Raw genomic sequence first — 61776 nt, forward strand, 5'->3', positions numbered from 1 at the left:
CTCTGCTATGGATTTGTGTCCTGTGATTGCCGGTCAGATGCCAGTGTCACCCTCGTGGGTGTGTAGCCATTACGCGGCTCTTCCACACTAGTCCAATTTTTCCTTCCCTGGTTAGGAATCGTCCCCTCTTTTTATTTTCACTAAACCTACATAATTTAGGGAACCCTATGTGGCACAAACTTGCAGCGAGGCTGAGAACGGCCAGAGGACATTGACGGGATGTGCCATTCCTGGGCAGAGCAGGCGGGTGCTGGCCGGGTGCGGCCCCTGGTCTCAGGGCCAGCGGCCGAACGGGGCTGGCACGGCCCCGCGGCTCGCAGGCTCCGCACTCACGGCCCGCGGGAACGCGGATTCGGAGCGGGAAAAACGCGGGGAGGGCGTAACAGCGTTTCACCGGGCAGCCCTCGGCGTGCCATCGCTGCCAGTCGGAAGCGCGTCCCCGGGATCCGCGCTCGGAGCCGGGGCTGCCCGCGGGGCGCTCCCGGTGCGGGACAGCCGCTCCCGGACAGCCGCTCCCCGGGGCGGGCTCACCCCTCTCGCAGTTGAGGCTCCCCGGCCGCGGGCGGGGCCGCCTGGGGACACCCCACAACTTCACCCGAAGTTTTCTCGCCGCCTCGTCCCCGTTCGGCGGGTCGCCGCCGCCCCCGGCGAGGGCACCGCGAGGGCGACACCCCGCAGGCTCCCGGCGGGGGCACAGCCCGCCCACCGGCGGCGGCCCGGGCCCGGGGCGGGGAGCGGAGGAGCCCCGGGGCGCGCCCACCGCCCCGCCCCGCTCGCCGCCCCCGCTGCCGCCTGGCGGGCCGGCGGGTGCCGCGGGAGCTGCTCGGTGCCGCCGCCGCCCGGGAGGGAGGTTATGTAAGGGGGGAGGGAGGCGGCGGGAGGAGGAGCAGGACGGCTCTCGCCGCCGTGCAGCCGCCGTGCAGCCGCAGCCAGCCGGGGCCGGGGCGGCCGCATGTGCGAAGTGGGGACGCGGCCGCCGCTGGCCGCCGAGCGCGGGGAGCCGCCCGGGGGTGCCGCCGCCGCCGCCGAAAGGTGCCGAGACATGGGGTGAGTCCGCCGGGCCCCGGCCCCGCGTGGGCGCCGCCTCCCGCCCCGGCCCCGCCGCAGGTGCGGAGCGGGGAGAGCGCGGCGAGCGCTCCCCAGAAGCGGCGTTTTATCACGTTATTAATCACGGACGCCCGCTCGGGAGCCGGCTCCCGCCCGAGCCGCCGGCGGAGCGGGCACGCCGCGGAGGAAGAGCCCCGGCGGCGAAATCCCCGCTGGAATGAGCGGGGAGGAGCTCGGGATGTCGCGGAGCGGGGGCTGGTGCGGGCCCGGGGTCCGCTCCCCGGCCGGTCAGCTGCGGGATGTGCAGCGAGTTCATTGTCAGATGTTTCACGCGCTGGTTCAGCGAGAGCTCTGGCTGCTGGAGGCACACGGTAAACTTGCCGGAATTGTGCCAGCTGGTCCCTAATTTGTGGGAATGTTTTTCTTTTTTAAAATTTTTTTAACGTGCCAGAAGTCTGTGACCTCATGTAATGACCTCTTGGCGAATTCAGCTTGGTTTTTCCAAAAATTAGTCCTGCATTTTTGCTATCCTCTAACTTAGGTGAGGGACAAAAGCCAAACGCTGGCATTAGGGCAATCTGTGAACTAAATATCAGGGAAACTGAGGTTAAGGTTGTGCCTTTGGCTTGAACTATATATAGGTTTGAGATCCTCTCGACCAGAATGTCTTGGGGGATTCCAAACCCACACGTTTAATTTACTTTATTTTTATCCTATTATGTTCTCTTGCACCTTTTCCCTGCCTCTCCTCACCCCCCTGTGGCAAGGAATCCTTCTCCAGTTTCTGAGCTTCTTCTGCTGCTTTCAAATGTCCAAATTCCCACTATAGATTTGTTGATTGTTGTCAGAGTGATATCATTTGAGAGTATATGGACAAATAATGAATTAAAATCACATGCACGTGTCTGAATTTGATACCCAGGAGTACTGAACAGAAGTGCAGGGGCAGAGGGAGAAATAGGATCTGAGTATCTCCCCATGTTTCTCCTCAGGAATACAGGAGCTCACCTGCTTCTTAATTATGCAAAGTTTCACTGGAAAATAAGAGAGAAACTGTCCTTGGGGTTGGAGAAAGAAGTATCAAAACCTGTCTGGAGCAGCACTGCCCCGCAGAGTCCAGGATGATCAGAAACATCCAATCCACGGGAAACTTGCCTCTGTCACTCTACCTGGGCGTCTCTAAAGGCAAATGTTTTAGTCGCTGTCATTTGTAACCGTTTCCATATTGGCAGATCAGTTTAGCTGCGGCTTGGAGAGAATCGAGTGGGGTCACTGTGGTCCCCCACCCTCCTGTCAGTCAGTCGTAGTTCTGGGCTCGGCGTGGTCTGGCTCTGCCTCCGGAGCTGTTCAAGCTGCGAAGGCTTTTCAGAGCTCTGCTTGTGCTCCTGTCTGTGCTGCTACATACAGTGTCAGGTCGTGCAGGCTCGTACAGGGAGCAGGCACGTTCACTAGTCTAGTTCAATACCCTGATTTAATGTTTCTCAGTCATTTCAGTCTTACATTGGTGCACGTGAGATCAAGCTCCCAGTGTCATTCATTCCCAGGGTTTCAGCGTGGGTTGTACCTTCTCTTGCACTCTGTACAGAGTTCAGACGAGGTGTTTGGTGAATATGCATTTTTCCAGCGTCTCACATCATTATCTTGCCATTCACCTTTTTGATCCAGAGAACCTGGAAGTACGTTTGTGATAGCATTACTGCAGTTTGCACACATGACACAGGAGCAACCTCCCAGTTTTCTTCCGGTTCCATCTGTGCTGCAAATCCTTCACCTCTGCATGCTCGAGCTTTTCCTTTTACGAAATGGGCACCTCTATACTCAGGTGTCTTTGTGAAGGAGGTTGTGGTCAGAACCCAGAGCTCAGTCATTCTTACTGGGATGAATGTATTTTGGCCCAGGCATTTGACTGGGATTTGCTTCCTGAGCACATTTTGATGTCACATATGGGGCATGTGCTCATAGAAATTGTGACAGTGACTTGATTCTTAGTTCTTAATATATTTCTTCTTTTACTTTCCTTTTTTTCTTTTTCCTGGGGGTGACCATTGCTAATGATTCATTTAAATGCTGCCTATGGATTTGGCAGTGACTGATGGTGCTATGAAACCTGATACAGCTACTTGAGCTTAGCAAAGCAAAGCTATTTAAATTGCTTATTAGCTGTGAGCTGAGCTATTTAGACTGTTGGTTTAGTTCAACTTGCTAGGCAGCAAGGTAGTTTTACAAAAGCATTTTACATGTTTTTAATAAAACCTAATGCCTGTAATACAGGGGATATGAAAACAACATATAAAAAAAGAAAAAGTGATGGGAAAAAATATTTGCTCCAGTGTCCATAAAAGTCAATGTGAAAATTGCTACTGACTGAAAACCACTGTATTATGATCAAGCCACTGTTAAGAATTTCACTGGACAAATGTCTACTCTAAAGAGGGGGTAAATATTTTCTCAAATCACTTCTTTCTTCTACTCAGCATATCTGATAGCTGCTGTTACCTCAATCCTCTCAGAGCTTTAACTTCAGCTGTTTGAAAAACACAATGTAACATATTTCCAGCTGTAGAAATCTGTGTCTGAAAATACCTCCTGCTTTGACTCTTGCTGTTGCAAGCCAAGGACTGACACCATCAAGGAAGTGTCTCTGATGTTAGTGGGCTGTACCTACTCATCTAATAGCTGTGGTCTGACTCAGTGTGACCTCAGTTTAAGTAGTCCAAGTTAAATTTACAGTTATAAGGATGCTTGAGGTTTTGGTATTAGCTGATTTAAGAAGGTGTTGGATAGCTGTGTCATCTGTGCCTAAATTCTTTTATTATTTTAATTTCTTTAGTATCTTTGTGTTTCCTTATCTATCCATTACAAATAATTTCTGTTTTGAGGTGTGTGACAAGTTTCCAGTTTGGATTAGACCTGTAAATCTCTTCACTGCTGAAGCTGTTATTTATATTATCTGTTGGATTAAAATTCAACTGATTTAAATAACCTCTGGAATTAAATTTGTATTTTAATTCTGTTTTATAAATCATATCAAAATGACAATTAAAGTCTCTGAGTGTTAGAAATTATTGCAGAAAATTGTGCAACCGTGTAGTAGTGTGTGCTATACAGGTTAATGGTGAACTAGCTCCCAGCACACCTTTCTTTTGGCTGACATGAGATGTCTTTTTGCTGCTTCCTCAGGGGCTAGTGGGGTAATTTAGTCCCCTCCAGCTGTGATCTGTCCATACCTTTCCAGGTGAGCTTTGAGCCAAGCACCAGGAAGTTTGGAAAAGGCGAGTTTCCAAGCCTGGATCAGGCAATGAAGTAACCTCACCTTAAGGAGATTGATCTCTTGAGCAAAACTCTGTTCCTCTGTGATATATTCATGGAAAGGTGTGTGGGGTCATATTACTGAGGGCAGCCATATGGGATGTTTTTATTATGCACTGACATTTAAGGGATCAAGAAAGTCTGCCTTGCTCTCCTCCCTTCTGCTGTCAGCAGTTCTAATGTCCATCGGCCAGCACATGGCAAAGACTAAGGTGAGGGTGAGGAATGAAGGAGATAAATGAAGCAGGAGATGTGGTGAAGCTCATGTTATCGGAAGGCAGTAATTTTGGAGGGTGTTCACTTTCTGGTACCAGCAGTTCTTTAGAAACCATGGTGATAAGCTTTGCCTGAGAAGCTCCATGGCAGGGAATAGTGTTTTTGCAGAGGAAATTCACCTTGGCTCTCATCCAGCTCTCGCTGAAATCCATGGGAGTCTCTTGCTGGATCCCTCCAAAGTTTGGCCAGGCCATCTGTCTACCAGAGAAGGGGGGACTCTGGGACCCTGGGAGTGGCAGAGAATGGCAGCTGGCTGTCACTGCAGCCTGGGGTCCCTGAAAGCAGGGCTGGGACAACAGTGTGCCTGAACACAGTTGAGTTGGTCCTGTGAGCTCAGGGAGTCTTTCTCTGAGATTTTAAGGTCGGCAGCTTCAGTTTGGTCCCCAGGATTGCTCAGGAGGGCAGATTATATCCAGCTGGTGGTGGTTTTGGTATTCAAGGGACTAAGATCTGATAGGTGCTGAGGCTGTTCATCTCATGGTTTTTGAAACAAGTGGCTGGAGGTGCTTGATTCTTCACAGCCTTGTTTCCTGACATAGCTGTTTCCATTTTGCAGGGTAGATATAAATGGATGGTATCCTGACTTGGAGAATTCTGTGTCTGTGTACAAACACAGGCGTCTGGACAAAACTCAGTGGAAAAGTGAGGTCCAGAGAACTTCCTGTTCTGGAGCAGTATTTGGGTTCACTGAACTGATGGGGAAACTCCACCTTAATAGCGTGTAGTCCCTTGCTTATGTTGAACTCATTTATGTAAGGTTAGAGAGGCAAGGAGCTTGGTGGGGTGGGTGGAAGAGAAAAAAAGACCAAAGACGTAGGGCCTCGTAATGATTTGTGAGTGCTTAGAGTTCTGGTGTGGTTGTATTGAGGTGAGTGAACAAACCTGTAACAGTGTTTTTTGTCGAAGTGACTTCACCTCTCACAAATATGTGGGGAGTTCCTGGTAATGCAGACAGAGGTATGTAACTGAATTTATAAGGTCTGCTACAGATAAGTTCACCAGATTACAAGGGAAGAAATCTTCCAGTACCACAACTAACTTCAGTGTTCTGCTGCAAATTTCTCAGCCGTTTGCTCTTGTAGACTATGCTGTAGAAAGAGTGGACAGAAAGAAAGCTTGATGCCAAGAGTCATCATAGTTAAGTTGCTTTCAGCTGCTAACCTAATTAATTACCACTATTAATTTAATTATCACTTGAGAAAAATCTTATAAATAAAATATTCTCCACAAAGCTGGGATGTCCCTCAAGCCCTTCTTTCTATTTAAAAAGAGAATGGTGAGTAGGTCTCCTGATAACAAAGGCATAATTTGAAATGTTAAAAAGAATTATTTGATGTTCAGTTCCTTTAAACTGAATCTTTTTTAACTGATCCAGGATATGATCAAGTGTCTCAGACTGTTCAAACATATTGCCAGCATGACTGAACCAGGCAGAGGATAGTGAGTTTGCTGAGAACCCAAGAGCAAGGGCATCACCCTGGTTTTGTGTCTAGATTTTCTGCAGTGCTGTGTATTCATTTTATTCATTCATTTGGCTCTGTTATTGCAGTGCCTAAGATAAATAGCCTCACCCGTGAACATACACTTGGGGACGCGTAAGCATTTTGAATCAGCTGTTGGTTTTCCTGTTGACTTTGTGATAGGGTGTGTGCAGAGTGGGAAAGTCCTCATTCCTCAAGGTTGCTACATGGTCAGATCTCTGTCTGCTTTCACCTTGAATGCTCTCCATCTCCTTTTGCACTCTGTGCACTGCGAATACACCGTGTGACTTGTTTATCCTGTGATTTGGTCATGGCCCTTTAGGATGTAAATGTGCTCAGAGGAACGTATTTCAACTATGTTTCTCTGATAATTCAGCTGTACACTGTAAATAGCTGATGATCCTGTTCTTAAACCTCAGAATGTGACAAGGGCGCTGCCTACAAAAGAAGACAGGAAGTGTTTAAGCTTGAGCATTAAAGAAGCCCTTTTAATGGCAAGAGCAATTAGGCAGGAATAGACAATTAGTATCTGGGAAGGTTGCTGCTGCGCCAGAGCCACGCACCACCCAGCGCAGGTTAGGCATGGTGTGAGTAGGGCCTGTGTAATAACACACTCATGCAAAATGTACGGGAGACGAGATTGGATGATGCGGTTGATCTTTGATTGTATTTTTGGTGACACATCCTAGCTGCTCTCTGCCTGTTTGTAAGAGGAATCTGCCCGCTGCTGCCGGCTCGGGTGCTCTGTGCTGAGCTCATGTGTGACACGAGGAGCTGGCTGCTTACTCCTCATTGACGTAGCAACTATTAGAGGCTGTTGGACCCTCTGCATCACTTGGAATTGCTTCGTAATGGTAATTTTGCCACTGGGGTCAGGATTAAAATGAAGATAATATTTTAAATAATTGATGCTCGAGGCGCTTTTGGATTTGTTTAAAAAAAAAATGGATGTTGCTGGCTGACATCAGCAAGCGGGACAGCCTGCTTAATGACTCATAGGGGAGCAGGAGGCTCTGCTGTGTAGGTGTTCTAGGATTTGTGGGCTTCATGTATGGAGGCTAGCAAGAGCTTTAGCTGCAAAACAACAGTGGCTTTATCATGGAGCAAGGGCGTGCAGATTTGAGACAGGGGAATGAGAGAAAAGAGGGCGATGGAGGTGTGAGCAGCAGTGAGTGCTGCTTACTGTGCAAACCTGTTCCCTTCAGTGGCACTGCATCCTCCTTTCCTGCCTCCTCCGTGCACCGATCTGATTTTATTTATTTGGCGTGGTTTATCAAAATGCAAGATTGTAAGAATTCCTGAAGGGACAAACCGTTTCCTTTCCATCTGGAAGTTTCACTTCTTCCTACAGGATTTAGAGACTCGAACCTTTCTGCAATTCAGAAAGAAAATTCCTGTAGAAGTTGCACTTTTCTGCCTATGCATCAAGAGGCCTGGGAGAGCCCTCCAGAGCTGCCAGTGTTGTTCCCCATTAGCATTTTCATTATTATAATAATAATAATCCTGCAACTGCATTCTTATCAGGCAACGTTTAGTACCTCAGTGCAGCAAGACAGCAAAGGCCTCTGTGGAATACATTTAAAAATATGTAGCCAGCTTGCAAAATATTTTTTTCTAAAGCTGCTTCTGCTTGTACTGAGCATCTTTCCTTGTGGAACTGTGAAATGGTGCTGTATGAGTGCTTACTGAATAAATACTTGTTGTTTGCTTAACACTGTGCGGTAGATTCTCCTCAGATATGGCACCACTGTATTTCTTGTGGGGAAAAAAAGTACAAAATTTTCATCTTGCTTGGCTCTGAAGGAAAATCTTAATTTTATATGTGGAAGTATGAGAATTTTATTATTTTTAATTACTTATTGTTTCATCCCTGGAAGGATGGTGTAGCCAGAGCTGGGGAGTACTCAAAGCTTGTCCTTTTGAAAGGTAATATACTTCAAGGTGCACAGTTTCCCCTCGTATTAATTATGTTGCAATGACTGACTCAAGTTCTCTGCTGTTGGTGAGTCGCTCTGTAACAGCAGCACTTTGTTGTTGCCTTTGTTTCATTCCCTGGGTTTATTAGGCTTTTGTATTGCAGCTTCCCACTATGAGTCTGTGGCACACATCTAAAACGTGTCTCTGCAGTTGTTTGCAGGAACATACAATGCTTTGTGATATTGAAAATGCTCAACGAGAGCATTTGAAAATACGTAGAGAAGCTCTCTGAGATGAGAAGTGCAGAATGTCCCCAGCCAGCACTCAGGGCTGTGCTGGGGCACCGAGCTGCTTGGAGGATGCGTGGGAAATGTGGGGAGAGTCTGACACCTTTTTATCGGTTATTTCACAGATGGTGGTGTCTAAAGATGAGGCAGGAGCTCCGTTCTGGTGGGTAGTTCAGACACTGGTGCAAAGATGGCAACAGCAGAGTTGTCCTTGTGTCCCCCAACCACCTCAAGTCCTATGCGTCACATAGATGAGTTTGTACGAATTACAGATTTAAAACTTGTTCCAGCCTCCAAGTGGCAGATTTGGCTTGCAGAGAGTTGATCACAATTGCCCTTGGAGGATCCTACCTTTTGGGATGGAGCAGTTTCTGGCATGAAGGGTGATGTGATGCCAATCCTGAAGGTGATGTTGTCAGTCCCTATTGGTTTAACTTTTTCCCAGAGCTGTCAGTTCAGATTATCCTTCCACTCACTATGTAGCATGTCCTGACTTGGAAGTGGGATTTCACAACTGGAGAGGCACAGGGTGGTCAGTTTACCCTCCTTCCACCTTTATACAAAAGAGCAGGTCTAGCCACTTTACCCACTCCCTTAAACACTAACACAGTATATATGCATTTCCCTTTTTTCATTTCCCCCCCCTTTCTTAGGGGTGAAAATTGTGCTGGGTCTGTATCTTGTGTAGTCTGTCCATAGAATGTACCTAAGCACTGCCCTTCCAGGTTAAGTCCCTACTTCTTACACCCACATGTGGTCCAAACCCCTGATAAAGAAACTCCAAAAGCTGAAATACTCCTCCCTAACTTTCCAGCAGGTTTCTGCCAGGCAGGACAGAAGTGCTCACGGGCACTGTGTACAGCAGGGGCACAACTGTTGCCCTTGGGTGTACAAGGAGGAGATACTTTTATCTTTGCACTCAGGTCGTGTTAAATGCAGCAGTTGTCATAATAATCCCCTCTCCCCCAGCTGCGATAGGAACAAATTTATTCTTTTAGCAAACGATAAAGGAGATTTAGTTGCCTGAAACTTTACAGCACACAGGTGAATGAGAAGTCTCTTTTCATGATTATTTTTTGTTTGACAGCTGTTTGTCACTTGCGTGGTCCATTACAGGAGACAGATAATTTTCTGGTGCCTGTTGTTTATAAAGGTGTTCCTCATAAACTTGTATTTAAAGTGTCTTCTAAAAATGCTCATTCATAAAAAAACCCTGTCTAATTTGGTTTATGGTCCTTTTCAAGAAGAACAGAAACCGGCTTTACTGAGAACAGGGATCTGTCACTTCACTACACCCACCCGAATTCAAGGGAATGGAGTTGAAAGCTTGAGTCTGTAATCTCAGTTACAATGAAACACAATAGCTGTGAAGCAAGGACCGGATCCCACGCTCCAGTGAGGGAATTGTTGGTTTAGGAGTTATTTGGGGTAGGTGCAGAGGCTGCTCGTCTCCCAGGCAGATCCAGAAGTGTGTCTGTGTCCATGTTTCCCTGGGGAACTTTTCTTTCCCCTCTGTGCTTCTTTCACCTTCCTGTGTGCTTTGGAGCAGGGGAATGAGTATTTATTTGGGCACAGTGTGGAAATTCTGCTTTGTCTTTTGAGAGCTCCGAAGGACAAATAATGTCTTTAAAGTTTCCATGTGATCCTCCAAAGACTCTCCCCAGACAGAAGGTTCTGAGCATGTGTTTTCTGAGACCTTCAAAATTGCATATTATGGGAGATGCATCAGCTTTCAAGGACGTGGTAGTGTGCAGCCTGGTGCTCCTAGCAATCTCTCTTGCCCTGCTTTTCCTCCCCAGACTTTTCTGCAAAGCCTGTGGTCTTGCAGAGGGCTGTAGGGACAACTTCCTTCATCAGCTGGACCTAAGGCTGGGGTAAACACCTCTCCTGTGGTTGTGGTTACTTGCTTTTCCCTCTACAGGGAAGGTCTGTTCTGAATTTTTCAGCCACAGAGTAATAAGCCTGCACACGTATTGTTCAGATCTTTGCAAGAACTTTTCTCCATTGAGTTAGAAATTAGCATTTCAAATTCTATGGGGGAGAAGTTGCCAAAGTTTTTTATATTTTAAGCTTAGAGTTTGGAAAGGAATCAAAATATCTAATCCACTTTGCATTCCCTGCTTGGTCTTTCCTCCCCGCCTTATGAATTGGCATCCTTGTCCTTTGGAGGGAGAGCAATATTGTGCAACTCTAGATGGCTTCTCTTGTGAAATACCAAGGTAATATTGCAGTGATCTCCAACACCCTTCCCAATAACTGTTGAATTAGCACAAGTGACAATGAGGTTGTGCTGGAAAGGGTTTATTCTCATCAGCTGCTTTGAAGGATGACCTCTGAATTGTTGGCCAGAAGGTGACATAGACATGCAGCTGCTGGGAACGATTTGGGATAGTCCAGTGCTGTCTGCTATTCCATGAAAGAATAGCCCATTTCTGATAGTCAGACAGGTGGTCCAGACTTTGCACCTTGCAGTTAGGGTACTTTCCCCGTCTTTCTTTTCTTTTTCCATCTTCTTTTTGGCACTTCCCCTTTCCCTGTGGTGACGTTGGAGCTGCTGCTGCTGCCTGGGGGCACAGCCTGGCCGGAGCCCAGGGTGGCAGCAGCTCCAGACCCGGGCCAGTGTTGGCTGAGAGGCACATGGAAAAACACAGGGCTAGTCTGCGTTGTCTAGGGAGAAATGGGCAGCTTGTATGTTCTTTTGCTGCCTTTCAGGGGTAGTAAAGCCTCCTAAAACCTCCTGTATTTAGGGAGACCTGCAAAAGAGGCCTTTAAAATTAAGTCGGTTTAATACTTTAGGTGCTAAAGTGTGAATGTGTGAAAAGCATAGTAAGAATTTCTCACCAGTTGGCACCTTGTCCTCAGTGGCTGAGCAAGTACTTGATCCATTCTGCATACCAACAACCAGGCATTAATTTTAGATCACAGGGACTGTGAAGAGTGCAGTTTCCAGCTCTTGACTTGCTGTGTTTTACTTATGGTAAATAAGGAAAACTGATACGTGAACTTTTTTCACCCCTAGCAGTGGAGGTGGCTGTTTCCACTAGCAAGGACTTTCCTATCATGAAAGTGCATGCAAAACAAATTACTGCAGAACACAAAACATTATTTTCAATCCTATTTTAAAGCAAACAAATATTCAGAATTTTGTTGCTGAAAGCAAAGCGAAAAGTCATTTCACTTGTGTGGTATGGGTTTATTATTCTAACATAAACATCTGTGGAGAATTTGAGCTGATTTTGCTTGCATTTGTTTGCTATAAATAAGCAGTAACTTAGAGCAGAAGAGGATCAGGTCTCCTGTGTGTATTCTCCCATTGTTCTGAAGTGAATTCACTGCTGCATAAATCTCATAAAAGGGATGTGTGTCAGCCTGGTGTGTTCCACGTGCAGTTGGTGAACACCCTGAGCCTCCCACTCCGTGCTGAAGCAGTGCTGCAGAACTTCACAGTGGTTACGGGGTTGGCAGTGAGCAGAGTGAGCCTATGGTCACTGTTGAGCTGGTTTGATTTGTTTCACAGGATTGCTGGGGTGTAGTTCTGTCCCCTCCCACTTGATTTCTCTTTTGGGAGCAGGCATGGGGATTGCAAAATGCATTTAGTGCATGTACAGTCATAGAATGGTTTGGGTTGGAAGGAACTTTAAACATCACTTAGTTCTAACCTCTGTCATGGGTAGGGACACCTTCCACTAACCCAGGTTGCTCAGAGCCTCATCCAGCCTGGCCTTGAGCACTTTCAGTCATGGGGGATCCACAACTTCTCTGGCAACCTGTGTTGGTGCCTCACCAGCCTCACAGGGAAGAATTTCTTCCTATCTAATCTAAACCTGCCCTCTTTCAGTTTAAAGCCTTTCCCCCTTGTTCTTTCACTACATGTCCTTGTAAAAAAATCCTTCTCCAGCTCTCCTGTAGCCCCTTTAGGTACTGGAAGGCTGAAAACCCAACTCTCCCAGCCTGTCTCCAGATGAGAGGTGCTCTATCCCTGTAATCATCTGTGTGTCCTCCTCTGGACTCACCCCAACAGCTTTATGTCCTCCTTACATTGGGGGACCCAGACCTGTGTGCAGTAGTCCAGGTGGGTCTCACGAGAGCAGGTCAGAGGGGGACAATCACCTCCCTTGACCTGTTCTTGGGATGCAGCCCCGATTATGGTTGGATTTTGGGCTGCAGGTGCACATTGCCAAGTCAGTCCTCCTGCAGAGATCCTGTGTTTGGGTCTGGGCAGCCCTCCACTGGATTTTCAGGGCGCAGGGCTGGGTATATGGCTACCTTTAAAAGGAGGACAATCGCTTCAGTATCTTTTCAGCCAGAAAGAAGAAGAAGAGAAGGAATGAGCAATGCCAGGAAAAGGAAGTGCAGGTCTCCGTGCTGCCAGCTCCTAGGGCAGCCAGCAGAGAGTGGCACTAAGCAGGGGCCGTGCAGAAAGCTGAAATGAGCACAGGGTTATGCTCAGCAAGCCCTGAGCTCCAGCTGAGGGCCCAGCACACAGGCGGCTCTGTCGATAACCGCGATACCCGCGGGCTCTGCAGCCAGCCAGGGAATCCTGGGACAGAGCCCAGCCCATTGTTTTCATCTCCCTTCACGGAAAAATTATTTTAGATCATCTCATCATTTTAAACATTTGGTAAGTGTTAATATACTCTCAGCTCAGTGGAAATAATCACCATATGGCTGTAAGATTTGCCATCTGTCCAGAGACGCTGGAATACAATTAGTCCATGTAGTCCATTTATCAATCTATAAGTGACAATATTCACAGTCCTGGCAACTTGGGCTGCTGACAGAATCAGCACTTGCATAGGCCTACCTGTCTGCCCTTATTACATCAATATATAAATGAGATGGAAAAACTCCCATCATTCAGCTGTGTCCTTCACCCTTGACAGAAAGGAAAAAAAGTCTGTATTAGTGTTTATGAGACCGAGGAAATGGTATGCCTTAATTTTTGTAGCACTAATTGGATTTTTTTTAGTGTCTAGTAGACCTTAATTTCATAAGGCAAAGCCAGATTTATGTGCAGTCTTTCAATCAAGAAATACCAGTAGGATGGAGTATATCACAGGCAAAGAAAATATTATGTCTTCTCCTATTTTTTTAATTTCCAAAGGACAGAAAGTTAAATACTACAAACATGAGAGAAGTCATTGTTAGCATCATACAGGTAAGAATGTATTTCCAAGGTTTTTTGCTTGACTTAAGAAAAGGAAGAAGAGAGTTCTTCAGCAGAGTGAATATATTTTTTTAAAAGGTCAAAGCCTTTCGGTTTTAAAGCTGTTAATGATCTGACATTATAAGGGTTCTGACGTTTGACTGCTCCTGCCAATCTTTCCCCTGGCCTGTGTCCTAGCCTGGCCCCTCAGGACTGTCACCTCTTTAAAACTGGGGTTAGATTTGGAATAGCTAATGCATATCCAGAAAATAATTTGAATGTTTTATTTGGTTTTGCATATTACCCAAACTCATCTTGCATAATAAGTTTATAAAAAGGCATGTGTGCTGTGTTTTGTTTATTCTACAAATTTTCAGCCAGCCCACACTAATTTCTGAGGCTCTGCTGACAGGAAAATGTAATTTTTTGGGCATATTTGCTTTTTAGCTGTAGTTATGGAACTTGCATAGTTTGAAAAATGCTGATACTTGAAATTAAATCCTTCCATGCCTCACACTTTGTATAACCTGTATGTAACTTACAATGTTGGAACCATTGATATGCAGAAATCAGAAGTGCCCCGGGAACAGGTCTGTGGGAATCACAAATAGGTGGCTATTAAGGATCAGGAAGTTCTCAGATAAGCTTCCCCCAGTATTACCTGCAAATGTGTATGTTTTGCAGTGTTAGCAGGTTGCAGGGATTTAGTTTTGTGGGGTTTGTGGCAAGGGAAGTGGTGTTGTTTTTTTTGTTTTGTGGATACTGTGTTGCTCATGAATAACCTGTTGGTGAAGTTTTTCAGGTTAGTAGTTCCCTGAAACTCAGGAGATTGCCAGAGAATCCTCACTTTTTCACCAAGGCTGCTGACAGCTTTTTATACCAACAAATAATGTACATATCAGAGATCTGTACTGTAAATCTGACAGCTACAGATGGTGTTATATTTTTAAAGATCAAAGTGAATAATGTTAGCTTCTAAATGTTTGAAATTTCCTTTGTATTTTTAACTTGAAGCAGAAGAAATGTGTCATTCTGTTCTCTCATTGGCTACTAAGAAATACATGGGTGCCAGGATCCGTGTCCTCCCATTCCTGAGAGAGCTGCTGCCTGCCTGCAGCACCCAAGGCACTCTGCCTGGGGATTCTATTAGTCTGTTAAAATCACCAGAAAATCGGAATCTGCCTCTTTGCAGATTGTCTGATATAAACTCCATTGGGTGAGGACTGAGGCTGGCATCAGCCATGTCTCTCTGTGCCCAGCACCTTGCCCTTGCCCAGCTGCAGCTCTGGGGTCCCTTGGCTGTGAGCACAGGGGCTGTGCTTGCACTGGAACCTCTCTTTGCTGTTTTTAATACTCTCTTGGGTGCTCTTGACCACATTTGGTGATTTTTGTCTGCTGGGTGATTTGCTCTTGAGGGAAGCTGGTAGGATCAAATCCATTTGAATATGACAGTGCTGTTGCCAGCCTGGTGTTCTCAGCACAGGCAAGTCAATGCACGCACTGAAAACCCAGTGTGGGCATTGCTTTGCATCTTTCTGATCTCTTACACAGCAAATCGCTTATCCTTTAATTGCTTTTCATTTTTACATCCTGAAGTCTCATTGGAGTCGTGCAGCCTTGTATTAAAGCATCTGCTGGTACCCTTTTCCTTGCAGTCTCATGGAGTGCTCAGACCTGAGGGTGTTGTCACTCCAGGTGCTCTGGCAGCAGCCCAGGTGGCAGCGTGGCCCAGCACAGGGCACAGCTGTGTCCTGCCCATGCTGCTGGCACGTGGTGGTGGCCACCAGGACAAGCACAGCCCTATCATTTGCCTCTGACGTTCCAGCTGGTAGAATTCCTTATTTGATCCTTCAGGCAGTAGATCAAAAAGAGTTATACAACTTGTTCTTTAAACTGAACTGATTGGCTTTTTTTTTTTTTCCTCCCCTAGTGTAAGTGGAAGAAAAGCCTCAGGGGAGAGCATTTGAATAGGGCATGGGAAAGCATATCGATAATTACATGCATGGATTAGTGCACAAAAGCACTCCCCTCCAAGGATCTGCTTAGTGCTGTGGCGTTTGAAATAATGGAGTGTTTAATCATATTATTTTGCAATACTGAGGCTTTGATTACGCCACTGATTGAAATCAGCTTTACAGATTGCTTTGTGTGAAGATATCCTCATCAGCCGTGCAAATTCCTATAGCATGGGAGGAGAAAAAGTCATAAAGGTGCTGCCCTGGTGGTGTCAGTGGGTTTTACATGCACACACCTGGTCTTTCACTCCAGTCTTATGTTTGTAGGTACTGTGTGTTTTGATCATATATCCTCTGACATTTAGTCTCTTCATTTTGTAGATAGATGTGAAATAGCCCATACGACCCAAAGTACCCTGAGCCTTCTGCCATGCAGAAGTACAGAGGATTAAAAGCAGTAGTAAAGATTCCACTATTGCATTGAAGGAATTTTCTGCTTGTTCGTAAATACAAAATAAATTCCTTCCCAAGGCCAGCAGCATGGGGTAGACTTTGATCCATGCAGGCATGTCCATGATCCAGGGCTGGACATCTGGGATGTCCCCTTGTGCCCTTGGTCTGTGCCAGGATGGAGGCTGCAGGGAAGGCACCGGGAGGGAATATGCTCCTGCTCCTGCAGACCTGCTCTCTCCACTCCAGGGTTTACACTTTCAATTCACAATGGCATTTCTCCCTGAAATATTACAATGCAAACATTGTGCCAGGGAGGAGGTTGTGCTGAAAGCATTAACTCCACTGGAGCTGGGATAAATACGGAGGGTGTAATTTTTAACCAATCCAGAGCAATAGGATGACTTTGGGGGGCTGTTCACGTGCTGATCCAGCTTCATTTGTCACGAGGGTGGGAGAGATGCTGGGTGCACACAGAGTACAAGTATTTTTTTTTTCCAATTTGCAGTTTGAATTCACACTTTTGCAAATGGGAGGCCGTGGTAGCATTACTGAGGTGCAGATTTATGGATCCCTTTTAAATGTCTTCTCAGAAAAAAAACCTCTGAAATGATCAGCTACACAACCAGTTTCATACACATGTACCTCAACTTGTGCTTTTCCAATAAGTAACCTTACCTATGGAGGATTAGTTCAGGGTCCCCTCAGTTCCTGTCACTTCTGTATGAGTGTTTATTCACAGCATCTTGAAAGGTTAATTGACCTCTGGAGATGGCCCCAAAATAAAGTGCAAGCTTCCTTAGTGCCCAAGTTAAGCCTTTTAATTTGGATATTGGCTTCATAAAGCCACAGTGGTGTTGTGAGACTTCACAGATGTTACAGTGATTTTCATACTGAGAGCTTTTGTCCTGAAGATTTATTCTTTTGGATTTACTGAGCCTCAAATCAAAATGAGTTTAATTGATGTCTGTGCTTTTAACAGACAATTCTTTAGCTAGCTAGTTTTATTCAAATTTTTTTTCTCTCTAAGTAACTGGAACTATTATGTTCCCTAAAAATTCAGGAAGCACTTTTGCTAATTATATTCTGTTCAAATAATAATGCCTGTAAATGAAGGGAGCTAAAAAGATGGATTTTTTTGCACAAATTTCATATATTTCTGCAGGTGAGTTAATATCAAATCTAATATCAAGTGGGCACCAGAGAATCATGACTGGGTATTCGAATGAGTTGCATGACCTTGCTCTTGATTAACAGTGCTGCCAGATTCAGCACTTCAAACACATCATGAGGAGCTTGGTCTGCCTGTAAAACAGGAATTTCAAGACTGAAAAGAAGGACTTTGGGTCAATTTTGTTTTTAAAATAGCTGTTTGTTTCTTGTTCTCTCTCTTTTAGGGGCAGTGTAATTTTTGTCCCAATTGGCTGGGTTTTCCAGAAGTCATTCCCTGTACGTTTCCCCCTTTTGGAAGGGAATGCCACCTGGGCAGACAGGCCTTGATGGGCGAGTACTGACAGTGGACTTTCAGAGGTGCCTGCTGTTTGGGGGTTTTTTAACAGAGAATAAAGAGCAGCAAAACTGGGTGCGGTTGCCCCCTGCTAGCCCAGCCCATCACTCTAAGCCAATTCTCCAATCCCCATTTACAACTGGTAGTAAATCCTCCCTCCCTCTCAGCCCTGTGTTGCTTGGGGTTATGTCTCCATCCTTACAAGTAATTTTTGCTGTGGAAATAAGTGTGAGGAGGAAGGATTGTTTGCACTGCAGGACCAATAGGAGCTGCAGGCACCCCATCCCACCTTCCTCCACAGTGTGGAGGAGCAGCTGTCAAATGCACTGAGAGCTTCTCTCTGCTCTGTACAGACTATTAATTCTTTTTTGTCAAGCGGTGAATATTCAGCTGTTGATTTAGCCTTTTGAATTCACTTAGTCAAAAACTTCCCTGGGTAGATGCAGTATAGAACTGTCCTGCAATGATCATGATAGCAGAGCTGCAGAGAGGAAATGAGGTGATGAATTTTATTTCCAGGCTTGCTAGTGGCTCTGTTATCCTGGGATGCCATCTCACTCTCCATGGCTGTTTCCTCAGGTGTAAAATGGAGCCATTACCCACCTGCTCTCCTCATGCTGGGTTTTGCACCCTTGCAAGTTAAAACAGGCTCTCATTTGCTCTGCTGGTTGTGTGCACTGGCAGCAGGCACCAGAACCTGCCTGTGGCAGCTGATGAGATCTGAGTGACCTGGATTAATTAGCATATGGCAGTTTGGGAAGGGAGTAAACTGCCTGCTCTAGTAATGCCAGTTTGCTGCTACCACGTCCAAAAAATGCACAAATTTAGTGTCTGCCTCTCCCCAGCTCTGTGTATTGCCTGTGCTGAGTGTGCCCAGGCCACTGTCCTGGTCCCTGACCCCAGCCATGAGCTGGCAGTGGTGGGTGTTGAGGTGACAGTATCTCAGGCTGAGACAGCTGAATTTGCTGTTTCTATAGCAGAGGGGGATGCACTTGTCTTGGCTGGAGTGTGTGCAGTGAGGTCAGAAGGGGTCCTTTAAGTTCATCCTTGGTCATCATTAAGAAACTAATTCATGTAGTTCTCTTTTTTAATGAAAAGATTTGATCCAAGATGGCACAAATGTTGAATGCATAGAGGTAACAGGTTAGAGAATAATGAATATTTTGCTTGGAGCAAGGATTAATATTGTGTTTAAACTGCAACCACTGTCCTAATTGCTGTGTGTGACACCATGAAGTGCAACTTCTCCCCACAGCAGTAATGTCTTCATCACAGGCCTGCCTTTACTTCAATTTAGATGTTTCAGGGAGAGGCATTGGTTGTTTTTCAAAGTTTGAGATGTGCGTGTATACACAAGTGAGTAGAGTTACAAGTAGATAAAGTATTTTCACGGGTAATTTTTAGGCATCATAACTTGCCTGTACAAGATGAGTATTTCAAATAGGAGAAAAATCTCCATCCATGATCAAAATAAATACAAATGGCACTCCAAACTACAATATATGTACATAGAGGATTAATTCTTTTCATTGCACCATCAGACAGTAGTAGCAATGTTCAATCCAAACTATTGGCACCAATTTTATCATGTCGTGTTTAGCAAACACAGCTTTTTGTATCGTGACCAGTGATTGGGGATATTGCACAAAGTAGGATTTTACATTTGCATCTACTCTTCTTTCTTGAGAGATACTCATTATCTAATACTTGTTACAGCAGATCACTGCAGATCTGCTGGCACTGTCAGGTATTATAAACTCAATGTGTGCATGATGCTGGGCTGTAGTAGGAAGCACCACGTTCCAAAATCTCTGTGCTGATGTCTCCAGGCATGTGCATCCTCCACCAAATGGCAGATAGATGAAGACATGTGCTTTTAAATAATATTTTTATTTCAATTGATAAATTAGACAGTTAGTGCAAAGTTGTCTACAGTTAGTGTAGGTAGAGCACAAATAATCCTGTGCTGTAAACTAGGAATCCTTACCCCAGAAATTTTAAGTGATCTGCTAGTGGAAGTTTTAAAAAATGTGTAATTTAGTAGTTTTGCCTCCAGTCAAGTGCCAGAGCTCCTGTCACAAATATACTTGATGTTCCAGATCCTACAAAAATTACTTTGTCCCATGGTCTCATGGTCACTGTGTCCACCTGATGTGCACTGGGCACTTCGTGCATTTAAACATGTTTGGGTGCTGATCCATGTTTTATTTACTGGCAAAAAGGGTTGCTGCAGTGCAGGAATGTTCACTCATCAGTGACCCAGCTGGAGCTGGAGCTGTCTCCACATGGCCCCAGACGTGGATCCAGGATTTGTGGCTCTCCCAGGTGCTGCCCAGCCGGAGCTCACTGTGTCACAGCTCCCTTGGCCAGCAGCATCCCACGGCCTGGAGGATGCTGGCTGCCAGTCAGCAAGGACTCTTTACAGCTGAAGTGATTTAAATCACTGGTTGTGCTCATGATTCAAGTGATAAACAAGGAAATTTGAATTAAATAATTTGAACTTTCCCTAAGTGAGAGCTCATTCCCGTTGATTAGGAAGAGCAATACAAAACACATGGCTTGTAGCTAGTGACACACTTGTAAAAATTTGGCATGGTTGTATATTAACCAGAAAGTGATGCTGTATCTCACACAGCTGTGGAGCACTTAGTTAGCTTGAGAATCTTGTGGTTTGCTTTTTAAATTTTTCAGCAAAGGTTAATGACATTAAAGGAGAGTGGTTGTTTTTTACTTGAGATTTTGCTCATACGAAGCAAGGACAGAAATTAAAGGTCAACTAAAATGTGTAAAACCATGACTTGAAAATTGCAATTATATTTATAAAACATGCTTGCCATATTTAATAAAAAAAAAGCACTTTCAGTCTTAAAATATATTACCAAATACAGAATTATTAGATGTGATTTTCTACTTTTCATGTTCGACTTTTCAAGCAGCTTTACTCCGAGCAGTGGATGTTACTGTCAAATTGATTTTTAAACAGTTGGGGTTTTTTAAAGAGTATTTAATCAATCATTAATGACTTCGGTTAAAATTCATGAGCTTTTAAATATTCATAAATTCTCTTTGCCTTCATGTGTGGGTCCAAGCCTGGCTGGCAGGGCTCTGCTCCTGCCTCCTCGGGCACGCTGGCACCTCATGGAACCACCAGCTCACAGGGCTCAGACCATGCAGAATGTGCTCATTGGGTTTCAAGTTAGCATTGCTGTTGTTTCATCATAAAAGCTGATAAACCTCTGATAAAATGAAAAAGGGAAGGAACTCTGGGAAATGAAGGCATTCCTCTAGCAGTAATGTGCTTTCTGGAACATAGAAATGTTACAAGTGAGTAAAGAAAAATAATTATTCTCAATTAGGTGCTCTGTGGGGCTGTGGTGAAGGGTTTTAGAAGTAGCTAATTTAGCATTTCACTAGAAAATTGAGTGCCACAGTTTGATAGTTGCCTGTGTGGGCCTCAGTGGTCGGAGGAGTTTGGGATGCAGTGCCCCTTTGCCCTGTGCTGAGGCTGTGCCTCTGCAGTGTGTCAGACACATTCCAGGGCAGGTATGTGGGGATGGTGCCACCAGCTCCCACTGCTGAATCTGGGGCTCTTTGGGGCAAGAGCTGCAGCAGGGCACACACAGCCACAGAAATGAACCTTCTTTTCTTAATTACTATAAGGCAGCTCCAGGAAATCCAGGAGGTTGTGTTCTGGGGGTGCTTCCTCTTCTTCAGGAGTCAGAAATCGGTCTGGGGGCTTTGCTGACCTGTAGGGCCACCTGTGGCAGGGAGGCCAGAGGCACATGGAGCATCCAACTGGCCCTTCCAAATCTGAGTCCCAGCTACAGGTCAACAGATCAGCTACCTCTAATGATTTAAAATGTTTAGGTTTACACATTGCATTTTCTTATTTTTAATACTTTTTCAATGAACATGCTATCATTGTGACACAGAAAGACAAAATGCAGGTGGCCTCTTTTGTTGTTGGCAATCATAGGATTAGAAACAGAGGTTTTGCTTTTACTTCTTAATAAAAGAATGAATGGATAGACGGATATTTGCAGCCCTGAGCTTCACTATCCACTGTTTTATTTGCTTGGATGTATGTATCCAGCTCTTGTTGCAACAATAGCAGCTTCAAGACTCCTGAACAAATGGAGATAGATAGTTGTGGGGCCTTTGCCTTCATTCTACTTTTATTATCTCCAGATTTACTTTATATGCTTCCTGCCCCTGCTGCAGAGCAGCCAGGCATGATTTTAACAGTGCTTTCTGGTGTAGTTAAGATAATGTAACAGAATTAAAGTTGGTTGTGGAATAGGTTTGCATGGAGGAAAATTCCTAACATTTAGACTACAATATTTAGGTCATACTACCCTGTTTTTAGTGGAGTCAACTGAAAATATAGAACTATGTAAAAATTTCAAAAATATTTTTCACTCAGGGAATGTACATTACAAAAGAATAAACAGCTTGGGGAAAACTTCTCCTCCCTGAATTTGTTATTGCAGACAAACTCCATGGCCTCTGTAGGTGCTGCAGTGCTAATCCTGTGTAATGGATAATGAAAGTATTTAAAATGTTAAGAAAACCTGCCCTTTCTTTCCACCCAGCTGAAGATGGCATCGATATTGACCTGTGAAATGAGAGCTGGGTTCAGCAAGTTACTGATAAGGGGGAAGTGAAGCAAATGCTACTCTTTGACAGCTGTAATATGACAGTCCCATTGTAATTTCAATTTATTTCGAATAAGTATTTTACATGGTTCAGCACAGCTGTCTGTCCAGAAACCTGCAAGCCCCTGGAAAAATGTAGAAGTGTAAGTTTTGCCAGGAGAAAACCACTCTTTCATTTTCTCCCCCCTGAGGCCTTTCTGGGCTTTGCAAGTTCACTCCATCTTTCCTGAGCTAATTGTGCTCTTAAATCACTTCATCTGTTTGATATTTGCAAAATTACCCCTTTGATTTTAATTTAAATTTCTAGGGTGGTAACTCTATTGTAGTACCATTGCTTTTGGATCCTGTCAATTCCCTATTCAAGATGTAATATTTTGTATGGGACAAGAATATATTGAGTGGTACACTTAATGTTAAACATTAAAGTAGTGTAGCTTTTAAAAACCATTAAATAGCGTAGCTTTTTAAAGCATGAAAATGCATAGAACAACTCAATAGAGCTTGCTTTGCAGTTCACTTCTATGCTAAACTTGGATTAAAGGTATAGTTGGTGGTGAATTTAGTTTATGGCATTTAAGAAAGGCTTGATCTTTAACCTAGATGACTTTGTATCACATTTTGTTCTTTTGGTCCTGCATCTTCTCTGCTTTTTTTGTGTGATTTGCTTGGTCACACATTGAAGATAAAACAAAACCCCTCCATTGTGTGCACAGTCTTCTTGAGGAGAAAAAGCATTGGAGGAAGGCTGGTGTTAAGGAATGGAATGTCAGGGGTGCTGTGTCACCCACTGAGAGCTGAAAAGGCAGTATCTGTATCAGCACTGGAGTTTGGATCTGTGTCTTTTCCCCCCTCTCTTCCCAGAGTGATTGACTGGTTTGCATCTAATGAAATTTTTATGCACATCCACAGAACAGTGGGATTCTGAGGAGAGAGATTCATATTTCAGTAATTATACCACGCCTGTGTGTCACTGGAGTCCTTGGTGCACCCACAGAGGAGCCCTGGCTGTGGGTTGCAGTTCACAGGAATGTCAGCAGAAGGAAATCCACATGTGGGGCTTTGTTGCTTTTGGCAAAATATGTGGATGGGGAAAGAAAGAAAGAAAGCACGTGAATGTCCTTTCCTGGAAACAAATATTTTGAGGAGTAGATGGGTACTGAGGTAGTTTAACATGGGGAGAAAAAACCCAGTTGTTCCTTGCGCTGTGGCAGTAACTTTAGGGTGCTGAATGCCACATGGTGATGCCAAGGAAAGGTACTCAGGGCTGGAGTGTGGCTCTGCAGTGTCACTGCTCTGTCTTTTCGTTTGGGGGGTTGCCAGGTGCTCTCTGCCTTGTGCTTTCAATGTGCCTGGTCAAGGCTGGGCTGCTGGGATGTTTCACCTTCCGCAGACTCATGCATCCATTTCTCCTGTCCCTCCCTATTCCAGAGAACAGCCCATCTTCACCACCAGAGCCCATGTCTTCCAAATTGACCCCAGCACGAAGAAGAACTGGGTTCCTGCCAGCAAGCAGGCTGTCACTGTTTCCTACTTCTATGACAGCACGAGAAACAGCTATCGGATTATCAGTGTGGATGGAGCCAAGGTAGGAGCCTGCAGTGGTTCTGTGTGGAGAGGTGTGGGGCTGCCAGCCCTGCCTGAACACACAGGGGCTGCAGTAGATGTGTTTTAAATACTCCATTTTTTATATAATCCGTTATGGGGGCTTGTAGTGAGAATTGGAAAAACACAGGGCACCCTGAAAGTGATTTTGCCCAGCTTAGTTGATTTTATCTCTGATGAATTTGACTTCGTGATAAGTGAGCCAAGAACTTTAGGTGCCCGAATTGAGTCAGTAGCACAGTATCTAAAACAGCCACCCATATTAGGGAAGATAAGGCCTTTTTGGTGATAAAAATGTTCTTTCTAAAAGGAACAAGGAGACAGATACAAGCAGACTATAGCTTTTAATGTAAATGTCAGCTGCATTTTCACTTTTGCCTGGCTCAACTATTTACAGTTTACTACTTAATTTTCTTCAGCTTTCCCACTGGGGTTCATCAGCCTTAGGTGATAAGTTAGGCATGAAGGCTCTTCTTCCAACCTTTTTTGTTAATTTGTTTTGCATTACCAGATAGTGTGCTCAAGTATTTGCTGTAAGAATCCAAATCAGTCAGTCTGAATAGGTTGCTCAGACAACTGTTTTTATTACGAACTGCATTTATCCCTCTGATTAGTCCCTCCAAAATCATTTGATGGGTGACCACTTTCCTCTTGCAGACCCCAGTCAGAGGTATAAATGAAAATATTTTGCCCATGTGCAAAACCCATTGGTCATTTCTGTCAGAGCACAAACCACAGGGTAACAAGATGAGTTTACAGCCTGTTTATTGGTGTTCCTGTTTGGATAAGGATGTTAAAATATCACTGTTCTGGGAGATAGAGATCACAGAAATCATCCCTTAATAAAGCTTTTCTATTTGTCATGCCTATTTCACATACTTGTTTTTCCAAACATCTCCTGTGCTATATTTGGTTATATATTGGCTTATAAATCAGCCATACTCCCTGCTTTAATTGATGGTAATGTTTCATTGACACCAGCACAGCATTAATATCTCCCCATCACGATGCTGTTTGTGCTGGTGTGCTCATTCCCAGGAATGCTGCAGTTTGCACACACAGCCCCTGTGAGCCCCTGGGTTTGCTTACACCCCATGGGTACTTGTGCTGAGGCTGCTGCTGGTGGCCTTACAAACCCAGGCAAGTGCAGCTTCCAAAAACTGCTGCACTCACAGCAGTGGCTCGCTTGATTTGTGGGTGTGCATGCATGCATTAAGACCAATTAATGAAAACAAAGTAATTACTGTATGTGGTGGGGGAAGCTGCAGGGGCAGCGTATGGCCACAGCCAGAGGTCCTGCCCAGAACTGCAAACTGTGTGCAGGGAACAAGCTGGGCACCGAAGCTTTGCTTTGTCACCTGCTCAAAAGACATTCAGCAGGAGCGTTCCCCCCGCCCCCTGTTTTAACATGTTCCAGAAGAAGGTGAGCTTGCCATGATTAGAATTCTCCCCTGGGGCTTCCCAAGCAAGAATCAATTGCTGGCCACATAAATTATTCCTCTTGTATTGAATCTTTGCTGATTAAGGAACAGGTCAAGAATAGATGCTACCTTTGTGCTCACCTCTGGAGAGTCCCATGACCCTGCCTGTCCATTTTAAGAGTGCTAATTGGGAAAAAATCCCCGGTGTTTATGCCTAAAGAAGTTAAAAGTTGCATTTTCCCCTTCAAACAACTACTGTTTAGAGTTTTGACCTACTTTTCCAGGCAAAAATGAAACTGGGTAGAACTGTAAGGAAGAATATAGACAGCTTCAGATGATGGTGTCCTGCTTTCTGTACATCTCATTAGAATAAAGTCTTCTCTGTGTTGGCAAATACCAGATGGATTAATGTGACAGCATCACTTTGGGCATAAATTATGTCTGCTTTAAGGACAAAAAAGCTGAAGCTCAAGTAAATGAAGGTACTTGGCTCTAGAGGGAAGGCAGGGATGAAGGATGTGTATCTCTTACAGCTCTCCATCCTTGTCTGCTCAGCAAAGGGGCTGTTCTAACAGTTTATTTTAGACAAACGTATATGATTCACACTGGCTTGCAGAGAAATTTCAGTTAAAGATGCTGGATTAATTTGGGGTTCTTTTTTTTACCTTATGTTGACATTACATAGTAATGATAAAAATATTTTGAAGTGATCAAGAATACAGGGTACTTCACTTATATATTGGTCATCACCTGGTTGCATAAGCTTGATTTTACTTGCAGCATTCAAGTCACCCCGGGCAGTGTTGAATTGCCAGTGTGTGTGGAGGAGCTTGGGGCTGCTGGACCCTGTGAGTGCTGCTGTGGCAGAGCACAGGGCAGGCTGTGCAGTGTCACCCTGGGGAGTCCTTTCCTCCTGATGCAGCACTGACCTGATGGGCTCTGATCCTCACAGGAGAGGCTTCCTCAGGCAGCTGCTGCTGTCCTCAGAGGTCCAGACCCTCTGCAGTGCCCTGCCCTTCAGTCCTATCCTCTCTTCTCCCAGCAGGCACGGCCTGTCATCTCCTCCTTGTCCCTTGTCCCCACACACCCAGGGAGCAGGGCAGAGGGGAGCAGAAGGACTTAGCAATGGGCTTAAGGTGGGGATTAACTGCTGAGCCCGTGTGTTTAAAGGTGTAAATACTGGTAACTCAGTTGGTGAGCCTGGCTGGCAGAGGAGCTGCCTGGCTCTGCCCCGTTCAGTGCAACACTGCCTTTGCCTCAGCCCTTGGGGAAGACTGGGACAGTCTGGATGCTGCACACAGAGGTGGTGAGAAAAATGGAATAGAAAGAGAGTAAGGCAAAGATAGGAAGCAGAGTGAAGTCTGGGGAGCTTAGCTCTTCCCTTGCAGAGGAGTATTCAGGAGTCCAACATGCAGGCCAGCCAGGAGAGAGCATGCACCTGTAGGTGCCAGGCTTCTTTCAAATTCTCCCATCCCAATAACAAAACCATTAAAATACCTGGAGAGTGAAGCACTGCAGAGAGGAGACCCTAGATTCAAAACAGCTCGTACCACTTTAATTCCTCGTGTTTGCAAAACTAAAAACAACAGCTCTTCTAATTCCTGTGTCTTTCACAGAAAAACAGGTGCTGTGGACAGGAGCTTACAATTTATAGCAGAAGATTTCACAGGCATCATATGAGAATGTGCTGGATGATCTTAACCAAGATAACATGACCAAACAAGGGAATAGATTAGTATGTCCTTTAATTACATTACAATTGACTTGTATGTTGTTGAGCAAGTAATTTCATCATGTTTTAAGAAGTTTCTAGCCAGAGGCTAGCTGCAGCATAATGAATGCTGGAGGAAATGATACAGTAAAATGCAAGTGCACGCACTGGTCCCGAGTTAAGGAGGCAGCTGAGAGACTTCACCATGTAAAAGTTGAAAAAAGACAAAATATGGTGATGATGCAGGGAGAATGTGAACTTGTAAGTGTCCAATTGCTGTGCAGTGTGTGGGGAAAGCCACACACAGGGCTCCTCATTAAAAGTGACCTACATTGGCCTGCCTTTTGGAGGCCAAAAGGAAGTTTGACAGTATGAAAACAATGCAGACCAATAGCTTCTGTCAACCTCAGAGAAAATGCGTGGTAGTGCCCTGGTTGGTGGGTTTATTTATGTTTTATAAACTGAAATTACATGTTATCCAAACAGTATAGAGAAGAGGGAAAGGAATTTGAGATGGAAATATAATCCCTTAGAAACAAGCTTCTGCCCTCTTTTCAGATGTTCACGTTGTATTTCTGTAAAACTTGTGATTACAACAACATCGTTGTTCTCTTTTGAGAAATGAGCTGTTAATAAGGAACATAAAGCCAGCTTAAAAATTAATAGCCAGCAATAAAGCGCATAGTGAGACATACTGAGTTGGCAGCAGCAAAGAAAAGTGACGCAGCAAGAGTCATCACAGATGCCAGTCCCCAGTTGTCTCTGAGAGATGCTTAAACAGATGACTAGGAAAAAATTAAAACCAGGCTTTAAAAGACGACTACATTGCAAAAGTAATTGTGGGAAATACATGGTACAGAAATAAAGACTGTGTTTCAGAGGAAAAAACAGTCATCTGACGCTCATTCCCAGTTACTAGATCATTTAAGAGTTTATTACCTGATCATTACCTCGAATATTGGAGATCAGCAGCTAAGTTGGGCATAAGTGTGTGAAAGTATTGAAAAGAGAACCAGAAAAATTGCTGTGCTGGGAAAGCAAAATCAGCGGGTCTGTTTCTGAAGTAAATTGCAATTAGTAAGAATAAGAATATGGGCCAAATTTTGCCAATCAGTATTCACACAGTGTTCACCAAAGTGAATACAGTACATTATATGGTGTGATGAAACTGTTTGATCAAGTGGCATCTATGCAGGGGACAGTGTGATTTACAGAGGACAATGAAGCTGGCAGGGACACAGCCCCAGCAGCCTGTGGCAGCAGATATTTAGGGAGGTAAGAAGGGCTGACATGTAAATCTGCTAATAGTTGATATATTCCTGGCTTTCTTGGTTCCTGTACCAGGGAACTAATTGCTACCTAATTTAATAGCTGCCCACCTCTTTATGACCACGCTTTTGTTGTTGTCAAGTTTGGAGGCAGGTGTCCTCAGCACACAAAGAGGAAATTGAGTTCTTCCAGCGATGTGTTCAGAGGCTCAAAACAGATCTTTTTCTTTGCCCATGGAAAAGGAATTATTTTAAGACATAGTTGTTAAAAATATCCTGGAGTATTTTGCCAAAAGGTGGCTCGTAGATTTCAGAATCTTTTCTTTCAAAGGAAAACAATTACAGGGTATGGTAGCACAGATGAAATTCCTTCATCTGGATAGATATTTTCATTCTTCTTTTTTTCTTCCATTGACGTAAATTCAGCCATTAAACCAGTAGCAACTCTTTCACAGGAAAAACTTACTGAGTAATTTATATATTACAAAATTTTTGGCACTGAGTTATAAAAGGCTTCTGGCAGTGTGTACCTCACCAGGGGTCTGCGTTGGTGTGGCAGCATTTAACTGTGCCTCTGGGACCTTATGAGTATGATTTGTGATAATGTGTGGCAGCAACAATCAAAATATTGGCTTCTCACTTGGCATTCAGAGTGTCAGTGTGTGTTTGCCCGATGAATTAGGTGCAGTGATGTAGGGTGTTTTGTTTTTTCAATGCCTACCTTTTCTTAAATACCTAAGTTTTTTAACTACCTCATTTTTCAGGTTTAATAGTTTTGTAGTGGAACTGCAGAGGGTGTTTTACAGCCTTGGGTAGCCAAAGATAAAAAGACGTAAAAAGTAAATGAAAAGTGACCTTACAAAGTGGTGTGTTGGCTTTTCTTTTAATGTCTGTAGATAAATCCTGAAATGCTATGATTTTGAAAGGTGTGGGTGAGGCTATTTGTGTGCTTTGTCAAAGGGAGGGAGATTCTTTGATTTCTAGTTTTGCCTGCCCTAGTTTTATTTATGGCCCTCGCTTGTCAGGAGTGCTGTGTGCTGTACCCCGGAGGAGCAGGGTGCTGCTGGGGTCCCAGCCAGCTGCCCTTTGCCTGCTCAAATGCCAAGAGGTCCCACTCCTCACCCTGAAAATTATTTTGCTGACTGCAGCACTGGGGGACTATGATTTACAGAGAGTCCCTGCTAGTAAAATCTGATTAAAATAGAAGAAAATATTTTTTATTCCATCTTCTCAAAGCTTTTATTTCACCAATGGTTTACTGAGACAGAGATTTTTTTTTTTCCTAAAACTTCTTCTGCAATGCATTTTTGTCCTCCAGTTTCTTTCAGGCTGGGTGGGAATTTTCTCTGGTGGTCCCAGGAAGTGTACCAGCCATAAAACAGGGGTGGGCAGGGGGGGAAGTATGAGCTCAGTATTACTTAAATGTCTGACACTGAGAATCCACATGGAAAGGACCTTTCATCTGAAGGCAGCATGTGACACTCTGATGACCTTTCCTCAAAAGGCAGCATGTGACACTGTGCCCAGAAGACACATCCAGCTTAAGGGTGACACTGCATTAGGGCAAACCAGTGGAAAGGAGTTCAGGGTTTGACCTCTGAAGGTCTGATTTCACTGATCCAGTATTTGTGCTGCCTTGTCCATACCTTCATATGTTGTAAAAGAAGATTTCCAGTACTGGTCTGGCTGAGTACTGTAATACAGAAATTTAAGGATATTTGATGGCCCTCATCTCCTCTTTATCATAGTGTGTTATTTCATGAACTATTGGTGCTAATTACATGACTTTTAGCACTGTAGATGATACCAGAGTCAACAGATGGAACTAATTAATGCCCCATATAAAAATTGTACTATATCTTTTGGAATACAAACTATGTTATAAAATACAATTTTAGTGCATAGTCCTGTCTTGCAATATGCTAGTTTGTGTGTATAATACAATAAACATCTCATTGCTTTTATGCTACTGAGATAACTATTAAGTAAAAACATTAGTTGTGGGCTTATGATTTCCTATATACATTATGTAATCACAGAATCATAAAATACCCTGTGTTAGAAAGGACTCACAAGGCTCATCAATTTCAACTCTTGGCTCTGCACAGGTCCACCCCAGACAGATAACAGAAGATATGTAAGAATAGATAAATACTATTGAGACAGCACACTACAACAGGATCAGTGTGTATATAATGTTAATCCATACTAAAGCCATTGAAATAACTGGCTGTTATTTCATCAGTCTCACCAGGTGTGTTTTGTACTTTTCCTGGTTCAGATTTCCCAGGCCTTGCTGGAGAATGATGCTCATCTGCTGAAAACATGTTCTAATAGCAGTAGTGCTAAACAAAAGACTTTGTAAAAGATGCTTGAGTAATCTCAAGCTGCTTTTTGTGGTGCCTTTTGGTCATGTTGTTCTGTAACCAATGAAACTGGATCGAACTGCTCTCTGAGATCCAGCTGCTCCTTTTGTAAAGAATTTCCCCTTTGTTTTGTACAATGATCAGATTGGGAGCAGAACATCTGTCCTGGCCTGGGGCAAAGCCCACCAGCCTAACCTGGCCTGGAACCTGTCTTTCACTTAGACATTGAAACAAATTGCAGTAAATAATTAATATTTTTAAATAACTATTTTCTGATTTCATTTAAAAGTGTTTGAGTTGTGGTGATGCAACTTCCCGATTTTTTAGCATCAGTTGGGATGATTCAGAGAGGACTCTCAATTTAAGGAGAAATTGCCACCAGTGGGTGATGCTGATGTCTCCCAGGCAGGATTTGCTTCTCTGGGGCAGGCTGGGGACCAGTGCTGGGGCAGCAGCAGCCCTGGAGCCTGGGTGAAGGCAGCAGGGTCTGTGTGGGGTGCTGGGTGTGCCCCAAGCTCCAAAGGCATCCTGTGGAGTATCAGAGAGAAATGGCAATGTTTGGGTTAGGGGAGTTTGGAGTAGGGCAGACTCGAATAGGAAAAGAAATGGACTTTTTAACATGAGGATCAGTATCTGGGGTGAACACACTGAGGTGTTGAGGTGTGTGCTGGATCCTTCTGCTCCCACAGACCAGGACTTCATATTCCTCTCAAAGACATCTTTGAATTAAGAGGGAATGAAATTAAGGAAAACAGCAGTCTCTGAGGATCTGAAAGTATTTGTGGTGTCTGTGCTAGGGGTGTACTTGGCTTGATTAAAGTTTTGGCTTCTCTCTAAACATTCAAATAACTTGAGAACATTTTCTTTGGAATTTGGTGAGGGAGAAATACAGCAGAAAGGAGGAGCAGAGCTGTCAGCCAAGGATGAGACTACTCACTTGCATCATCCTTTATTTGCTTAAGGTGATATCAAGTATTCAGAAGTTCAGGCTGAGGGGAGGTGCAGGATTTAATAACTGAGAGGGTAGTACATTGCCTGGAGTTGTGTCTGGAGGAGAATTGTCCAACAGTTGCTAAGACAGGTTTAGATGGGTAGAGCTGGTTATATTGGGTGCACTTGTGTGAACAGGTCTTTGAGTATTCAGAGGATTTGAAAAAATGGTTAGGGCTTAGCTGCAGTAGGAATTTCAGAACTAGTAGTACTGGTGGAGATTAGCCAGGAATAGAAGGAAAAGTTAAAAATGTTTGCACAAAAAGAGACCTAGAGCTCCAGGTGAAAAAGAGAGCTTGTCAGAAGCTGAGAAAGAGAGCAAAGGAAATGCCAGGAAATTTGGTGGGTCACTTGAGATTGAATCAACCAGAAATCATGATCATCTCCTGAGGTCGTGTTCTGGTTTAGAAAAAAATTGAAGTCTAGAGCTGTAGAAGTCATACCACTTAAACATTTCTATATTAATCTCTTTCCAAGTTATTAACTTTGAAATGTGAAAAATTCTCTGTTCATTTCCTGGATTATTTCTGGAAGTAAATCCTTCAGAAGCTGGTTAGTAAGCTTAGGAGAAAACGTACCAGAGTGCTGTCAACAGCTGTATCCTTGACAGAAGAGCAGAAGCACGTCTGCTCACTGTTTGTTCCTATCTGGCTCATTTTTCTGCTTGTATGTTTGGTGTGTGTCACTGGCTCTGGAAAGACCACACACAGCTGAATCCAGGAGATTGCAAAGACCTTTCTAGAAAGGAAATTTGTTACTCACTAAAAAGAACAGATACAAATCCAAAATCCAAATTCTTGCTGCACCACTTACTAGCAAGTAGGGAAACTTGGGGTAGATTTTTCCTTTTTAAAACCCCTATGTAAAATTACTTCGAAAAGCTCTGCCAAAACAAGTGTTTCAGTAACTGGCCCACTCAGAGTGGTTTCTGATCACCAGACTTGTGCCAGAGAGGTCACTGGAACCATGTGATGTCATTGTAAAGAAACCTGGGTATCCTGTTACCTCCTAAAAATAATGTACCTGTCCATCATGGCCATTGCTCATGCCAAGGGACAGTTTTTCCAGATTTTGGAGAGGAATTAAGCTATCCTATTGCTGACCACTCCCAGGGTGTGTAGGTTGTTAAAGAGTAGAGGAGTCTTTGATGATGCCATGTGGTTGTGCCATTCCTGCCTTTCGAAAGGGACCTTGAGGCTTCAGTGAGGCTGTTGTCATAAGCTTGAAGAATGCAGAAAATTATCAGTGCTTAAATAATTAACTTCAGGATGTGATTATACTGCACACAAAAATGATATGCTTTTATTAAATCTTCCAAAACATAAATATGATATGTCTGTGGGAAGTTTTATATTTTTTTTATAATTGTAGTCAAAGCAGCCTTCTCGCTCACTCCAATATTAGTAACTAGGAAAAAAAACCAGTCTCCACTGTATCATTCTCCCTTTCTCTGATAAGTTAGGAATCTTATTTCTCGTATGAAAATAATACATAAGCATCTTGATTTATATATTTTATAAATTGTTGCATGAAATTCCTGGATAACAATTTGTTCCAGAGGGTTTGAAAACCCTTGCTGTAGATTTTCTTCATGAAACAGCTGCTGGTGCTTTGAATCGTGTGGGTGGGTGGATGTGTGTGCTGTGCCTAAAAGGAAAAAAAATTCTAGTCAGATGTCAAAGCAAAAATAGGAGATTTTGGAGATTTAGACTGGGTGGAAGAGTGGGAAACCAACTCTGCAGAGATGTTAATTACCTTGGGAAGAAAAAGAGAGCAATGGAGTAGGTGTATCAGGAGATTTACTTAATAGAATTCACACAATCATGAGCCCACTTCTGTTGCATTTAGACAGGTTCTTGCTGAGGGCTTTATAACAGAAGTGTTTTATCAGAGGAAAAACAGTTATTAGTCTTTTTATTGGGGGGGGGCTATTTTTACATCTCTTTTTATGAAGGAGTACAAAAATTGTATGATTTTTTTTGTTGTTGTTGGTTTTTGGGGTTAAAAATGAACCTCATCATTCATGGAATTATCCTGGGAATGCAAGCCAATTTAAGAGAAAAAAAGCACTATGTACAACTGTGGAAATGGTCCTTTTCCCCATAAAACAAGCAGCAGTACAGGAGAGGTTTTACCCATACAAGGAGTCTCCTCTCTCCAGAGGGAGCTCAGGATGGGAGGTAGATGCCAGGGGTTGCAGCAAGTCCTGTGCATCTTGCAAGATGTCCTGGTGTCTCCTTCTTTGCAGGAACCTCTGCAGTTCCACTCCCACCTCCCACCAGGAATACCTGGTGTAGCAGTGGAAGATTTTGGAGTCCAGTGATGGGTGAAAATAGCTGCTGTCCTGGATAACTGTGTAGAACAGAAATTCTTGAAAAGCAGCAGCAGTGCAGGCTCACTGCACTGGAGGGATGACTGAAGGGTGACTGAAGGTGAAGAGGCTGGTGGTGGCTCCTGCCAGCTGTGCCCAGCCTGTGCTCAGTTTCCCCCTTGTGCCCCAGTGGGGGAGTGGAGCAGGAGGAACAGCAAAGTGGAGAAACTCATTGCTCTTCTTAAAGTACACTGAAAATGCTCCCAAACTAGTTATTCCACACCCTCAGCCTGCCTCAGGAAAAGTGCAATGTGAGTGTCAGGTGGGGCAGATAAAGCAAAGCTGGAACAAGTGCCATTGCCAGTTTGGGGTTTGTGTGTCTTTGTGCTTCCCTGGCTTTACCCAGCTTGGTGGTCTCAGCAAAGGGACTCTCTTTTTTTCCCCCTTTATTACCACTGTATTGATTAACAATGTGTGTGTGTGTGTGTGAGCAGTGGCTTTCTAGGACTGGAAGTGAGATGAGCAGTTTATCACCAGTGACATACAGGTGAAAATATGTTACATCCTGTCTAGAAGCAGAGGTAGGAAGGGTGGTAGAGAGTGCAAAGGATAATACAGATCATGGAAATGTAGGTGGGCTAATTCCACAAAAGTGTTGCTGAATATTTGGGATAAAGGAAGAATTTCTCTGTAAATCCACCTCTGACTCCTCATCTTCACATCCTGTGTCACAAGCCCTTCTGATTCATGTCGACTTGATGAGCTGGAAGAACCTGCTGAGCTTGTGATAGCTATGGCCAGAGGATTAGCAGCTTCTTTCCTTCTGCAATTCTGTTTTTAGACTGGGACACATCTTTACTGAAGATTAGCAGCCTGGTGGGTAGAGGAAATTAAATTTCACAAGGGCTGCAAACTGGAAGCACATATTCAGAGGTGTGAAAATGAAATGGGGAGATTTTAGTATAGTCTTAAGGAGTAGATCCTATGGCTTGGGGCCTTGGGGCTTTTCTGGAGGTGTGGTTATTTCAGAGTAACAGGTAATGTGAATTTAAAGGGGAAATTCCAGAATATTTCCTGATCTGGCACTCTTGTCCCAGAACAATTGTATCCTTTTCTGATTTAATTTAACACAGTTTGAAAATATATGGCCAGTACATTTATAAGCTGTTTCATAGCTGTTGTTTCAATATTTTCCTAGGTAGAGAAGCTGATGGCAGGGCTGGCTGACACACCACCCCTTGGGTGCGTGTCCTGGCAGATTCCTGCCGGTGTGTTCATCCTGCAGTGGCTCTGCCAAATGCCCTCTCCATGGCTGCTCTCCTCCCCTTGGAGCTGAGCTGGCTCTCCTCTCTGCCTTCCCCTGCAGTGAGCCTGGCAAGGCAGGCTGATGGGGTCGGGCTGTGCCCTGGCAAACTCCGTGTGTGTGTGCCCCAGCCCCGCTCCCTGTGCCTGTCCACCTTGTGTAGACAGGACAGCGCCTTGGGAAAGGCCATTTCCAGGAGCCACGTCAGCTTTTCCCCTGCAGTGCCCTGTTGTGGTAGGGCTGTGTGGGAGTGGAGCCCTGTAACCACTGGAGGTGTTCCCCTAAAAGAAGCAGCAGCTGCATTTGTGGGCTCTGCTCATACATCATGAGCAGCAGGAGCTGCCAATACGTTTTTCTCCTTCTACGCACTCAGGTCGTCTTGTGACCTCTTCCTTCTTGATTTATTTGGCACTTTCTCCCCGTGGGAAGGCAGCAGGATGGGTGTGTTTCAGCCCATGAATGCTCTGCTCTACACCAGCTTATTTGCATTCACTTTTACCTGATGAATATGCGTCCCTAAATGTCTGGAGTCGTTTCTGGGTGAGGTAGTGCTACCTTGTGCTGTGAACATACTTCTGTGTCATCTCCAGATAAAAATTTAGATCTCTCAGGTCTGATTTTCTCCCAAAGGAAGTGAAATTACTGGGAGATTTTGCTTGGCTCATGCAGGTGTGTCAGGAATGTTTGCCATCTGATACATTTGCATGTAGGTGAACGCAAAGGCAGATTTTTTTTTAACCACATGTAGACAACTGAGTATGATAAATGGGTTTATCATTCTGTAAGGTGCTTATTATATTATGCTTTCCTTTGCCATTGTCTTTAGGGAGAACTCTTTAACCACTTCAGGGATTGATTACATTTGATTAGAGAGTAGTTTGTCTTCTGAATCCATTACCCTGGATGAAAGTCCACAAGTTTATTCCATTTTATGATGCAGCTGGAATTTCACTATGTGTGTATTATACAAATGAGGACCAAATTCAAAGTATTTCATAAGGGCTCATTTCAATTGATGAGTGGCCTTTTCTTATAGAATTATCATGCTGGATTGCAGGTAGGGATGGAAGAGAGCTTTGGGGCTCATCCTGCCTCATCCTTTACTTCTCTCCTTCCTTTGAAATTTGACAATTCTGGCTCATACTTTGACAAAACAAAAAGCGAAAACCAAAAACCAATCAACCAACCAAAACAAAACAAAACTCCACAAAAAGAAAGAAAAAAAGAAAAAAACCCTCCCAGTTTATTTGACCTTTCCTGTTGTGGTGGTCACAAGTGCTTTCCCCTGCCTCCTGCCCCAGCTGACACCATCTGCCCAGAGGATGGAGGAGTGGTGGGGAGCACTCTCCTCCTGGTCTCACATAGCTGAGGGTGAGGCAGTGTGGGAGTGGGGATAAGCTGGGTTACCTGGCAGAACACCTGCAACCCTCAGTGCCCATTGTTCTTTGAAATCACAGCACCCTTCCTTTCTCCATAAACACAACCACCGTGATTGATCCCTTGCCAGTGGAGTGTCACTGCTCTGAGATGATGGCCAGATCTGTGGGGAAGTGAATGTCCAGGCAGATGGGGTGAGGATGGGCAGGAAGAGTGGATGAATGTACCCGCAGCATCCATCTCCTCTGAACTCACAGAAACATGAGCTCTGATTTAATCTCCTAAGCTTCTGCTGAGGTTTTCTCTTCTCTGTAGGAATGCAGCATTTCTGAGGTGCCTGACTGACAGAGAAGGATTAAAGGGGAAAAGTAGAGACAGCTTCCAGGCAGTTGCACTAATAGAGCTTATTATAAATTTAACAGATGAACTGTCAGTTTCTTGGAGGTGTGTGCTCACCACAACCTTTCCTTGCATTCTCTGCTGGCCATAGAAAAAAATTAACTTCTGAGGCACTCAGCTAATGTAGTGCATCACATTGCTCAATAAAGTGTTCCTTGGTTTACAGTTTGCAACCCTCATTATTCCTTTTATCACTTCTCATAATATTGAACTGTGTTGTACATGATAACTTTAGTGTGTTTTTTTTAATATGTTTGTGTTTTCTCAATGATTCTTGTCGGAGGAATGGAGGAATTTTGTTCTTCTCAGGGTCAGCTATCAGTGAGCGAAGCTTTTGCCTTTCAATCAAAGTGGTCATTTTATTATTTTTTTCCACAGATGTCTAAGTTGATAGGCACAGCAGGACTGAAACAATACTTTCCACAACATGAAATTTCTGGGAATGCTATAGTTTTTAAAATAAATTCTGTAACTTGAGAAGCTAGACATTTGTTAGTGGTTCTTCTGTCTGATGTAAGAATTTTTTTTTTTTAACAGAAATATATAGCACTTTCTTTAAAGTTTCTAGAAAGCACCCTGATCTTTGGGGTTGGTGGTAGCTTTCCCTCCTGTTCTTTTGACTCTCTTTGCCATGCAATCCTTGTACTGTCACAGTCCCTTTGCATTGTCAAACCCATACATAAAAATCTCTGATTTTCTTTTGATTTACATTACTGAAATGACACTTAGATTTTATTGACTGTTTCTATGGCACGACTTATCTGGACAGCTTTGCTCATAACCTCTGCTGGTGCACCAGCCACTGGAGAACGTGTGCTGACCCTGAAAACTGATCACAGAGTCACGCAGTGGGTTGGGTTGGAAGGGACCTCCAGGATGACCCAGTTCCAAGCCATGGCAGGGACATTCCACCAGACCAGTTTTCTCAGAGCCCCATCCAACGTGGCCTTGAACACTCCAGGGATGGAGCAGCCACAGCTTCTGTGTTGTCTGCACAGTGTGTTGACCTGTGCTGGTTGCAGGGTCACCTCTCCCCCTTTCTTGCCTGTTTTTTTCCCACAGTTTCAGGGGTACCACTGACCTGGCTCTCCTCTGCCTTGATCCTTCTGAAACTTCCAGTGGTGGGGAATGGCAGAAAATCATAGGTTTATTTGGAAGTGATGATGCAAAAAGAGGGAAATAAGTTGAGTAATTTTTAAGAAAGCAAATGAAAGTGTTAGCACAGTGGTCAGGGAGGGGATGGAGCAAGTAAGGATCTTCCTCTGGTAGATTTAATTCATACTTTTTGCTAAATGTAGATGATAGCTTAGGGAAAAAAACTGCTTGGAATACACAGTAAGTGATGTTGCCAGGATACTTCCTGATCATGTTAATTAAACTGCCCCACAGATTGGGCTTAATTACTGCATAATTTGCATTTTGGAAATGATGGTACGCATTACTAAAGAAAGCTCTTATTCTGCTAGCAGAAAGAACATTGTACATGAATTAATTTCCAGGGGAAGAAGTCGCTAGACTCATATAATGATGTATCTTGAAAATAAAGTTAAGATTTTTGATAATGAACTGACATGTACCTCATTCCTTTTAGCAAGATTACATTTTATATTTGTTCCACTAAGTTCCTCAGAGACTTCATCTACCAGCCTTCCCCTTGTTGGCTATTTCTTTAATTACAAGAACCACTGTTGCTTTCAGGGTTGCTGGTGATGAAGCAGATATTACTTACCATGTGTAAAGAGGCAAAATATTTGTTCCAAGGCCCAAATTTGATACTGCATATGCATTGCTGGTGATGTGCTTCACCTCCCAAATTAAACTAACTAACCCTCCCAAGTTAAACTCACTGTTAAGCTGTCAGCTTCTCCTTGTCTTGTTTTTTATTGTCTGATTTTGTTTAAAAACTTCTGATATGTCTCTGGCATCCTACTTGGGGAGGCCTGAAGACAAATGTGAAAATGTAGAAATACCTCTGTGCCCTTCAGGTCTGAGTTCAGGTGTCACTGGTGGATGTCACTGGTGAGGCATTGGAGGCCTCAAGCAGGTGCCTGTTGGGCAGTGGCTGTATGGCTTCCTAATGCAAAGAAAGAGGATTTTGCATCTGCATTTCTGCTGGGGTAGTTTTGTGGCTCCTGACCCTGCTTTGAGTTCAGTGACATTCCTGCAGCCACATCAAACTGCAGGGTGGTGATGGTACTATGAAAAAGAAGACAAAGCCTCAGAACTCCTGCAAGAATTAAGACAAGAAAAAAACTGTTTTGTTTTGGGGGGAAAAAAAAATTCTGAACACAGCAATTTCCCAATTTAGCCTGCTAATTGCTTTGGATGATACCGTTGCTAGGATATGCATTTCCGATGTGACTTGCACGTTTTAATTCTCTTTTTTGCTGTGTCTGTGACCAGGTGATCATAAACAGCACCATCACCCCCAACATGACCTTCACGAAGACGTCGCAGAAGTTTGGGCAGTGGGCAGACAGCAGAGCCAACACCGTGTTCGGGCTGGGCTTCCCCTCTGAGCAGCAGCTGACCAAGGTACAGGGCTCCCTGCACTGCTGCAAAGGCTGCCTTGCTTCCTGTCCATGCACATCTCCAGCCCCTGTGTTTCTGCAGGTGCTCCTCAGCTCTGCCAGTGGCTCATCTCTGGGGTTACCCACTGCCTGAGGTGCAGGGAGTGCTGCTGGTGGCAGGGTATGAGCAGCCAGGGAGAGCTGACAAAACTACCTCTGTGTTAGTACCAAACCCCTCATCCTGAGTTTGGTGTTAATGAAACACTTCCCTGGACTAGGGATTGGCTACATTAGCAGGCTTGTAAAGGCTAGAGCAGCCTCTTGTTCTGAATATCCAGCACCTAAAAATACTCCTCTGTCACTGGAGTAGTGGTCTTGACAAGGGCTTATCAAGCAGCTGAGATGATTGTTTGCTCATGTGGTAAAAAGCCCTACTTATCTAACACATACTTGACTCCTGAAGCATTGGCTGCTTGGCACTGCTGGACTTCATAAGTGACCTCAGCAGGGTGTCCTTGGGCATGCCACAGCCTCTCACATTACTGTCCTCTCCTATGCTTTAATAAGAAAAGGATCAGGAGAAGAAGGTGTTTCTTGTGGTGTCTAAAGCAGCAAAGGCAGAGCACTGCACAAGAAGGACTTCCCTATCGAGCAAGTTGTTTTGGTACATCTGTCTTAATAAGTTTTTGCAATTTCTAGAGAATTGCCTTTTTGCAAATGTTTCTTTAAGGTAAAAGTTATTTTACTTTTCATATATTGAATCATTTTTGGACTTGGGATGTCCATAAAAGTGCCATGGCATTAATCTGTTCTTCAGGGGTGATAAAGGCAAGATGTACAAAGCTTGTTTAAAAATGAGTGGCTGGAGACAGTTTGTTTTATGATGCTTAACTCAGGTGTACAGGCCTGCTCATTTCACCTGTGCATATTCACCTATGCCTTAACTCCTGGGGCAAAGAAGTATTTATAGTAGCTAATAAGACGTGTGGGAATAGGGGAAGATTAAAATGGACCTAGGGGAATAATTTGGTTTGAGTAACAGATAAATATGATCTAGTGTAACCTTTGAACACTGAATGGGAGAATTAGCACCTCTGGATAGTAATTTTTAATCCTGGATTACTGAAGTTACACCTCTCCAACATGACAAGAGACCCCTCATTGGGAGGCTGGGGCTAAACAAGCACCGTGTGCCCTTGGAGCAGGTGGTGCTGAGTCTGGTGAAGAAGAGAGGTAAATAATATAATTAGGCACTGGGTTCACTATATTAAGGCAGGAAGTACATTTGGAAGACCTTGCACCCTAATCAGAGAAATTTTACCATGTTCTGCAGGCCTTATCAAACACATACTCAGAAGAAATGCCTTGCTGGTATCAGCTTGTCAGTGTTCACGTGGCCAGTCTGGAGCCACTGTGAATAACACGTCGTGTGGGCACAGGGGCACCAGCACCAGCTGTGTTTCTTTCCAGGTCCTTTTGCTCATTTGTTTGCACTGCAAACAAATTTTGATCTGATGAAGAGCCCACTGCCCAAAATACAACCTTCTACTTGCATGAGATACTTTCTAAGTCATCAGAAAGACTTTTTCTGGTCAGAATATTGAGAGGGAGCTTAAGGGGAGCACTTCTGAAAATAGCTTGAGATAATCTTTTAAAAAAGAAAAAACCCCTAAACTCTGACAGTTACCTACAGCTGAAAAATATAAGAAAATATAAATGTAAGAAAAATATATATATATAAGAAATAAATATAAGAAAGCCTGGTTTATTACCACCATGCAAAGCAATTGGACAAAGATACTCCATTACTGTCTATGCTTCTCAGTTTAATTATTGAGCCATTAGTATGAAAGATCAGAGTTGAGAGTGAGATTACAGCTGTATAAGTGTATTGGGAATAGTAAAATCAAGTTTCATTTTATATTAATATCATTATACTCTTATAAAAGGTATAAATTAAAGCTTGCCTATTTTACAGGAAATAATTGAAGTGCTTAGTCAGGAATTGGAAGGGCACACTAAAACTCCCCTAAACCAGAGATCAATAGCCCTGGCTTAAAATAAATATAAATAAATAAAGCTGAAAAATGTCTGTTGAAAGCAGCGGAAAATAATGAGGCAGGAGAAGAGGTTAGCATGCCTAAAAATGCCTGCATTTTTAAGTACATTGCTTGGCCTAATAAAAGATATTGCCTCATTCTAATGCTTTGCTTCTCTTGAGATACTTAAAGCATTAATCCATACCTATAGGGAAAAGCAGTTCAAATTAAACACGAGCCATTAATGAAAACTGCATTCCGTGACCCAGTAACCTAATTACCATTCACATTGATTGGGAGAGTCCCAGGGCTTAAAGTTGATGTCCTGCTCGGGATCCTTTTCCCCTTTTTCAGGACTTGCTGACCCTCCTTTCCCCCTTCCTACGCTGTGCCTCAGGAAGGTCTCAAGATATTGTTCAAAGGTTGCTTCAGCCAAAGAGAGGCAGGAATCACAGGAGACAGTGTGTGGGGGTGTGAAAAGGCAAGGCTGCTGCTGCACGGGTAGGGCTGAGTTCTGCACACCAAGTGGTTAAGGAAGATTCCTGCTGTCGTTCGGGGTGCTTTGAGGCAGCCGTGCTATATATGAGGAGCTGCAGGTAGTCAAGGGCACAGGGACAAAGATTTATACGGGTGAGAAACCCAGTAAAGCCAGACTTTGCACATCATAAAGCAGCTGCCTCTGGCCCCTGGGAAGCCCTGGACTTGATTTCTCTGCACTCTTGCACATTATGTGTGCCGTGTGTGCCAGTCGCTGCATTGCAGGGCAGCAAGCTCAGGGCACAGCCTGCCCCAGCGCACAGCACTGCCACTGGCCCAGCTGGCATCAGAGCTGGCATGGAGGAAACTGCTGGGCACTTTCTGGGGCAAATAGTCCTGTTGGGAGCCCATCTGCCCCGTGCTGAGGGCTCATCCCGGGAGAACCACGGGAAAAGCTCCTGTGTGTTGTGGGTCACGGCACAGCAGTGCTCCCCCGGGGCTGTCACATCACCCAGCCTTGTGCAAACCGAGAGGGAGATGAAATATTTATGAGGCTGCTTTGGGTGGGAGCAGCTGTTTCATCCGATACTGGCACAATTTGTCAGTAGGAGACATAAAATATAATGCCAGACCAGGAGCTTAAAATTTATGCGTACAAAATCATGCTTTTTAATGTATAAAATGCTAAGGAGGTCTATTTGAATATATATATATTTCTCCTGGTGACAAACTGACTGTGGATTTGAACAGCCTTTAAATAATTTGTGCAGTGCACAGTAGCATCCTCGAGTCCCCATTAAATTTCACTAGCCAAGACTCCTAATCAAGCAGTGCTCATGGCTGCAGCTGCCTGACCAAAAGGCTTCACAAGTGTTGGTGGCAGCAAATCTTCTCCATATTGCAGCTTAGTCACACAGCTTCCTGGGCCGTGGGAAGGCACATCCTATAATCCATGATGGACTGTTGGGGTGGTCTTCAGTTGGCATCTCGCCTACTCCAGTTTCTGGGTTTGTTGTTTGGGGGGTATTTTGCTAATTTTGGGAACTTTGCCACAGGGCAAGCATGGAGCTAAGGAGAAGAAACATAAATTCTTGTAGCTGGTTTTGGTTATTTAGATTTTCATTGCCCCTTGCGACCACATTTACCAAGTTTTCATTTGCTGAATGCACTTTTTCATTAGGAATTTGACATTCCTTAAGCTCTCCCTTTTGTTGTAATGGTTTGGTGGCTCAAAGTCAACTTAGACCTTGGAGGTGGGGTGTGATTTTGTGCTGCCAATTATTTGTCAATTATTTGTGTTTGGGACAGAAGCAGGTGGTTACTAGAGAGAAGTCAGCTCTGATTTCTCCGGGTGATTTGGCCCTGTGGCTCTCAGACAGCCTCGGGCTCTGGGTGGCTGCAGAACCTCCTGCTCTGCCCCTGTGCAGTGGGTGCTGCAGTGCTGGGGCTGGCACTGCCCCTCTCAGAACAGCAGTCACTTTCTAAATGCAAATGTGTCTAATACATGTGTTGGTGAACTAGAGACATGACTGAAATCATTTATGCAATGAGGTCATTATTGGGTTAGGATTGAAGATTAGCGTTGCTCAATCATCTGCAATTTTTTTTAATGGAAATGTGGAAAAATGTCTTTTTTCTTCCCAGCTCACATAATTTTTCATAGCAGTCTCCTGTGTGCTTCACGAAGATAGCTGCAAAATAAAATTTGATAGATCACATCCAATTCTTTTTGTCTGTTCATATTTTGTATCGTCCGTGAAGAACCCTCATAAATTTTTCATACATAAGATGAAGAGATTTATCGTAAAAGAGAAGGATTTATTGCAAAAGACAGACTCAAAACAGCCTTATACCATCCACAGGAAACACAAATGTAGAACTTACTATTGATACAATGTTTTAGAAATAATCAGCTGGTTATAGCTGCTCCATCACAAAGCGGAGAGACGCCTGGTGTAAAGTCAGAGTTAAATCACTGAAGGCACAAATGTGATGTGGTTGTTCTTAACGATCTGTGGAGTGCTGGAGAGGTAATCAAGTCACTTGTGCGTGGAGTGACTGCAATGCCATCAGATGGCAACTGCTGCCATCCGAGGGCACAGGCTTTGCATGTGCAATGTCAGCTGTGGCAGAGCTGGAGTCAGAGCTCCATCCTCCTGCACCCAGAATGTCACTCAGCTCTTAGAATGGGCTCCTCCGTGGGGTTTAACCTCCTTTTTTTGTTGGAAATGACCATTTGTGTGTGTTACACGAAACAGATGTGCCTCCATGTGTAAATCCAGATTTCTTTTAGACCAAATGGAGATTTATTTAATCAGTCTCAGCATTTTACTGAGAGAGCATGCTAAATACCTGCTGTAAATCTAAAGTTAGAATGCAAATTTGCTAAGTGAATAATGTTTCTTTCTATTCTTCAACTGTAAAATTGGATGGTTTTTTCATGCTTTTATTTAGTTTTTTCATAAGTGTTCCGAATTATCCAAGGTTATGATGGCAATCCTTTTGTCATAAACTGTGCAATAATGCATCTGCTTGTATTTTTACTTTTAAAATGTCTTGCCTTTCTAGCATTTCAAGTTTCTCAAAACACAGGCAAGCAAGACTAAGCAGTTTTAGCTGAAAGATAAAGCTGAAAGATTCTTACAGTGGAGACATCATAATTTTAAAAGTAAATTATGTATTATACCTGTGTTCCCATCTTTTAAATCTTCCTTTTAAAATTTTAAACACTATTTAAAGTGTTTGAAGCCCTGCAATCCCGACTGGCTGTGATAATACTTGTATTTCAAAAATGCCAGGCTGACTTTTGCAGCAACTCATAGAGGTTGTGATTGTTACCTTCCATCTTTATCTTTCCTTCCTCTCACCTCCTCCAGTCTGATCTATCTCTCTTACAGGAAGCATTCAAGTCTTTATCTGAAGTCTTCCACCTTTATTTTTGAAAGTAATAAGAAAATTAGAGCAGAAAAGCTGTTTTCATATGACTCCATCATACATTGAGATCTGCCTTCTTTTCCTTTTCCCTATATCTTGATAATCTCTTGCTTCCCTCCTGCAGATGAACTAATTTGCATTCTTTAATTGAATTCACTTGCTGTTAGGGATAAAGACATTGATAATTTTTTATCTAAACATATGTCTTAAGTACTTTTGTCTTTAATACACTCTCAACACCAGGTGAATCAGAGAAGGGGGAGGTGAATCAGAGAACAAATCAAACCAGGAGACACCAAATGCTCCTTTTCACCCATGGGCTTTTACTGTGGTTGGCCACAGTTACAGAGATGTCTCTCATTTAGAAACACCCCCGTTTCTTTTGGAAGAACCATCCTGCCAAGGAATTAAAATGTTTTTTCTTGCCAAAAATTCTAAATTAATAAAATTAGTTGTTCACTTTTGGACATCTATGCCATAGGAATATATCAATCTTAATAGTTTAATAGATGATAAATCATGTTAATAAATATCTTTCATGCTTTTTCTAGTTTGCAGAGAAGTTCCAAGAAGTAAAAGAAGCTGCCAAACTTGCAAGAGACAGATCTCAAGAGAAAATTGAGACCTCAAGCAATCATTCACAGGTTTGTAATTTAGCTTTAATACCTGTACACATACAGGATAAATAATTTAAAATTAAATTTTCAAATGGACTGTGCCAGCTTCTGGCAGCCAGCTTAAAGTATATAAAATGGAGTTTGCTGAAGGTAATTGTCAGTTGCTGGACATTAGCATTGTCAGAGGAATATTTTTCATCCCTCTATGCCCTTTACTTTCATTTAAATCTGATTCTTTTCAGCAGTCCTTGAGCTGTTACAACTTTTTTAATAACAGGGAAAGCCATACATCCTTTGATTTGTACTGTTAAACATAGTTTGAGTCACTGGGAAGTAATTCAGTGCAGTGCTTCAGCAGACAGTAAATGAGATTCATCGATGTCCTTCTTTTTGTCATCTGTCCAACCCACTCCTGTGGGCTTTGGTTTGCCTGGCTTTGTGTTCAGTGTTCCCTTGCCAAGGGGTGGCTGGTGGCAGCAGTGGTGTGGGAGCAGGGGCAGTGTTTTAGGGGCTGGCAGAAGGCTGTGTTGTGTATCTGCAGATACACTCTCCTCAGCAGCACACCTGGCAGCCCCAGTGCCTCAGTGTCCAGCCAGGGTGGCTCTCCTGCTGACTGAAGAAGTTGAGTGTTGTCCCAGTCTCTCTCCATGGCTGGCTGTATTTTTGTGTGCGTTGCTTTAGGTGAGAGTGAACCCTGCCCAGCAAGTGTTCCTGGCCTGGGCTGGTGTTTGGAGGAAAGTTGGACAGATTTTGAGCAGAGAAGAATTCAGATGAATGATCAGAAAAAGCTGCTGGATGGTTTTAGTCTTGCAACCAGCCCCGTTTGTGGGGCACACAAATTCCCATCTGAGTGGCTGACTCTGGATACTCATTTTGTAAAGACTTTGCTCATGGTCTTTGTAGTTCACTCTGTTCTCTGTTGGTCAGCACCAAGCAGTGTGTGAATAGTATGTCTTTGGAGGAGCACTGTTATTTTTGTTTGTTTGTACTTTGTGTGTTGTATTGTTTCATTATCTTAAAAAAAGCCAAACAACTTTTAGAAAACACAAGCTTTATCAGGGAAAAAAAACCTTTTTAAAAGTTTTGAAGACTTTAAACTTCCATTTGTGTATCATTGTAATTTTTTCATTCTTTTCAAACAGACCAGCTTTGCAGCCAAGATGAAAAGGGTATGTGTGTGTTACCACTGCTCTGCCAGGAGAGCCGAGGTCTCAGCCAAGTGGTGTGGGATCAAGATTACAAAGAAATTGGTGTTGTGGTCTTTCAGGAGATGCAGGAGACACCCAGTGTTCGTTTGTGTGTTGTGCTGCAGGAGTCTGGACGTGAAACACCATCTTCCACTCGAGCTTCAAGTGTGAATGGCACCGACGACGAGAAGGCATCACATGGTGGCTCTGCTGAGGCACATCTCAAATCTGAGAATGATAAATTAAAAATTGCTCTAGCCCAAAGGTGAAGTTCGTGTAGAACCTAAATTGCATTGGAGAAGTGTGCTGTAATTATCTGATGGATAATGATATTAACAGAAATTACTCAGATTGTAATTAATTTAAAATAGTGCTGCAGAATGGATGAATGAACATATTTTAGCAAGTACCTCCTGGTATCCAGTTGAGAAATATTTCCCATTTCATTTATTCCTGATGTAGTTCGTGAACAAATAAGATTTCTTTCAATTTTGCTGATGCTAACTATTATAACTATCTTCTTTCATGAAGTTTTGGAGCTACAAAAATAACATTAAAGCCATAGGAGAGCAATTGCTGCTGATAACATGTGAAGCCAATCTTTCTTCCTCTTTGAGTTTGCTACACTTACTTTGATGAAAATAGATATGGATATTTAAAATTATGAAAGGGAATGAACTCAACCATAAAAAGTTGAAGTGAGAAGTATAATTTCATCAGAGTGCTTGGAAGTCTTCGGGGATATGTCTAAATTGTGGACAGAGGCCCTTGAAATCACATTTTTTGCTATTTGCTTTGATAAATAATTTTAAAATGCTGAGAAGAGTAATTTGCAGCTGTAGTGAAAGTACAGGCATTGCAATATGCAAAGTTACAACATTAAAATAGAATAATTCTCTGTTGGGATCTTGCCTTGTCTGGCTCTTGCATGTGAATGTGTATCTGTGAATGGAAAGCAAATCTAACAAGATCAAGCTCCTCTTTAAAAAGGTATTTAAAAAACAAAGCATCAGTGTAAGCAGCGTTATCCAGTGAGCAATTCCAAGGTCGCAATATTGTGTTTGAAGTACATCATCTCTCCTTATTGACATTTCAATAGCTGAACCTGTTTCAAACAGTAATGTTAGCTCATTCTTGCTGAAGACACCTCCAGAGGCAGGCAGCAAGTAGCACACAGGGAGTTTCAAAGCCCTTTTCCCGTTCACCCTCTAATCTTGTGCTCTGTGCTGCAGCTCGAAGCTTTGGGGAATGAGTGGTTTAATTCTGCAGCATTATGTAACACTTTTATAGTTTAAGAGTCAGCATTAAAATAAATTCAAATATAGATCATGTCAACCCCCTGAAATCTTCCATTTGGAGTTGCTGTGCCATCTGCAGATGTGCAGAGTGGCTGTGTTGCAGGGGTGCCAGGTGCTGCAGCCACACGGCCCGGGAGGTGACAGGGACCGTGCCAGGGTGAGACCCCTGTGTGCAAATGGGCAGCTGGCCCCTGCAGCCTGCTCTGGCGGCAGGGCTTTTATTCCAGACACAGGCCACTGCTGCTGGCCTTGGGAGATCCCTTTGTTATGACAGAGACAGTCACATTAAGGCTCTTGTTCTCTGCAGGCATGTAATGGCTCAAGGCGATTACACACATCTCAGTGCTCTTGCTCTTATTGCAGTGAATCGGTGGCGGACACGCCGCGGTGGGGGGTGTTTGTGGACAGGTAAAGAATAACAACTGACAGCGAGGTGAGCCCCCTCACGGTGTCCTGTTGTCCTCAGTTCGTCCAACGTGAAGAAGTGGGAGACGGAGCTGCAGTCGCTGCGGGAGAGCAACGCGCGGCTGTCCACGGCCCTGCAGGAGTCTGCGGCCAGCATCGAGCACTGGAAGAAGCAGTTCTCGGCCTGCAAGGAGGAGAACGACCAGCTGAGGGGCAAGGTAGCAGAACACACCCACAGGAGAGCCGCCTCTCTCCTCGGCTGCTCCCTTTCACATCTCTGCAGCTTTCTCGCCGTGTGTCAGGAGATGGGGTTGGTCTTTGGGAAGGGAGGTGGATGGGGAGGTCAGGCAGCTGCTGCCCTCTGCACACAGCAGGAGGGAGGGAGCGGAGGAGCTGCTGCATCATGAGAAGTTCTCTGCTTTGGGATTTGGGAGCCGTGGTGTCTGTCAGCAGGGCTTGCTGGCTGGGGTGAGGAACCAGAAAGGTTCTAAAAGTGGGGCTGCTGTTGCATATCCCTTTCAAAGCTCGCTTAAATACTGCCAGATATGGATGAGCAGAAGGTGAGGTTGTGGCCTGGTGACCCACAGGACCCCAGCCTGGGAACCACTCAGTATTAGAAGCAAATCCCAGCAGTGTGCAGTGGAATGAGGATGTGAGTTGTTTCCTCAGCCCTGTGGGCTGTGAGCTGGGTCGTCCAGCATTAACACCTGGCACATCTCATCCAGAAACCTGCCAACAGCATCATCAGAAGCCTTTGCCCCTTCATTACTGAGCACATTTCTCAGTTGTGTAAGATGGAGGGTTAGCAATGGCTACAACAAAAGACAACTCAGGAGTTTAAATCTGTGAAGTCTGGGTTTAGAGTAGTCATTGGTACCATCTCTCAGATCAGTACTGTGCTATCTGCAGCAGCCCCTATGGGCACAGGGGATCCTGGGCACAGGAGACCCTGCTTTCCATGAGCACTGCTTTTGCAGCGATATTTTCACCCTGTTCATCCTAAATGATTTTGGAAAAGCTGGATCTCCTTTTCCTGCTGCTTAGGTGGATCATTGGGACATTTGAAGTAGAGATCAGATTGTATCAGTTCTGGTGAGGATATATTTTTGTTTAGTGTTTGCTTTTGAAGAGGGAAGGAATTTTATGTCTTTTTATGTGTTGGTAGGCTGCAAGTAGTATTTCAGTGTTGGAGGTGGTTTGGGTTGTTTGTTGGTACCAAAAATCATTGTGGAACAACCGTTTTTCTGAGGCCAGTACTCACTGTTTATTCATTTGTATTTTATGGGTTCAGAGTGGTAACACAGAGATCAAACCACAGCTGTACTAGCTGATGTTACATTAACAAATTGATATTAGTTGTTACATGATTTGGGCTCCTATATCCAGTCTCTTGTGAGAAGTGAGAGACTGGAACAGTATGTTATGGGAAAATATCATAATTTGCAGGGTAGTTATTTCCCTTTCTGTACTGTTGCAGGGAAAAGCTGTTCTCAATGCATGCCACATCCCAGTAGCTGTACTAGAGAAGAAGAGATTATTAAAACACCACTTTGCTGCCTCTTCAAAGTCACCATGCTGGTGACCAGCCAGATTGTGCAGCAATGCTGCCTGTATCATGTGCTGCCTTTCTCTGTACAGGGAGGTGTTCTGAGGTTTTCCCCCAAGCAGGTTCTTTGCTCAGTGCTCACACTGCACCACTGCAGTGCCCTGAGAAGTTCCTTCTCCTTTATTAATTGGGTCAGAAGTTTTTGCATATTGCTCTACCTTCAAATGAGGGAAGTTATAATCCCCAAGCAACACGAAGCTGAGAATTAAAGTACATACTTTAATGAGCTGGTCCATTGGCCTGTGGGAAGTGCATCTCCTGGGAGCTGAGTCCAGAGCTGGCAGCAGGAGGTTTGGAGAGAGCAAAGCACATCCCTGAGCGAGAGAACAAAGCAGCAGATGTTGCTCTGAACTGGTTCTCCCCTCAAAGTTTTGATGTTGTGTCCCTCATACACCAGCTAGAATAATAAGCAACTCCCAAGAGATTTATTCTCCTTGTTGTGTTAAGAAAACCCATTCCTTGTAGCCTTGTGTTGGCTTCATAGGAGTGAAGTGCAGATTTTATCCCCAGTTCCACTTATTTTAGCAGCTGAGTGTTTTGTGCACTCGTAAGTACTTATAGGAGAGACTGTAAGAGAGAATAAATACAGACCCAGTGTTGCCTAGTGGATGTGTAAATTGACTCTTTTGAAGGAAAGATGTGACAATTTGGTTGCAATGAATCAAATGCTGTGATTTAGGAAACAGATCCCATATCCATTGCATCAGCTGTGCTCTGCCCCAGATTTTTGGAAATTTGCAAAATTTCATGTAATGTTTCTTAACATGTAACATTTCTTAAAGATTGAAGAACTGGAGGAACAGTGCAATGAAATAAATAAAGAGAAGGAAAGAAATGCACAGTTGAGTAGGCGTCTCCAGGAACTGGAAACAGAACTTCAGGACAAAGAGCTGGTGAGTGCCCTGAACACAGAAATAGCATTTTCATGTTTGAGTGGGACTGTCTGCTTCTCTCCTTGAGTGTAGATTTATGGACTAGCTCACCTACCACCAGAAGCAGGTTAGTGTCTTGGGGTGTTGCCTGTTTCTGGGTTTCCCATGTACAGTCCCTTGTTTGGAATTGTTTCTCCATCCAAGTTTCGTGATGTGTTATGTGCTGTGGCTGCACACTGTAGTTTGGCAGGGGTTAAAAAAGGATGCTTTTATGTACATAACACTTGTCCTTGTAGAAGAGCCAGTGGTGAAACGTGGTGCCCAGTGCCAGACAGATATGTGCTGAGAACAGGTTCATTTGACTCTCAGAAATTCCCACAGACATCAAGATTGCTGATAAAAAGACATAATTTACAAAATAATTTGTCATTTTTGTAACAAGTCCTGTTTCTTTTTCTGAATGGCTTGTAATTTTCAGCTTTGCTGGCTTATAGCCTCACACTGATCTCAGGACTAATGCTAAGAGTGAGAAATTCAGTTTCATCTGGATTACCCCAGTTTGTCATTTTTGACATTACAAGGTGTTAATTTTTCTAAGGAAGATGTTGGCTTGGAACCCTAAAACAGTGGGGGAAATAATGGGAAGCTCTTTTTTTTCCTGTTGTCACAGTGACCAAATGCTCTGTGCTGGCTGAAGAGGAAAAGCAGTGCAGTAAAGTTTGCCATGTGCCATTACAGCATCTCTGCTGGTGCTCTTAAAAGCACCGCTGTTAAGGGATTTAGTGGTGGTGCAAGGCAATAGTTTAGGGAGATGGATTTTGAAGCACTGTCATAAATATAGTGTTTTTCAGCCCTATATTTCAAAGGAAAATGTAATGCTGTCTTCCCAACCTTTCTGTGGCAATAGCATATATAACAACCCATATTCTCTCCTATAATCCTCCTCAAGATTCACGTTTTTACTGTACCAAATGAACCAGAAAATTGATCGACTTGTGAATTTTATGAACCTGTCTTCCATTTACACTGAAAATATACTAACTTGTTTTAAAAACTCATGCTTACATTAGCATGTTCTTGATTAGCTCTAAACTACCCATAAGTAATCTTCCATGGTCTGGAATCCAAACCCACATGAAGTCTGCTCATGACATTGCCATATAAGAGGAGCTGCTGATACCCTCCTCATGTAGGGGATGCTTGTCCTCCACCAAATCCACATTTGTCTGATTTTCAAGGCTCTTGTGTGGAACAGTGTCAAATGCTTTGCACAAGTCCAGATAGTCCAGGGGTATCCCCCTGCATTCTCTGGAGATCATCACCTTCGTTGGCAGTTTCTGGAGGAGGGTCTTGCGCTTTTTTTCGAGTCAAGTTGTCCTAATTTCCAACAGAGACATGGATTCCTGCTGTTCTCTTTCCATTAACTCCCTTCATCGAGTCTGCTCAGTTTGGGTGAGGCCAGAAGCCAATACAGATTTTGATGGAGGGGATAGGTGGTGGTTCTCAGAACTGTACCACTGAGGAAAGCCCATGGTACCTGTGTTCTGTAATGATGTGTCTGTATGTGCAGCTGGTAAAGCCACTGGCTTTTTTTTTTTTTTTCTTTTTTTTTTTTTTCTGTCATACATCATTGAAGTTGTCTAGTTTGCTCTTTGCTACCATCTATAAATTGCTTGTAGCATTACAGCCATTCAGATTTCTCTGATATTTAATACATCTTTTGCATAGGTATATGGTTTAGGTTAAGATTTTATTAATGTAATTCATTGAATTCATGCTAGAGATTGGATTACATTGCCTGTTTTAGAAATGCAAAGTGAAAAATTTAGTGAAAAAATATATTCTTCAAGAAAATTAGCAATTTTGGAATGCAGGCAGGTTATTTTGATTATTTCCCATCCAAATACTGTACAGAATACAATAAAATATGCAAAGCCATTTCATCTTTTCAGATTTTCATTATGTTCTAAATTGAAGCTTGCACTAATATTTTTTCTTTTATGTTTTCAAAGGAACTGGAAGAGCTCCGAAAGCAGGGTGAAATTATACCAGAGCTAATGTCAGAATGTGAATCTGTATCTGAACAATTACAGGTACAATTTAGCAGTGAAATTAATTTCGAAATAGTTGGTACCTTTCCTTTACTATTTTTTTCCTCATTGCTTTATGCATTTCTCTGTTCTGACTCCAGTGTTTCAAGGCAAAAGAGCTCCAGTTTGTAAAGACAAAAAATGCTAATTACATGCAAAATACACAGTGCCATTCCCAGCACAGGAGTGGTTAAACAGCTCCATTGCAGAAATTGGTTTGCCTGGGATGATGTAGCACCCACCTCCTGCAATTCCAGGCTATCCTGTATCCCATGTTTCTGCTGCTCTGGGCTCATGGAGCTGCACCACTGCCACATGTGTTGAGCAACTCCCTATTAAACCTGGGGCTCACTGCTGCAGTGGCACCAGGACAGGCTCTGAGGAAGAAGCAGATGAGCATAGCTGCTCACCAGCAGGAGTAAAAGTTCCCCTGAGGATGTGTCTGTGTGCTGTGTCATCCCTTTCCAGCAGTCCCCATGGCAGGTGCTCAGGAGCCCTGCCCCAGCCAGCAGCTGGGCTTGGGGCATCGCCTCCTCGAGTCAGGTCTTGTGGAAGTGCAATAAATTAATATGTGAAAAGAGAACAAAAATGAGCAGTCTCATGGATGAAGTAAAATCCAATCAATAAATAAGCCATCACTCAAAGTAGAACTTTAAAAAAATACCAATAAATCCCAAAGTGCTGAATAAAGCAACTTGGTTCCTCAGACAGTATTTTCTAAGTTGGTTTTTCCAGGTTAAACCACCGTAGGTAATTCTGTATGTAATTGATGGCACGGTGCCTTAATTCTGCAGCTGTAGCAATGACAGAAATGTATGCACAGTGAACGATTTAAATCCAGCTGAATTTGAAGATATCAACCAAGTGACAAAGTCTGATGCAAAGCATCTTTTCCAGTTAATCTGTGTCCTTTCCTGTGTGGGCTTTTAATCAGACATGCTCGTGTCAGTTGCTCTCAGAGGTGCTTGTGTTAACCAGTTTACAGAAGTTGCAGCAAACTCTCACAGCCCAGCTGCCTTTTGTTGCTTTAATCTATGAAATGATGCCATCCTTCTTCTCTGTGATTCATCTTATTGTCTCTTTTGTCTTTAAGGCTGCTGAGAAAAAGAACAAAGATCTTGAAGAGAAAGTCAGAACGCTAAGGACAGAAGTCGAAGAGAACAAACATAGGCAGACCAACCTTAAAACTGAATTAAAGAATTTTTTAGATGTACTAGACGGGAAGATAGATGAATTACATGATTTCCGACAAGGACTGTCTAAACTTGGGGTTGACAATTAGATGGCAATAGATCTTTTTTGTAATCTAGGGTCTGGATGTTTGATGTTTTGTTGATCCCAAATGTGTGTTTTACAAAATATAACTAGAATGTTCCACTTATTTGCATTGGTTTTGTACATAGAGGCTGAAAACTTGCTGTGGGGTTTTTTTTTTTTGGTGGGTTTAGTTTTCGTTTATTTGTTTATTTACCGAACCAATTGTGCTGCTCACTGAATTCTGTTGAGATTAGAAACTCTATATTGCTGCTCTGGCTTTGTGGGGTTGGGAACAGGTAGAGGGTTCTGTCTCAGGAATCTGGAACTAGATCTACCTTAAAATGAATATGCAGTTTGTTGTTGCAGGGAAATTTATATCTTTCTTAAGGGCTGTTGCAACCATAGAAACAGAAAAGAATTCTTTTTCTTGTCCGGACTATCAGCACTCTTGGCAGAATTGACTTTATTCCATGGTGGAGCAGAGAGATTATCTGGAGTCCCTGCAGATTGTAGAATGTGGCTGCAATGAGCTGCAGTCAGGAGAATCACTTCTCACAGATACCAGTGTCTTTAGGGACCATGTCAATCAGGTCTGATTCACCCAAAAAAATGCAGTGGATTTCAGATAACCTCTGACAGAGGTTTCATGTGCTTGCCTGGACCCGTACAGCACAAAGTCAACAAGGCAGAAATGAGTTTCAGCTCTTGAAGTCATGTGTCTTACCAGTCAGTGAGGACAGCTTCTCTTGCTTAGCAGCATCACCTCTTTCTGGCCTTCAGTTTTAAACCCATATAGTTCCATCATTGTGTGCATCTCTGAAAAATGCCCACCTGACTCTGGGGACCAGATATTTATTTTTAAAAGTGGTATGTTGCTGGTCAGTATGGGACTCGTCCCCCTCTGCAGGAAGCTTGATTGTTGTTGATTGACTTCTGCAGCAGAGAGGAAGGAGGCATGGATCTGAAAAGCATCATAAGGTTACTGGAGGGTGTTGCCCAGAAGCAAATTTCTGCCCAGGTGACTGGCAGGGCAATAGCCACATGAAATCAAAGTCCTTTCCTGTGATTTCTGCATTCTCTGGCAGTAGGGGAGGAATTAGTCACCAAGTTAGATTGTACAAAAAAAAAAACCCACCTCAACCTGAGAGGCAGAAATGCTCTTTTATTCTTGAACTGATTATTCAGCAGCTCTAAGAGGATTTTGAGAAATGCAAGGTCATACCCTGGCCTTCAGTGAGAAGAAAGTTCAGTTCATCAGAGACAGGGATGTAAAAAGGGCCAGAGAGGAGAATCCAGCCCAAGCTTTGCTCTTTCCCCTAGAATTTCCTTCAGCTTCTTTCTATTCTTTCTCCATAACCTGTTTTGAGAGTGTTTACATGGGATCTTAGTTAATTCAGGAAAGTACTTTTGTGTACGTGACATTGTTATTTGCTTGATTCAGACACCAGCTTGGTTAAGCACCGTGTTGTTCTTTCCAGCAGTGACTGATATAAAATGGCCATGCTTTTCTTGGAATTTCAGGGCTTTTTTTCTTTTTTTGGCACATCTTGATTATTAAAGCGACCTTTAAAAGAAAGGTGGGTTGCAGATGAAATATGCATTGAACACTTTTTTGCAGATGAATATATAATCCCATGGTGGAGATAGGATCTGTCTGCAATTGTCCCCTGAGATGCATTTCATCTGTTACTGTTACATTATCTTCATTTCCTGTTTTTCAGAATGGACTTTAAGTACTTTTGCTTTTACTCCTTTGAAACAATGGATGTAAAGCTAGGACCATTCATAGCTATTATGACCATTTAAATCTCGTTTTTAAAAAAAATGTTTTAGGCTGTTGATATTTAAAAATAAAAATAAAAATCAGGTACATAGCATGTAGGCGTGTGAAAATTAGACTTTGCCAGCATGGAAGATCCAACAGTTGCATAATGTGGGGTTGGATCAGACTTCTCAAAATTGAAAATGACGTCAGAAACTGTGTGGTTGTGCACAAGTAGTCTCCATTTTTAGTCTCTCTATTTGATAGAAAGTCAGATATACACCATAATTTAGCAGGCAGCTCATCCTGCTTTTCCTCCCATGCTGCTTTTTGGTCTCTGCATCAGCTGAGAACCACAGGATAACACAATTAAGAGCTGCAAGCAACACTGGCAGTCAGGGCCCTTCTCCTCACAGTGGTTCATTGCTTTTGCACCAAGGACCCTGCCCTATCTTCCTTTTCCTGCTGAGTAATCTTAGGGCTTCTCTCTTTGTTTTAACATAAATCCTGTTTTTAACATGATGCTGAGTAAAAGGATGCAAAAGACTGTGTGAAAAAATTACATTTTTTGGCTTAGTCCACATCTTTGTTTTCCACTTTAGTCAGGTCTATCTCAGATCCAGTTCATTAGGAGTGTATTAAGCTACTCTTAAATTGCAAGAGAAGTGTTTCCATGGGATTGCATCGATTAAACAGATGGAGTTTGATGGTGGCACATTAAGCCAGTGCATAGCTGTGACACAGGCAGTTGTTTCTGGGTGCTCAGTGCCCACCAGAGGAGCAGTGGAGTGTCCCTAAAGAAATCCCTGCCCTGTCTCTTCTATCTTGCCCCAGACGTATGTATCACATATCTGCTGTTGGTCTGATGTTGAGTTTTTAGGGATGGCTGTACACAGCTTTATGCTGTGGGAAGCTGTCCCTCAAGCCTCCAGGGGTTTGTTACAACTGCCTTCTTTTGTTTTCTTCCCAACAGCAGTAAGCTGAGAACTTCTGTGTATAATCACCTAAACTCCCCCAAACGCCATCTCTTTTAACCTTTTCTTCTCTTTCATTGGAGTTTTCCTCATCAAGAGAAAAAAAGCATGGCAGTGCATGCTCTCAGGAGTGTTTGGGCACCAGCTGCCCTCTCCAGCCTGTCCCTGTCCCCACCCCAGGGGACTGATGGTGTCACACACTGCTTATTCCTTGGTGCTCTCTGGTGGCCCAGCACTAACCTGTGTGCCAAACTGAGAGCCCCACACTGCTCCTCTGAGACTCATCTCAGCACTGGAATGCCTCCTCTGCCCTGATGAGAGCACCAGGGCAGCCAACCTTCCCCCACCAACATGGACACATCATCCTCTGGATGCACTGACCCTCCTTTTGTGCACTGTTGGAATTTCACTTTCCCTTGTGAACCCTGAGTTCAGCTGGCAGACACCTGCTTAGGGATGGCCCTAAATACTGCCAGAGCCAAGAAATACCCATCCCTGTCCAAGAGAGGATCTGCAGAGTTTGGTTTTATTTGTTACACACTGCTGGGCTCATCCTGGTTTCCCTGTGCCTGTCAGCAATGCCTTGATCAGTGCTCCACTTCCTGAGCACAGGTTTATAGGGGGCTGTACCTCACCTTGGGTGACCACGAATTCCCTTTTGGGAACAGAAACAGGTTTTTCCCTCTAAGTGGTTTTTATGGCAGGATCTCTCCTACCTCACTGACATGGTCTTTCCTTAACAAAGGACATGTGCTTGGCACTTCCCCTGTGGGTTTCTGTCAGCTGCACCCCACGGGTCCTGCCACACTGCCTGTCCTGCCTGCCTGGCCCTCGTGGCATCAGCACCCTGGGAGCTTCAGCAGGAAACATCTGTGCTGGCCTCCTGTGACACCAGCACAGAGTGTGTCTTACTGACCTCTCTGGGTGAGATGCCTCTTTGAGGTGATGTTAGAGCTGCTGAATAATGCTAGGGTTTGAGGGGTTTTGACAAAATGAGAAATAAACAGGTGTATCTTTTATAACATAAAAGCAAAAGTGACAATAAAATGGATAGAATTATTTTCAAAGGGAAAGAATGTTCCATTAGATATATAATGTCACATTTTGGAAAAATATCTTAGTCTCATATTAGGAATAAATTATTTCCAAATGAAAAAATGGAACTTTGTTGCACAGCTCAGAATAAAGAAGGTTAATCCTTTGGGGTTTTTATTATTTGGCTGAATCTTTCTTTGATAATTTTGACTCAACTTTGCAAATAGTTCTGTTTGGCCTAGAAGTGCATTTTCAGCAAATGCAGTACTTTGCAGTGTTCTGTCTATACCTAATTGGTGTCTCCTTTACTAAGTGAGTTCACTGGAAGAAAACTGTCTTTTCTTTAAGAAGTTCAACACCACCTGTCATTTTCTGTATCCGAGCATTCAAAAGATGCACTTTCTAAAACCAGTTTTACACTAGGTGCACCTGTGGCCAGAAAACAAATGTTATTTAGACAGTATCTTTCTTTCTGGACAAACACCTGATTTGGTTTTTATGTGAGCATTTTAGGGAGAACAATTTTTAAAGCTGCTCAGTGGATTAAGGTGAGCAGGAAGGGTTTCTGCTGTTCTGCCTGCTCTCCCTGCCACTGCCCTTGTCTTACAAGGTACCAGCCAAAGCACTTGTGGTGCTAAGGCAGGGGCTCCCCTGCCCTGTCCAGTGATTGCTCAGTGGCTTGTTGGGCACAGGGAACACATGTCCTACTGGCAGCAGGGCACAAATTGTCCATAGACTTGCTCTCTTCTCTGTGCTGTTTATTTTTTTTTTTCAGGTGTTCGTTTCTTTTCCTTACTAATTTTTTGCCACCTTTGGCTGCATCATAAGTGACAGAAGTTCCCTGTTCCACCTTTCAGTGGTGGGAGTTTCTCAGCTACAAGACCATGCTCTTCCTTAGACTCTTCCAGAGTTATCTTGGCAAAACTCTTCAAAGCATCAGTGACTTGTAAGGAATACAGTGCTGTCTTCCTGAGCCTATGGATTAACAAAGATAAAACCCTTGTCAGGGTGAAATGCCTCACTCAGCTTAATCTGTGCCTGATGCTAAATCTGAAGGGAAGTGATGTAAGGGAGGTAGCAGCAGCAGCAAAATGTTTTTGCTATTGTTTCAGCAGAGATTTCAGTGCAAGATGTGCTCTGCCCATGAGCTGTGGATGTTCCAAAGGTCTGGATGGCCACACCAATCCACCAGCTCACCAGCCTTGGTCTGGGCAGCTCCCGGCTCATCAGGCCTGGAAATATCAAAAAGTCCTCAGCATATCACACAGGTGGTGGTGTGAGGGATGGAAGGGCAAAACCACACACACAGAGCTCAGAGAGCATTGCAGCCACGGCTCTGGTTATGGGCAGACACTTCCAGTCAGAAATAGGAGCTGTTCCTGTCCCACAGGGGGCTCAGCACGGGGACCTTGCAGAAGGGCAGGTCCAGCTTTGGGGGGGCTGAGGGACACCAAGGAGTCCCAGGCTGGGCTGGCAGGATCTGCACCCTAAGGTAGTTTTTCTTTCCATGGGCCACGTTTAACAAGCAGCTGTGTGTCAGGCAAAGCAATACACAGGCACAAGATGGATCCAGACACACCTGGAGCCAGAGAGCCCCAGCTGGCCCACAGCCTGGCCAGGGATGCTGAGCCTGCAGCCCCACACCCCCGGGAGCCTGGCAGGGCTTTGGGCTCACTATTGGAATGTAAATCTGATGGGAAGTTTGCACATCTTAAATACCGTTCTCTGCAGTAAATTATAAGGTACCTGCAGTGGAATTGAGTCAGGAGGTGAATGATAAATGGGCTGAAGATACTTCCCAAAGGAGGGCTCTCCTGTGGGCAGAGCTGATCCTGGCCAGGAGGGCTTTGCTTGCATCCCTCTTTCATCCCTGGGGGATATTGGGTGTCCAGCCTTTGATTTTCTGCTGTGTTTTGTGTTAGCTCCTCCTCTTCTTTTTTTCTTTTTTCTTTTTTTTCTTTTCTTTTCTTTCTTTTTTTTTTTTTTTTTTCCTTTAAGTAGGTAGCCTGAACACACAGTCTTCAGATGAAGGTGCCTATACCTCCAAAAATTTTATATGCACATTTTGAAAGTTAGTTAATTTAGTTACCTAATAATAATAATAATGGTACATACAAGAAAGGCACTTGAGAAAAATCTGTCTGCTATTGTATTTTTGTTTGGGTTGGGTTTGGTTGGTTTTTTTTAACACTGGTCAGCAATAATTTTTTTAGCCATATACTAGCTAAAAAGACTGATATGTAAGATTTGTGAACTAAGCTTCTAAGTTTGCAGGATTTTGATTAACCTGGGTATGTGATGAGGAAGCTATGCTCAATAAAAGAGTATTTTGCAGCATTTAGATGTATTCATTTAATTGCCTAATAGTGATCATGAACATAATATTCTATAAAGCTCATCATATATGACAAACAAAGCACATCGTTTTTAACATGAATATATCCCTTGTAGTTGAAAGTTCTGAGAGTGTACTAGTGTGGTCTGCTATACCAAAATATTTAGATTATTATGAGATTTTAGTATTAAGGATAAACATACACCCTGTTTTTACTGTTTCAAGTAAAGTTTAGTGAATGACAATTTGTTGATATACAACTGTGGAAAAACACTGCAGTGCTCTAAATGTATATTTTTATTTGGTTTTATTATATTTAGTATATGTTTCAATGAAAACTGAAGTGTTTACTGCAGTTGGATCATTGTAAAAACATCTCTTACCTCATTTTGTCTGCTGTAAAAAAAGTACTATCCTCTTTTTTTTTCTTTTTTTCAAATTGACCATAGACAGTCAATGTTAATATTTAGACTCCTAGTAGCAGTAAATGCTGGGTTTTATATCTATAAAATGAAAACTTGATTTTTTTCTTTATGAATTTATTATATAACTTTGTGATTTTTATCTGATTTTATTGTAACATAAAGTTGTTTTATGTAAAAATATATAGTTTAAGTAAAATCTCTTGTCTCACTGTCTTTATTGACTTCAGAAAATTATTATATTTGAGGCTCCAAGTCTGAACTCAATGGAAAGCTGTCCTTTGATCAGAAGAATATGATTCTGGTCTATATGCATGGAAATCTCGAGAACTCTTTTTTTCAGGAGGTGGAGCTTTAAAATGTTTGTCTCGCTTCACTTTGTTCCATTACCCATTTAGAGGGAGTGAAGGATTAGTGGTACTTACATGACTGGAAAAAGTAGAATTTATAAATATTTGGAGATGAAATTTTGGATTTATTGTGTGCTGAGAGAGTCCTGTTGTCAGGAAGCAGCTTTTTGTTGCCTCGTTTGGGGCAGGACTGAAAACCCTCTTGTGATTCCTGTAACAGGTGCAACCACCCCTGGTGGCAGCTGAAGCTGGTACTGTCTCCAGAGAAATGACCTAGGACTCAGGATTAAGCCTGTGTGTTGAAAGCAGGGATGTTTTGGCACCCATGTCCTGCACCAGCACGGAGCAGTCAAAGGGAGCCTCTGATGCTGCTGCTCTCCGAGGTCCTGCTGCAGTCCCGTGGCACCAGGACACAGCACTGTAATCCTTGCAGGGGAAGAGCACTTCAGTCCATCTACAGACAGGACCTAATGATGCTCTCGGCACTCTGTGTTCATCATACAGAAGCAGGGTTTCTGTCTCTGCACCAGGCCAGGCTTCCCCAAGGGAAATCAGAGGGTTTGAGGATGGGTAAGTGGCTGCAGCTCATTGTGCCTTTGTTACTCTGGGCTACAAGGCTGCAAATGTCAGCTTTGGGGTGAGCAGCAAACTCATCTGCCCCTGACCTTTAGTCAGAGCTTTTCTTCCAGGAGCCATCAATAGTTCTGACAAGCAGTGCAGCAAATTCTTGCAGTCTCTGAATAACCAGGGACTACAAAGCAGTGGCTACAAACCCAGCTGATGTGCACGGCAGTAAAATGCAGGTAACTGTCTCTAATTCTTAGAGAA

General features: G+C 43.5%; 1 protein-coding gene across 4 annotated transcripts; it reads left to right on the forward strand.

The window, feature by feature from the left end:
- Positions 1-786: 786 nt before the first annotated feature.
- HOMER2 (homer scaffold protein 2) lies at positions 787-58007 on the forward strand. Of its 4 annotated transcripts, none has more exons than XM_066328362.1 (10): positions 787-1047; positions 23459-23615; positions 39182-39313; positions 45290-45382; positions 46498-46524; positions 46623-46807; positions 48307-48463; positions 50634-50744; positions 52736-52816; positions 53907-58007. In XM_066328362.1, the coding sequence occupies exons 1-10, from the start codon at positions 953-955 to the stop codon at positions 54093-54095; spliced, it is 1227 nt and encodes a 408-aa protein (XP_066184459.1). In that variant the 5' UTR covers positions 787-952; the 3' UTR covers positions 54096-58007. The 4 variants fall into 4 exon arrangements, with proteins under 4 accessions (XP_066184459.1, XP_066184460.1, XP_066184461.1 ...); XM_066328364.1 differs by having other exon boundaries at positions 788-1047; positions 46668-46807; XM_066328363.1 differs by lacking the exon at positions 46498-46524.
- Positions 58008-61776: the final 3769 nt, after the last annotated feature.

This window comes from Sylvia atricapilla, chromosome 13 (assembly GCF_009819655.1).
Source record: "Sylvia atricapilla isolate bSylAtr1 chromosome 13, bSylAtr1.pri, whole genome shotgun sequence".
Taxonomy (NCBI): domain Eukaryota; kingdom Metazoa; phylum Chordata; class Aves; order Passeriformes; family Sylviidae; genus Sylvia; species Sylvia atricapilla.

Bases quoted from the DNA above. Each gene is read 5' to 3' on its own strand.
- HOMER2 (XM_066328362.1), top strand. From the start codon at position 953: ATGTGCGAAGTGGGGACGCGGCCGCCGCTGGCCGCCGAGCGCGGGGAG. The intron at 1,048-23,458 runs GTGAGTCCGCCG...TCCCTATTCCAG, and splicing joins GAAAGGTGCCGAGACATGGG to AGAACAGCCCATCTTCACCA. The intron at 39,314-45,289 runs GTACAGGGCTCC...TGCTTTTTCTAG, and splicing joins CTGAGCAGCAGCTGACCAAG to TTTGCAGAGAAGTTCCAAGA.